The sequence below is a fragment of the Mercenaria mercenaria genome, chromosome 15, assembly GCF_021730395.1.
Source record: "Mercenaria mercenaria strain notata chromosome 15, MADL_Memer_1, whole genome shotgun sequence".
NCBI lineage: Eukaryota > Metazoa > Mollusca > Bivalvia > Venerida > Veneridae > Mercenaria > Mercenaria mercenaria.
Window position 1 is genome coordinate 57,660,897 of NC_069375.1, and position 72,089 is coordinate 57,732,985.

At 35.8% G+C, this 72,089-nt stretch overlaps 2 protein-coding genes across 5 annotated transcripts; one reads left to right on the forward strand and one right to left on the reverse strand.

Annotated features, from left to right (window-relative positions):
• Positions 1-5,204: 5,204 nt before the first annotated feature.
• Positions 5,205-40,876, reverse strand: LOC123555699 (retinoic acid receptor RXR-like). Of its 2 annotated transcripts, XM_045346291.2 has the most exons (8): positions 40,765-40,876; positions 30,407-30,812; positions 29,372-29,529; positions 26,513-26,551; positions 18,295-18,443; positions 14,246-14,372; positions 12,896-13,120; positions 5,205-12,327 (listed from the first exon to the last, which is right to left on the reverse strand). In XM_045346291.2, the coding sequence occupies exons 1-8, from the start codon at positions 40,781-40,783 to the stop codon at positions 12,074-12,076; spliced, it is 1,377 nt and encodes a 458-aa protein (XP_045202226.1). In that variant the 5' UTR covers positions 40,784-40,876; the 3' UTR covers positions 5,205-12,073. The 2 variants fall into 2 exon arrangements, with proteins under 2 accessions (XP_045202226.1, XP_053381305.1); XM_053525330.1 differs by lacking the exon at positions 26,513-26,551.
• An 11,080-nt stretch (positions 40,877-51,956) lies between these two features.
• LOC123522944 (17-beta-hydroxysteroid dehydrogenase 14-like) lies at positions 51,957-68,309 on the forward strand. Of its 3 annotated transcripts, XM_053525332.1 has the most exons (10): positions 51,957-52,109; positions 52,413-52,516; positions 54,490-54,528; positions 55,157-55,242; positions 56,607-56,673; positions 60,624-60,715; positions 61,352-61,456; positions 66,276-66,343; positions 66,893-66,989; positions 67,716-68,294. In XM_053525332.1, exons 2-10 carry the CDS (start codon positions 52,414-52,416, stop codon positions 67,845-67,847), a joined length of 789 nt encoding a protein of 262 aa, XP_053381307.1. In that variant the 5' UTR covers positions 51,957-52,109; position 52,413; the 3' UTR covers positions 67,848-68,294. The 3 variants fall into 3 exon arrangements, with proteins under 3 accessions (XP_053381307.1, XP_053381308.1, XP_053381309.1); XM_053525333.1 differs by lacking the exon at positions 61,352-61,456 and having other exon boundaries at positions 67,716-68,304; XM_053525334.1 differs by lacking the exons at positions 55,157-55,242; positions 56,607-56,673 and having other exon boundaries at positions 67,716-68,309.
• The last annotated feature ends 3,780 nt before the right edge of the window (positions 68,310-72,089 follow it).

The window sequence follows — 72,089 nt, forward strand, 5'->3', positions numbered from 1 at the left end:
TATATATACCTTCCTTGTTTTTTAACAATTAGAAAGGGTATATTTTTTAATATTTTATATGCCATCCCTTAACCTACTCTGTTCTAAAATAGTCATGAAATTAACCACTCTACATTGTTCTTCATATCGCTGCAAAAGTATAAAAAATATTTAATTCGACTTACGATCTGCGTATGAATTGATTATTACATAAATACGAGATTTAGTTCGTATCCACAAGAAAGAAATATACAACATTTAGAATGGGCAAGATATGAAGCATCTCTCCGGTATCTGTGGACAAGTTTAAAATGACACCAAAAGGCATTTATAGTCAGAAGAGTTCTAAAGCGATATAATCTTTTTATAAACACATGCTTCCTCTTTTCTATAACACTATTTGATTAAAAGTTTGTCTTTGTTTGAAAACAGGATGTAAAGCTTACGATTTGTGATACGTCGTTTTAGGTAATTTATCCATGTTCATTCAAATTATTCCAAAAGTAACCTTTCTTTAATATTTCTTAGAATAATGTAACTTTGAGAAGCTCTACATAGCCCAATCGTGTTGTCACCAGATTATTAGAAATTTAGACAAGGCAGTCTGAACGACAGCTAAATCCCCCGCCACTGCTATGGATAGTGAAAGGGTAAACCTTTGATTTTAGCTGTGACCTTGACCTTGAACTGACATGACTGACTCATGAATTCTGCATGTCTTGATGAGGTGATCATTTGACCAAAGTTTCATGAAAATCCTTCAAGGGGTTTAAGAGAGATACAGAGCTGAAACCTTTGACCTTCAGTTGTGACCTTGACCTGACATGGCTGACTCATGAGTTCTTGATGAGGTGATCATTTGACCCAAGTTTGATGAAAATCCTTCAAGGGGTTAAGGAGATACAGAGTGGACACCAAATGGAAGGCTCAAACCTTCGACCCTTAGTTGTGACCTTGACCTTGAGCCGGCATGGCTGACTCATGGGTTCTGCACATCGTCTTGATGAGGTGATCATTTGACCCAAGTTTTATAAAATTCCTTCAAGGGGTTTAGGAGATACAGAGCGGACACAAAATGGCAGACTCAAACCTTTGACTTTAGTTGTGACCTTGACCTTGGACTGACAAGGCTGACTCATAAGTTCTGCAATCGCCTTGATGAGGTGATCATTTGACCAAAGTTTCATGAAAATCCTTCAAGGGGTTTAGGAGATATGGACCGGACACGATTTTGTTACGGACGGAAGGACGGAAGACCATTCCTATAATCCCTCCGCCACGGCGGGGGATTAAAAAGGGCCATTTTCGAATTCCATTGTCCTAATGATGATGTCATAAAACAATTTGCCCAGGCTTTCGTGGTTGACTGATTCGAGTGTTCCATATCCAGAAATTATCTTCTGGTATAATAATAAGGCTTAGTGCATGACTATCGTAACTGCATATAAATAAATAATAAGATACAATAGTCTTGCGCTAAGCCCTCGTATTGTTCTTTAAGAAATGTATTATCTTAAGTCTTTACTAAAATGCGCAAGGTTCGGCCATATTTTATTTTTTTATTTTTGTTTTTTTTGTTTTTGGGTTTAACGCCGTTTTTCAACAGCATTTCAGTCATGTAACGGCGGGCAGTTAACCTAACCAGTATTCCTGGATTCTGTACCAGTACAAACCTGTTCTCCGCAAGTAACTGCCAACTTCCCCACATGAATCAGAGGTGGAGGACTAATGATTTCAGACACAATGTCGTTTATCAAATAGTCACGGAGAACATACGCCCCGCCCGAGGATCGAACTCGCGACCCCGAGATCCGTAGACCAACGCTCTTACCTACTGAGCTAAGCGGGCGGGCTTCGGCCATATTTTAGTATTTATAAGCCGGGCTATAGTGAATATGTACTGTAAACACAGACATCAACTTTAATTATACTTAAATAACTGATCATACTTAAAAACACTAAAATCTTTGACGTCAGATTAGCCAGTAGCTAAAAGAGTAATTAATGGTCCTCAAAATAGGTTATTTCACTTGTTGTTTTATAAAAAAAAAATAATATTTTATTGATTCAATTGTCAGTCTGCGACAGTAGGAATACTTAGTAGCATTTCTATTGATGGCAGAAGGTACAGTTCATCAAACTTGTAGAGATATTAGTAAAGTGGAATGTGCCTCTGTATGTTAACCAATTCGTTTGCCCAGTAATTATTTCAGACGAGCTGTTTATGTAGACGATGGACCATCCACTTATACTAATAGCTCACTCTGAAACAACGGTTCAGGTGAGCTTAACAAGAGCTGTCTGATGACAGCACGCTCGACTATTCGAAGAACTGATTGAAGAATGGGGTCAAAATATTTCCACGGATATTCAGAAAAAAGCAATAAATAGATTAGACAAACAATGTTCCTGTATTACTTTGATTTCGATAAGTCTTGCACTAAATGGCAATATATGAGCCAATTTCAAAGTCCAAAAAGGGCCATAATTCAGTCAAAATAGTTATGTACTCTTGCCTACAGATGTAAATCATAATGATAAGCAAGTGTTCAAAGTTTAAAAGCCATATGTCAAATAGTTTTGACAAAACATGGACTTGCATGAAAACAGAACCAATTTCAAAGTCCAAAAAGGGCCATAATTCAGCCAAAATAGATGACAGAGTTAATATGTTCTCTTTCCTACAGATAGAGACTATTATACTAAACAAGTGATAAAAGTTTCAAAGCCATATATCAAACACTTTACAAAAAATATGAATTGGTACGAAAAACTTAACCAAGATTTCTAAGCCAAAAGGGGCCACAATTCAGCCAAAATCCTTGATGGAGTTATGTACTCTTGCCTATAACTGGACATGGTGATGGTAAACAGGTGCTGAAAGTTTCAAAGCTTTATCTCAAAAGACTTTGTCAAAATATGAACTGGTACGAAATATTAACCCAGATTTCTAAGTCAAAAAGGGCCATAATTCAGCCAAAATCCTTATGGAGTTATGTGCTCTTGCCTATAACTGGACATGGTGATGGTAAACAAGTGTTGAAAGTTTCAAAGCTTTATCTTAAAAAACTTTTGTCAAAATATAAACTGGTATGAAAAACTTAACCATGATTTCTAAGTCAAAAGGGGCCATAATTCAGCCAAAATCCTTGATGGAGTTATGTGCTCTTGCCTATAACTGGCCATGATGATGGTAAACAAGTGTTGAAAGTTTCAAAGCTTTATCTCAAAAGACTTTGTCAAAATGTGGACTGGTACGAAAAACTTAAGGTATTAGATCACTAATAGTAATGTTTTCAAAATGGCCTTTGCTTGGTATATTCTGAAAGGTAACCGTGTTTCGCACTATTTTGCAATTTTTAAACAACTTTTACCGTGGCGTTTTTTATAAATTTTGTATAACTTATGGTACCTCCTCAAGCTCCAGTAGAGACAAATTTCAAAGTGATGGCCACTATCCAAAACGTTTGCAGAGAACTCATTTTACCATTAATTTTAATAAAAGAAACATCAGACTATTGGTAAACAATAATAAAACACAAAATAAAAATGTCAGTATCATTTTTTCTATGGTGCCTCAAGTAAACGGATTTAATGAGACAGAATTCATATTTCAACATTGAAAAATGAAGGTCGAATACTGTGTTTCTGTTTTGAATTTTGCTTACTTCATTTCAAAATAACCCTGGGGCTGACGTAAAACCTACATAAATTTCTTCCACAATATATAATCTAAGAGTAAAAGCAAAATAGAGGACTTTCGCCGCATGTAACTCAATATTTTTAAAGATGTGTAACTCTACCACTTCTATTTAAGTAGTAAATTCACTTTGAACACCAAGAAATCCCTTATCAAATATATCTTTTTCCATTTTTGTACAAGAAATCAATAATAAGTCTTGAAAGAAGTAAAAACTTACTAGAAAAAAGGAAAATAAAGAAAAAAAAATATTTGGTCACAGTAGGGCTTGAACCTACGCCCCCCTAAGAACTGCAGTAAAAGTAGGTTTATGGTAGGAATTGAATACTCTTCAAAAAGGAGGTTCTCTATTAGTGATCTAATACCTTAACCAAGGTGTGACACTGACGCCGACACCGTGGCGAGTAGGATAGCTCTACTTATTCTTCGAATAGTCGAGCTAATAAAACGTAATAAAAGTTTAAATTCATTTAGCTGTAAACCATGTCAATCAGTTTACACGAAATATGTACTGGTACGAAAAATGTAACCAAGATTTATAAGTTAAAAGGGACCATAGTTCAGACAAAATCCTTGACGGAGTAATGTACTCATGCCTAAACCTAGACATGGTGATGGTACAAAAGTGTTGAAAGTATCAAAGTTATATGTCAAAAGGTTTTGTTAGTATGTAGAATTGTACGAAAAACTTAACCGAAGTGTTACACCGATACCAATGCAAACGCCAATGTGAGGATAGCTCTCATTTTTCAAACAGTCTAACTAAAAATGACTGCAGTAGACATCAAACACATGGAGTGGAGCGGTGGTCTAATGGATGTCCACTGCTCAATCCAGGGGCGTGGGTTCAAGCCCCACTGGGGTCACGACCAGGACTTCTCCTACCACACCAGTTTTTTTTTAGGGAAGCAGACTAGAGAGTGGAAGCTTTCATCACAATCAAGTTAAAACAAATTAATACAAACTTAACACATGAAAATATATTCAACAGCAGAATAGTATCCCATGTCTTAAAGGAACATCTTCTACCACTTGAAGAGTGCGAGGTAAGCAACATAATCATTCAATTGCATGGGTAGCAATACTTGCTATGCAGATGACAGCACTGACTATGTGACTTTGGATTAGACCCGGCAAAATACATTTATGTTTCAGGACAGCAAGTGTTCAAAATGACTAAAGCCTTGAAGAAGAAATACTTTAATCTCGTGCAACCTTGTGTCCAAGCCGACAAAAGAAAGTTCTAAAGATAGATTCAATCAACTTCTAAAATACAGATATATCAACAGTTCTTTATTTTGACATCAAAACCTTACTTTGATATTTACTGTAGTTTACTGCCGAGGTGCATATCTTACTGTACGTCCCACATTTTTCACCAGTTAAAAATTTAGTGTTGCAAAAAATCTTGGAATTCACGTAAGTGGTAAGCAGTCGTGTGTTAATGCCCGGACAGTTGTTACATTTTAAACTTCCGCTGATATATAGCAATATAGATATATAGGTATATAGCAAAACATAAAAGTTTCATTTTGAAGTTTTATTTGATGAGGGTGATAGAATACAACTAATAAAAGCATGATATCCTAAAATACAAGATACAAGCTTTTCTTTTTAATATACATACAGTAATAACAATGCTTGGGAATTATTAAAATGACAGTTAAAATAATGTTTCACTTCATGTATTCTGCAAGGGGCCATGTACTGTATTCACTCATATAAACGTTCTTTGTAAAAGACTTTACTTTTTATCGTTATAAGAGAATTCTAGTAATATTTTCACAAGACTATAATCACTTCCGAAATTGTTTTTTTTTGTCTTTATTTTTGCGACTGGGAACTTAAGTGAACGCACCCCTGTGCAAATATGCTATTCACCTCGATTACTATTAATCAAAATTGAAAAATGTCAATAACAAGCTTAACCCACTCAATCAAAAAGTCACTGACTAAAACACATTCAAAGTTTAACAAGATCTTACTAGACAAAACTCATAAAATACATTCCATCAATGACACATAAGTGTATAAGGTCTAGTAATCAGAAATTATATATAATACATGAGCTATTACATCATAAATTCTTTAGACCAGCATACAAAAACAATTACACTGCAGTCAGTCAATTTAAATCAAACAACAATGCATAAGCATGCAATTTCTTGCAACTCTTTTACGGGGAAAGCTTAACTTCGTAAAAAATTTCACATATGTAAACTGTAGGATACAGGCATGCAACAATAATATGAAGTGTGAAAAGAACATATTTAATTGAGATCTGCAAAATGTAATTTTATTTGAAACTTCATTTCGTAAAATATTAGGGTTGATCCCGAAGCAATGCCTCTGGAGCTATGAAATTGTGTAAGAAAACAATAGAAAATCACATCTGAAAGGACTCAGTGACATTTTTTCTTGATCAACCCTTGTATTTAAGGCATTTATGATTATTTAATATCAACAAAAAGTGAGATCACTGGCATTGGGTTAATCTGGCTGGTTGTTGAATGAAAAGATATTTATTATCAACTGGGTCTAAACTGAATTTTCTTAGAAAATGCCAAGAATTTCACCATTAATTACAGACAATTGTTTTTGCAGTTTGCCTTTTTGACATAGTTCTGGTGAAAATGAACTTTCGACAAATAATATCTCGAATACTAAATTAATGTCAAGTTCCCTATCTTTTAAGAAACTGATTAAAGTATATAATCCTGACATTTTACCACATTTTCTAGCTGTCAAACTTTAGTAACTCAGCTGATACAAATTCGTTTATATTTTCTTGTCAAAAGTAAACACTGACCCACCAGTTTTCAAAAATCAAAATGCCGTATTTCTATTTTTTCATGACAGAAAATGACAGATGATATATTATAATGATATTGAGCAGAAAACTTAAATGGGATAAGTTATGAGATATTTAATATGCTTTAGGGGTTACTTTATTAACAAAATGAAACGGCAAGTAGTACAGACTTTGTAGATATCAAATTTTCTGTGTAAATACGTATTACAGCAAGTAAACTTTTCCTTTTGAATACTTAAATTTTTCAGGTCCTAGTTACAGAATAGAACAGGTCTCTTTAAACCTTCACTTCTCCAGTTACAAATATTCTCCAGTTACAAATATGTATGAATGCATTAACATTACCATCTTCAATTAAGCGGAGCACTTTCAAAGTAAACATTAGTATGTCCTACACCAACACCTTTAAAACAATCTTTCTTTACTTTATTTACTTATTCTTAACAGAAAAATGTACTTGTAAAAAAAATCATGCTTTACATGTATGAGCCGCGCCATGAGAAAACCAACATAGTGGCTTTGCGACCAGCATGGATCCAGACCAGCCTGCGCATCCGCGCAGTCTGGTCAGGATCCATGCTGTTCGCTTGAAAGCCTAATGCCATTCGAGAAACTGTTAGCGAACAGCATGGATCCTGACCAGACTGCGTGGATGCGCAGGCTGGTCTGGATCCATGCTGGTTGCAAAGCCACTATGTTGGTTTTCCCACGGCGCGGCTCATATGCCAAATTTACCCCTGTTACAATGAAATGAAAGAAACATATTCCGTCAAGTAAACTCTAAAAGCCACCCACTAAAAATCAACAATAATTACATTTTACAACAATTATATACAATCAACTGATAAATCAAGAATATATATATATATACATATCTAAGATGATCTGTATTCACAACTTTAATCTTCATTTAGCACTTCAATCTTTTCCTGATTATGCAAATTTTAAATCTAGAGTTTTAGTATCAATTAGCCCACAATCTTCATGAATCATAATTGTCTCCCTTTAAGGTGGTCAAGTTTTTATTTACCTCCCTTTACACTGGCAAAATCCATGCCAATCTGGGATTCTAGGGATGTCATAAAACTGATGAAAATTAATGGTACAGGTCAGTAAATTTATTTCTGGATTTCACAGGATGCTGGAGCAAAAAAGAGATCTGATCACATCAAAATATAAATCGGGGTGGAGTCTCAAATCTCAGGCGTCTGACTGGTTGATGCTCAGTTTGAAAGTGACCAATGGCTATGGTAGGTGCTTAGCTTTAAATCGACCAATGGCATGGTTACTTTACTGTGACTGGTCACCATACTTCCCTCAGTCTTTAAGGACCATACATTCACTGCAGAAATGTGTTTTTTCTTCTTAAAATCTTTAAAATTTAGAAAATAAATGCAATCTCTAGAAAAGAAAATCACAGTATATCTTCTGATTTCATACGCCTATATTTAAACTGTAGAATGCAAAATTAAAAAATACAATTTTGAAGTATGGACTTGTTCTGTTCTAAGCTTACTGTCAACAAGGCAAGTTGTTTCTAAGCAAAAATCACAATATGCTTCTAGCATTAAGCAGCAGCTGGGTTTAAGGTCTACATGTGGCTGAACATAGCTTTTTGCATGCCTCTGATGTCAACTGTGAGCTTAGACTTAAACTTCCATTTAACAAGAGTATGTAATCACATGGGAACCGTCCAGAGTCAATACCAGTTCACTATCATATGGGAACCGTCCAGAGTCAATACCAGTTCACTATCTTATGGTTCTAAGAAATTCATTTTCTACCAAACTAAAACAACAAGATGAGGTCGATGTGAAATTTAACAACTGCTGAATCTCGATTGCCCAAATTAATTACAGAATGGCTATCACAACAGGTACAATAAATGAGCCGTGCCATGAGAAAACCAACATAGTGGGTATGCGACCAGCATGGATCCAGACCAGCCTGCGCATCCGCGCAGTCTGGTCAGGCTCCATGCTGTTCGCTTTTAAAGCCTATTGGAATTGGAGAAACTATTAGCGAACAGCATGGATCCTGACCAGACTGCGCGGATGCGCAGGCTGGTCTGGATCCATGCTGGTCGCATACCCACTATGTTGGTTTTCCCATGGCACGGCTCAAATGTATATATAACACATTTCTCCATATAATATAGTGGTGAACAAACCTATACAAAGACATGTACATCGTAACTATATATATATATATATATAAAGAACAATATATGATCATAAAATATGCAAACTTCAAAACAATCGGTAGCACTTACTGAGTAACAAATAAGCTCCTTTCTAAAAACAAGCAGTATGGACAATGTCATACCATTAAGAATGAAACGTAGTATTCTATAAAAGGTACTAAAGCTGTGGAAATAGTCAAGAGGGTTTTATTTCTTGCTATTTTTTTCATCAAAGAGATATGAATTGAAAACCTTTTTTAATACTAAAAATCATTACCTTTAATAGTATATACAATTACAAATTGCGAATATTTAATAAATTGATTAAGACTGCTGTCTATCAAATCACAAAACGAAATGTGATGCAAAGGTTACTCAATCTATGTTCACTGATTTGGTATATGAAATTGATACACGTCTTAAGTTTTTGTTTCTTTATCAAATTTATATTACTACGACAACTGTCTGTTTCATGCAACAATACAAAGGTGATTCATCTCTTTATACCATTTGTCTCATGATTCATAACAACAAAGACATCTGATACAGTTTGCATCTTATCACACCAATCAAGGTAGGGAATATCAATTTTTCAAAGGAGGTAACAGTGAATAAAATTTAATGTAAAGTGCGTAATTTTTCTATTGAATCCAGTACAAGCCGTATAAATGAGATCTTAAATCATTATATGAGCCGCACCATGAGTAAACCAACAAAGTGGCATTGCGATCAGCATGGATCCAGACCAGCCTGCACATCCGCGCAGTCTGGTCAGGATCAATGCTGTTCGGTAACGGTCTCTCTAATTGCTATAGGCTTTGAAAGCGAGCAGCATGGATCCTGACCAGACTGCGCGGATGCGCAGGCTGGTCTGGATCCATGCTGCTCGCAAAGCCACTATGTTAGTTTTCTCATGGCGCGGCTCATATTAAAAAGCCACAATAATTTCATTTCATTTAAAATCTTCAGAAAATCACAGTTATAGTTCATGATTCAAAGCGAAAAAAACTCAGAATATTTTGTAATAATAATAAATACTTTGTCAATATCAACATCTAAGGCACCTAAAACACTTCACAAGACTTCTAAACGTCTAGTGAATATCAAACTGCAATCACAAACCCTGTAGAAAACCGAAGAAAACTCAAAATCAAACAAGAAATCATAAGAATACTAACAACTCCATCAATATCTGCTTTATAAATGGGACTATAATGTGTACTTTACTGATTTTCCCCAAATATAAAATTGTATCTATACAGAAAGACCATAGTAAATGGAATTCTTCATTTGACAAGTTTAGCTCTTATACTTATCTTATACTAGATAGGTATGGGAAGGTACAGAATTTCATTATCTGAGGTTTCTAAATTAACAACTATGCAATGTTAACATAAATCACTAATACATGTTCAAAATGTACATGCAAAACCTAAACTATAAGTTTAAAATGAGCAGCTGAAAGAAAGCAATTATCAGTCAATGCTTCTAACTGCCATGTACTATGAAATCATTCATATTTGTATGGGGACCAATTTTCAGGGATTTTGTGGTTGATGAACCCACAAAATACCTTCCCAATCAATAAATAATCTTCCAAATCATGTCGCCATCAACCATTAAAATCCATAAATTCATATCCCATAACCATCATTTTGGAAAAAGCCATAAAATTTCATGCCCACGAGATTAAACAATTTCACAGTATATAGTTTTCTACATTTAGGCATACATGTATGCATCTTACTATAAAAACAAAGCAAAATCTCAAGGTTTCAAAAGCAAGTCTTTTATATTTGTAGATGCATTTAAGACTTTTCAGGCTAAGAATATTTTTCCCTTACTCCTTCAAAATATTTTTAATTTCTCTAACATAATCATTAACAAGATCATATGACATAATTTTAACAAAGGACCACACTTATGTCTAAAATAGGCAGATTTTATAACACCAGCAACAATTTCTTTTACTATATTGTTAATATACAGTCAAACTTCATTCCCTTGAATTCAGATACTTCAAACACCGCCCTTTTCTCAGACACATCGTCGGGTCCCAGCAAATCCCAAGATAATTTGCTGGTCTTGTCAAGTCTAAGCGAACAAAGTGCAAGTGTACTTTCCCAGGAAATATTTTTTCAATTGGACTATAATTTCAGTTGGTTATTCTGTGTGTTAAAGGACGTTGATATTTATCAATAAACATTCTGATGAAAAATGAGTATGTACAACTTACATGCAGGCATTTTTATTGCATCGCAAGTTGATGCATAAATAAAATAACAAACAAAAAAATAATCCCGACATCTTTGTGCTAAGAATACAGAATAATACAACGTTCAGGGAATCACCTCTAAAAATAATTTGTGCCAAGTGGTCACTGAAATCTAGACTCTTATCCCAATACTATTTTTCTTTAGTTGGAGGAGAAATTAAGTTATTTCAAAAAGCAGCACATTGCCAATACTGCCTTCAGTGAATCACCTATATATGACTAAATAACCTTGCCTCGGTGGTTCGTGATCTTCCTGATCAGAAGCAAGTGCATCCGCAGTGATTACTTATTCAAATGAAATGAGAGATTGTCTTCTAAAGTGTAAACATTAACTGTAAACTTAAACAACAAACACCTACAGGGTGTACTTAATCTACATGCTACTAATCAATCAGAATTTCTAAATTCATCAATAAACTGTAAGTTAATATGGGTTCGAGATGACTTCAATGCGCAGTTATTAATACAAATTTCAAACTTTCATCTGTGGTAAACATACATAACAAAGATTTTCTTCAACAAGTTTCAGCAAACTTTTTTTTAACTTTCAGTGAGTAATATTCCTTTAAGCATAAAGAAATTGTTTCACTGTCGAGAATTCAAAGCTGACTATACCTTTAGTCATTGTAGAATAGCTTTCCCAGAAAAATTTCGAATTTTCAAACCACTACATCTTAAGCCCTATCCATTTTATTTTTACTGTACTGTCATTAACTACAAAGTTTATTTCCTTCTAAAAATAGTCAATACAAGAAAAAGGCCTAAAAAAAGTACATTACAAAAATCTTTTGAAAGACACATCAGCCACTATTGTCAGAAACAGACAGGGCCTTTGAAAATATCCTGCCACAAAAAGCGATGCCCTTAAAAGTCGCCTACAGATCCCGCTATTAGAAGCTGTGACAGAAGCCCCGCCCTCCAGCTCCCCATTTCAAAATTTTTCCGACACTGAACAGCAGTCTTAAAAGTAATATCAAGAGTTGTAAAAACACACTGAAGCACATTTCGTTTTCACAAACCTTTCTCTATTATACAAATATACAGTTTTCTGGTCTGACTGTACTTATAAAACGCTACGACAAAAATGCGACAAGCAATTTAATATGCGTCTCTGCTACAGTACAGTCATGACGCGGGACTCGGTGTTTCCAACATCTCCATTAAAAACGTGTCGATCGGTGTGTCGCCAATGAGTTTAAAGAAAAACAAATGTTCTAAACATTTAAGACCGATGCTCCGCAGAGCTGGTAATCGCAGTAACAACTTGGCAAAACGTCCTGGTTCATCAACATAACGTGATTTACAATACTCCTCCAAAGACGCATAAACTTTTTCTCTTAACTGCTCCACCTCTTGTACACTTGTTAATCCTTTAGCATCTGTAAGACAAAATAACTTCATGTAACTTCCCAGTCCCAAATGAGCAGCGAAACAAATGAAACTAAAGAAATCTCATCATCATTTTAAAATGAGACACTAGGATTTTCAGTAGATTCTGAAATTCCATTATTCAAAACAATCATTGTCATGAAACAAATGGACTAACCTCCAACAGAAATGAAATTCCAACAAAATTCATAGCAGAAACCGCCTAACTTTTAGTATTTTAATTTTTGATCAACACTTTGTTCCCTCAGACTACACTAAGGATCTATTCAGCGAATAGAGTAAAACTGAGCACTCTGTACATCCGGTATGAAAGTACTCATTTTTCATAAAACATATTTGATTTAGATACTATACCATTTGAATCTTCCCGTTAAAGAAATGTGAGAGGTTTTGAGGATTTTCTTATCTACTGTCTGGTAACCCTTCTGTTTTTTTTTTAAATACAAAATGCCACTGATAAAAAACCGTCTTAATTAGTTTTGAACTTACAGCAAACATAGAAATTTGTTGGAGGTATTCTCCCGTTGAAAATTTTACTAATGGTACAGACTTCATTACCTGGATTAAAGAGTACAATGGCACGTAGACAGCCAAGTTCTGACTTGTCCATTTTCATCTCCCTCATTTTGGACACTAGTTCTGTCAATACACGGTCGAATATGGTACCGACGCCAGCCTGATGAGCACTACTCCTATGTACATGAAGACCTGTGGCAAGCAGTATGCCGTCTTTCACAGAGATCGATCGATGAGAGAACGCAGCTATCAATAATTCATTCCAACCTGAAAGAAAATCACCATGTGGTTCTCTTATGACATATCAATAATTTACAGAATATATTAAGACAGTTTCGACTGCACTGAAGGATTTTAATTCTCAATATGAATTTCTATTATGAAATAAAATCAGATCATAAATAATTTCATTCAGATTTACCGATTTTGGCACGACACTTATTTATATATATATATTTCAGTTAAATATGTAACGACAGCAATGTGGTGAATCACATGATCAAAATAATCTCTAAACCAAAGTTATGATCTGAAGAACATGAATCAATTTCCTACCATGATACGAAATGAAATTTAAACATAGCCTAATGTATGACTAATGATATTGTTAAATTATAATGTAGTTGACAATGATGATAGATATCCTGTAATTACAAACACTAAGGAAAATAAAAAGTCTCAGTTTCTTGAAGTGTTCCAGATAATCAGAAGGTGACTGTGATTGAAATCTATTTAGTTTTAGGATACATCAATGTTGCAATATGATAGGCTATATTTTAGATTCACAGCAAAAGTTTCTTCAATATTATCCCATATTATTCATAAATTTATTTTGGTTTAGAGATTATTTTGATCAGGTGATTCCCTGCAGTGGACAGGCAGTTAACCTAATCAGTGTTCCTGGATTCTGTACCAGTACAAACCTGTTTTCCGAAAGTAACTGCAAACTTCCCCACATGAATCAGAGGTGGAGGACGAATGATATCAGACACAATGTGTTTTATCAAATCATCATGGAGAACATACGTCCCTTACGGGGATCAAACTCACGACCCTAAGATCCGTAGATATGTGCTCTCCCTGTTGATAAAACATGTTTCATATATTAAGGTGTCTGATCATTCTAACGAAAAGTCAGCATTATTTGAGCCGCGCCATGAGAAAACCAACACAGTGCGTTTGAGACCAGCATGGATCCAGACCAGCCTGCACATCCGCGCAGTCTGGTCAGGATCCATGCTGTTCGCTAACGGTTTTTCTAATTGCAATAGGCTTTGAAAGCGAACAGCATGGATCCTGACCAGACTGCACATGCGGATGCGCAGGCTGGTCTGGATCCATGCTGGTCGCAAACGCACTATGTTGGTTTTCTCATGGCGTGGCTCATTTTACCTGCTCTAAGGAGTATGACCTGATCGTCTAACGGCAGTTCAGTAAAGTGAGGTATACGCTTAGCCCATTCTACTAACGTAAACAACTGTTTATCTGCAGCCTGACATATGTTGGTTACAGCATCTTTCTGTATAAAAGACAAAACAATAATGAAACACTTTAGTTCACTCCATTTTGTTTTTGATTATACAGCTTTATTGTGATGAAAGTTTGAAGCTTGCATGTATTTTGCATAACTGTCAAGCAGTTGCGATGTAATATGGACTAGGCTCACAGGGAAGACTGGGTATGCCCAACTGTGTTGCCTCGTTAAATAAAGACTTTATTCTATGGTGCGCCAACATGATCTCAGATGGTGTTGAACCGTCAACCTCTATATTGAATGACCACCGTCTTAATCAATACATGTACTACCTTCTGTTGCTAAAATTTTCTTGATACCATAATTGGTAAGAAAAGTTGAATACTCGATGTTCTGATGTAGTTGTAATATTTCAAAGTCTCACAAAGAGCCATAACCCCCACCCTTCCCTCCCCCCCAAGATAATATGCGGACATCAAAGTCCAGAGTATATGCGCATGTCCATTTTATGTTGATGATGTATACCAAGTTTTATTTTAGTTTCATGGAAACTGTAAGAGAAGTTGAGAACACCAGCAAGTAAAACAGACGAACTGATGGAACTTTCAAACACTATATGCCTTCTGGGTCTTTGACACCGGGGGCAAAATAGTATTTCAAATTCTTGATACAGAGTCTGCCACCAGATACAATATTATACCATGTATATATTACAACCACACATGCTATGATTCCAAGCTGTAAGACTTTTTTAAATCTTCAATCAGTGACTCAAACACAACCCAGTTAAATTACCAACTGAACAAGAGATCACAGAGTGATCTTGGTGCCCACCAATGTGCCATTTTTGAGTGTTCCAAATTTCAGGACTTATTGACTAGCTCAAGGTCAAATTTCATTTCCGTACACAACACAAATCTATGCATGTGGTCCAAATGTGAATCCTGTACCTTCAAAAATGTGAAAGTAGGTCACTAGGTCAATGTCAAGGTCAAAGTTTGTTTCCGTATACAAAACTATGCATGTGGTCCTAAATTTGAAGCCTGTAGCTACAGAAATGTGAAAGTAGATCACTATGTCAATCTTAAGGTCAAAGTTCATTTCAGTACACAAAACTATGCAAGTGGTCCAAATTTGAAGGCTGTAGCTTGAGAAATGTAAAAGTAGGTCACTAGGTCAAAATCAAGGTCAAAGTTTACTTCGGAATACAAAACTATGCATGTGGTCCAAATTTGAAGCCTGTACCTTCAAAAATGTGAAAGTAGGTCACTAGGTCAATGTAAAAGTCAAAGTTTGTTTCGGAACACAAAACTATGCATGTGGTCCAAATTTGAAGGCTGTAGCTTGAGAAATGTAAAAGTAGGTCACTAGGTCAAAATCAAGGTCAAATTTTATTTCGGAATACAAAACTATGCATGTGGTCCAAATTTGAAGCCTGTACCTTAGAAATGTGAAAGTAGGTCACTAGGTCAATGTAAAGGTCAAAGGTCATTTCAGTACACAAAACTATGCAAGTGGTCCAAATTTAAAGGCTGTAGCTTGAGAAATGTAAAAGTAGGTCACTAGGTCAAAATCAAGGTCAAATTTTATTTCGGAATACAAAACTATGCATGTGGTCCAAATTTGAAGCCTGTACCTTCAAAAATGTGAAAGTAGGCCACTAGGTCAATGTCAAGGTCAAAGTTTTTTTCGGTACACAAAACTATGCATGTAGTCCAAATTTGAAGGCTGTAGCTTGAGATGTTAAAGTAGGTCACTAGGTCAAAATCAATGTCAAATTTCATTTTGAAACACGAAACTATGCATATGGTCCAAATTCGATGCCTGTACCTTCAAAAATGTGAAAGTAGGTCACTAGGTCAAAATAAAGGTCAAAGTTTTTTCCAGTGCACAAAATTATGCATGTGGTCCAAATTTGAAGGCTGTAGCTACAGAAATGTGAAAGTAGGTCACTAGGTCAAAATCAAGGTCAACTCATGTCAAGGTTCATCTTGCCTCTCAAAAATATACATGTGGTCCAAGTTTGAATGTTGTAGTTACTGACAAGAACATTTTAAAAGCTTTTCCCTATATAAGTCTATATGAACCATGCGACCCCCGGGGCGGGGCCATATTTAACCCTAGGAGGATAATTTGAACAAACTTGGTAGAGAACCACTAGATGATGCTACATTACAAGTATCAAAGCCCTAGGCTCTGTGGTTTGGACAAGAAGATTTTCAAAGTTTTTCCCTATATAAGTCTATGTAAACCATATGACCCCCAGGGCGGGGCCATATTTGACCCTAGGGCTATAATTTGAACAATCTTAGTTGAAGACCACTAGATGATGTCACATACAAAATATCAAAGCCCTAGGCCCTGTGGTTTTGGACAAGAGGTTATTCAAAGTTTTTCCCTATATAAGTCTATATAAACCATGTGACCCCCAGGGCGGGGCCATATTTGACCTCAGAGAAATAATTTGAATCATCTTGGTAGAGGACCACTAGATGATGCTTCATACCAAATATCAAAGCCCTAGGCTCTGTGGTTTTGGACAAGATGGTTTTCAAAGTTTTTCCCTATATAAATCTATATAAATTATAGAAATAAACAAAGGGCCATAACTCACTCATAAATTGTTGAACCAGTCTGATTTTCAGGGGGACACAACTAGGGTATCAATACATCATTCTGACAAAGTTTGGTCAAAATCCCCCCAGTAGTTTCTGAGGAGATGCGATAACGAGAAATTGTTAACGGACGGCCGGACGGACGGAATGACGGACGGACGGACCACGGACGCAGAGTGATTTTAATAGCCCACCATCTGATGATGGTGGGCTAATAAAATATTTTAATATGTACTGAATGAATTAATTTTGAAATGGAATAATCTATTTCAGACATGAAGAGGACTGATTACATAATTATCAACATTTGTAGGTTAAACATCTATCAACTGCATCATTAAAACAGCAGACATAAATGTTGCCCAAGTCTCAATTAAACCTAAATGTCAACTATATATATCAATCAGGTACATTCAAACTCATCAATGTCAGACTAAGCTTTTAATGTACTTAAAGAATATATTTGTTAGTTAATTAGTTGTTCATAATGACCCAGTAATGTTAATACTTCCCTTAAATAATTAGAATGATATTTTGAATCATTATTTTCTATAATTTGCTAAACATGTACAAGTTACTTGTTTTGTTGATATTTTTCTGTTTTAAACTGAACAGTTGTCAGAAATTGGTTCATTAGGTAATGTAAAAATAAAAATTTCGCTAATTATAACAAAAGTGCCAGACTCAGTGTCACAAAATACGCTCATCAGAAGAAAACTGTTCTACTTAGAGAGCGGACAAGGCTAAATTCACAGTTTTTTGGGTAATTCAAGGGCTATAATCCAAGAGTGCCTGGGGTGATTTGGCTTGTTATCGAACTTGGTCGAGATATTATGCCTAAAAACATTGTCAGCAAGTTTGGTGAAGATAGGATGAAAACTGTTTGATTTAGAGAGCGGACATGCTTTAGACACAGACCGCCCGCCGTCACGGGTGTTCACATAATACGCCCTGCTCTTTCAGAGACGGGCATATAACAAATGCATTAAATTTAACCAATTACTGGGCCAGTGTATACAATATCTGATTTGAATCAATTATATTTAAAAGCAATTCTATTCTTCACATCTAGAGTTGGGTATAAGATAAAATTTACGAAAGCTGAACTGTTCCATAAAGTTATAAAACTTAACATGGGTTACCTCAGTGACAACAAGATGTCTGTCCCTTAGCAACACCAATCATGTGAGGTTTGATGATAATAAAGACTATAAACATATAATAAGTAAGGTAGTGAAAAAACCTTAACCCAAAAGCAATGCTGACAGTGTCAGGGAAAACAGCTCAAGTTCAATAGCTCTTCTTATTCTCGGTACAGTCCTGTCTTATCTGAGCACCACTACAAGCCCTACCTGAGCATCAATGTAGGTGTCTGTCTTGGGTTCGACAGCAAGTTCTGCCTCCAGGATTTTCTCCACTGGCATGTCAGAGTTAGCATTAACTGTACTCTCAGCCTCTCCCTCCCCCTTCTCCTTGTTTCTCTGTCTTTCTTCCTGTACAGCTTTAAAATACACCAAATCATACATCAAACATCAAATAATATATCTTACATCAAATCATATATAATATCATATGTTAAATAATATAGGTAACTTTAAACATACATTGTACATCAAATCATACAGCATTTCTGCACAGCAGAGAAATACATCAAATAATACATAACATACATCAAATCAAACATATTATATACTCAATACATCAAATCATACATATTATATACTCATACATCAAATCATACATATTATATACTCATACATCAAATCATACATATTATATACTCATACATCAAATCATACAGTCATATTATATACATCAAATCATATATCACATAATATATCAAATCAGAAAGAGAACCTGTAACACACATCAAGTCATACAGCATTTCTGACTATCTGCAAAATACATAAAAATCCTACAAGGCAATTATTTTTGAACAGCTGTAATCTCCATTGAAACTTTTTAAACACTGAACAAGCATTTGTTTAAGGTTTAGCAAGCTTTTTAAACAGTATTTAAAGTACGTAATGGTTGGCGGTTAACGTAACCTGTGTCCCTGATTCTATAGAATGCCTTAATAAGCTACCTACATATCAACATTCATTGTAATATCTCACCTGTATCTCATGTACCGGTATCTAGAATTGTTGACCAGAAATCATTTTTCTATTTTTTTTTTTAATACTGACCTTGATTCCAAGTTAAGTTTTTGTGTTAAGCTTGCTATAAATCCAGGAATGGTGACACACTGGTAATTGGAGAAAAACTGTACTGCATTTATTTTTCTAAACAGTAAAATAATAATGTGACCTTGTTGCAACCTACATGTCTTTATAGTTCGAAGTAAACCTCTTGCATAGTTCTCAAGTTACGTTCCTGACAAGGAATGAAAAAGGGACATAACTCAGAGGTACTGACGGCAGAGTAATGCATTCTAAGCTCGGCTTAGGACAAGGTGAGTTGGGATGGTCAGACAGTTCTATAGAATGCTAGGAAGCAGCCTTTTTTGTTACTTGAGATACCCAAACAGTTATATGACCTAGTTATGGAACAGAAATGACCTTGTCAATGACCAAATCTTAATATTAAATGCCCAATTTATTAAGACTCCTATAAAGCTGGACACGATTGATTCTGCCTTTGCGACCAGTGCAGATCATAATCAGCCTGCACATCAGTGCAGTCTGATCATGATCAGCACTGTTCGCCATTCAGTCAGTATCTTTTTTTATATGCACCCCTTTTGACAAATAATGGTACTGTCCAAATTGAAAGATGGACAAGTTCATTATAGAAATATAGCAAAGTAATGGTTAAAACTCCTAGACTCGTATTCATTATTGATTTAGTAAGTCCGACCATTTCACTTTGACAATTTGTAAAGATTCATTCTAAGTTTTGTCAAAAGACTAGATTTTCACAATATTTTGCCTGAGGATAGTCCTTATAAATAAGGCCTGCAGATTTTATCAAGTTCAGATGCATGAAGAAAGAGGTTCATTGACTTTAAGCCCATGTCTTAAGTTCAGACTTAAAACATTGTGGAATCTGGGCTACAGAATGACTGAGGCTTATAGACATTGTTTTCTTGGTCTTTGACAAAGGCATGATAATTTACATTCTGCGACTCCTATTAATTATGTAAATTTCATGCAAGCATTACCATTCAAAATAAGAAATTACCGTCCTTGAAAAGTTAAAATGCCTATCTCAGCAACAAACCCAACAACATGTAAAGATTAACTTTAAATCTTTTTATCAAAAAGAAATAAAACATGTATGATTTATTTGTGAAGATGACAAGCAGTCAGGGGTGTAACTGTTTCAAGTTATCACAGTTTATAACCAATTTGAGTTATTGGTTAAACTTTGATAACTTGTTTCAGTTATCATAAAATATTACAAAGCCCTCCAGTGCCAATTCCTCATTTTGAATGAGACTAATGCAATTATTTCCTGAATCCTTGACCTTTTATCTTTCCAGCTATGCAGTAAAAATTTTAACGCAAGGCTGATAAAGTTTTACGCAAAAGCTTTAAAGTTATATAACTCTTAATATCTCATTAGTATCCAATTATGCTTATCAGGTCATGCTCAGACTAAAAGAGAATTTGATTAACCATAGTTTGCTACTAATTTGATTTTAAAGGTCACTTTGTGAGAACAGTAAAAAGACTTTTTTCGAATAACTTACCTGAGTTAACTATATTTTATAACTAATAAAGGTTATAAAATGCTTGAAAAAGTAACTGAAATAGGTTACATAACTTAAAACAGTTACACCCCTGACTGACAAGTTAACGGAAATAAACTTTAAGTGACAGAAAACTGTCAATTTTCCAACCTTACATGTAAAGAGAAGTATTCATTATCATTAATACGTATGCATAATCAAGATGTCTTAAGTGACAAATATTTCAACGCCAACTTTTGAACACTCCTTAATAGCAAAATAATCAATTAAATTTTCTGCTGAAACACTAATTTCTTCATGCTTCTATTGAGGTTATTATTAGAAATGACAGCTTTCCTCATCAAAGGTCGTTTGAACTTTACTTCCCTTACAGCTTCATAATAAATATACCTAGAGAACTTCTTGTTTCATTTCAAGTAAAATTATGATAAACAAGCCTTTTATTGATGTGTATGTCTATGCAATCTTGATACAACGGGGGCTTCTTGAAACCTACAAATTCACATTTCTAGCATCAGACATGAGGCCTACTATAAAACTTGATTCTGCTATAAAATGCTGTTAGAAATATATATATTTACATTCAAATATAAACAACTGTCGCCTTCAGCACCCCCCTGGTTTTGCAGTTTTGCTATTTTTACTGGTAAATTTTTTTGTGTTTCCTGCCCTAGACACGTATATTTGTTTGTTCAATTAAAATCTGAAAACACACAACTTGTCTTTTATTGCCTACATGTAAATTCTGCAAAATATATGATTTTTTACTTCTAGTTCACATGACACTAAAAACTAGATCAGAACAAGAACTGAGCTCCCCTAGTTTATTATTCAACTGATGACACTGCCATGGCTTCCTGAAATTGTCTATTTTGACTGTCTCAAAATACATTTTATTAAAGCGAAACTCTGGCCTGGTCTGTATGACCAGGCCTTATGACTTAACAGTCACGATTTTCAACCACAAAAAGGCTAAAATATGTTACAGATTTGACTTAAATTGTTCTAAAATACTGTGAAATCATTATTTGTGGGGGGATTAATTTTCGTGGATTTAGTCGTCAAGTCAATTCACAAAATCTAATCCCAATGAACAAGTAAAATTCCAATTTAATTTTATGTTCACAAAGTCGTATCCTCACAAAAATGCCATTTTGACAGAAACCACGAAATTTTATGCCCAAGAAATTAAATGATTTTACAGTAAGTTAGTAACTACTTTCTGGAACTCCCTTGGGTGGCTGCTAAATACATGTTTGACTATAACAATTTTTTTAATGACGAACTATTAAATGCTATACCTTACTATAACAAAGAACTAATACAGGGACATCTAGCTAAAAGCAGTAATCAAGCAAAAGTTTCCTAGTTACATTATCCACCAGTCCTGCAATCAATCTAAAAACACCTACCATACTATCAATTAAATCTTGATGTAGATATGGCAACATTGTAAAACATCTATAAAATCAGATTATGTCATAAAAGTTTGGCATCTTAAATCGAGAACATACTAAGGCCTACACTGATCTTTCCAGTAGTTTTATTCGTTTCCATCATAATATCGTAGTTTTCATTAAAGCTAAATCTGTTGCTAGGCAACATAACCATCATATATTATCATTACCATCACGCTAATTAAATCTGTACTTAAGCAATATCTCTGAAGAATTTACATCAATTAAAATATATTTCTCAAGTTGGCAGTCATTTTGCATGTTCATTTGAGCCGTGCCATGAGAAAACCAGCATAGTGCGTTTGCGACCAGCATGGATCCAGACCAGACTGTGCAGTTCCATGCTGTTCGCTGAGGCCATACCAAATTGATTAATAGTTCTTCGGAAAATTTTCAAAAAAAATAGGAGCGAGCGAGCGAAATTTTTATTTTATTTTTTTTTTCTCAATTTTGATTTTTTCAGAGGCGGGTAGATTTTACATGGAGCGAGCGGGCTTTTTTTATTTTTTTTTTCCGAGCTTGGACCCTTGAGGAGGCGGTTATGATTATACATAAAGTTAACATTTCTTTAGAAATAACACAGAAATCAAACATTTACAGTGTGGGTAACACAGTATATAGCTTTTCTATATGTTTTAACGACGACATGAATGATTTTGCAAATAAATTCTTGCCAAAACTCACTGAATCACTTTGTTGTTTTTTTTTTATTTTGTAAATATAATTTCTAAGGGATGTGTCTTATTTTTAATTTTGATTTTTCTACATTAATCTGAAGGCGTGCCTATTTAACGGCACAGGATGAGGAATATTTAAGACAAAACAGGCACATGTGTGGAATAACATTTCTTCTGAAACACAGTTAGATGGCTTTGACACATGAACAAATTTGTGCCCCTAGTGGAACTCCAAACCACAGAGGTGAGGGGAAGTAATAAACCACTTGACCAGTGAGACCAAACGGAGTTGGGCAGACAGATGCTTCGACATTGCTCAAATCCCTTTGGAATAATTTCTTAACAGATCAGGCTAGCTTAAGTTTTTGTGGTAGAGATTCATTTCAGGCAAAAATGATAACAGACGCACAAAGAATATCCCAATATGGCCACCCTTAAAAGTGATGTTTGTTGTGCTTTGACTGAACTAGAAATTTAGAGTTGGGGAGGTCTGGGATTTTTTCAGTTTCTTTTGTTCAATCAATTTACAGCCAATTAATATATCCTGGCATCATGTGTACAAACAGGCAAAACTGGGGTTACAAAAGGACAGATTTTGTTAGAAATTATTTTCATATCAACACTACTTATTTGAAAAGCTAAACAATTTTTAAATTGACTAAATGCGTTTTGATAGAATATCTGACTGCTGCACTAAAGAAGTTACGTTCTAAAAGATTTGGGCCGAGACAATGTGATAGGTCGGTCAGGATCTGTGAACAAATATTTTTTTAAGATAGTAGTTGGCCTCAGCTTTGGGCTCTAGATCTAACAGGCTGAACTAAACAAGTGATAACAAATGGTTTGAAAACTTTATATCTGAACAATATTTCCAAATACTTTTAACTGCATCCCCGTGCACGTCTTACAAGTCGGGCTTCGTTCTTTTCACTGTATTGAACAAAAGTAGAATGTGCCTACTTCATTACCTACCGGCACATCGAAGGCCATGTGTGGCACTAGCACAGACACCCCAGACTTAAAACAAATGACGAACAACACCATAATTCCTGACTTTTTGAGTTTGGGACATCAGCTACATGTATTACGGACGCATGAAATCCGATCAATCTCACTTTGACGCATTAAAACAGCGATAAAACCTGTTTTGCCGTTATTATTCCGGACCGCGTAATCGGAAAAAAAAATTTTTTTTCGGAGATTTTTATGTACGTGCGGGCGGGCGATTTTTATTTTTTTTTCTCGGGAATGAAATTATTGATGCGGTAGTTCCGACGAACGACATATCAATTTGGTATGGCCTGACAGTTTCTCTAATTCCAATAGGCTTTGAAAAAGAACAGCATGGATTCTGACCAGACTGCGCGAATGCATGCTGGTCACAAACACACATGCTGGTTTTTCTCATGGCACAGCTCATTTCAATCTCATATAAACTGTGTCTGCAGCAACCAATTTAGGTCTTTTCTGGCAGAACGACGCTGTTTCGCTTGGTAAAATCGATGCACACTTTGAAACTCATCCAAATGCTTTCCCTATTAAATCTAATGCAGTTTTTCGACAGTAATAAAGTTACATGATAAAATTACGGTGATCAATACTGGTACACAAAATCAGTGCCGCAAGACTCTTGCCTAAACCAGTATTAATATGTTCTCCGCTTCTAAACACTGCAGACTGGGTCTATATACGCCTACATCTGTGAAACTAAGGCATATGAGCCGCGCCATGAGAAAACCAACATAGTGGGTTTGCGACCAGCATGAATCCAGACCAGCCTGTGCATCCGCGCAGTCTGGTCAGGATCCATGCTGTTCACTTTCAAAGTCTATTGCAATTAGAGAAACTGTTAGCGAACAGCATGGATTCTGACCAGACTGCGCGGATGCGCAGGCTGGTCTGGATCCATGCTGGTCGTAAAGCCACTATGTTTTTTCTCATCGCACGGCTCATATATATTTAGGTCACTGAAGATAAATACAAACATTTTGTATCTGCGAGAGGCAATATTTGGGAGCGAAGATAGAACTGGAAATATTCCCCAATCTTCAGAAAGTGACTGAAAAAATAAATGACTTCACATAATTATTGCCTACAGTCAATCGCAACAATGGACATACCGGTAACACACCATAATCCAGATTCAAACTTACATCTTTGCTCTATCTACCAAGCAAAACAGACCAGCTTCAGCTAATGAGTAAATTCAGACTGACATTAAAATATTTCTTAATTTACGATAACTTTAAACCAGAACGATTTTTACATCAAGTATTTTTTTCTTTTTTAAAATACCCGATTATAGACCTGTGCTGTAAGATTTGAACAACCACTATGAAACATGACTAGGGTTACAGGGTTTTTTTTCGGCCATTTTTATAGCCGTTATTCGGCTATATTCCCAATGCCAAAAAGTATGTATTTTTCCCAAAATGAGTGCAAAAATTCCCAATCTACAGTCAGAAAAAAATTTCATCAAAATTGCACAAACATGGACCAAATTATAGACAATTTTGTAATGGCAGTATGTTAAAGAGGTTGTACAATGTGAAACAAGTGTAGGAGAAAGTGCTTAACTTTACTGCTGATTCTAAAATGATGGTCCATCATTCATTGGGCACCCATTTATTATCGAAGGATTATGAAATTACTGACTGAACGCGAACAGTGAGAATATCGATCACCAGATGTGCGGTGAACTGTCGCATGGTCGCATAGGCAATATCGCCACCACAGTAAGTGACCCCTACTATATCCTATGGACTAATATCCAATTGGAACATTTACGGTCAAATTCCATCTGGGGTATAGCTATGTTCCCAAAACAGCAAGAAAAAACCCTGGGTTAACTGGTAATGGTAACAAGAACTTTCAGTTAAAAATTCTACACCCAAGTCTACTTAAGCCTTTTTAAACCCTCTTGAAGTTGAAATAAAATTATGCATTTAATTACCATAATTATATCCAGACAGACAGTGGGCACTTAAAAATCCAAACTTTACAGGAGAACTGAAATCAATGAATTTTCTTATCTAGAACATGTTCTTAACATTTTTATAGTCCTCTATATATAAGTAAGCATAAATCTCTTTACTATCTTGATGCGATTTTTCCATGAAATAAGACATTTTTTCCCTCTAGTTAAATAACCTTCTTATAACACATTATTACTTTAAAAAGAAATAATCATCAAAATGTTATTCTTTTATGCCTGTCCAGTGGTTTGACCAAAACCGGATTCCAGAAGGTGAAGTTAGGTCCCTTCAACATGTTATATTATCAGTGCATTACAACAGAAAAATGGAATATATTTTAAACTGTCAATTGCATAACTTCAGTACCCATAATTTTAAAACTGTTAGTATGAACAGTGTGTAATTAGTACTAAGTATCAGTGTCTTATCACTTTACAATACATTTTTCCTAAATTTGATTTTCAAAAAAACATTTTCCCAGAATTTGCTTTCCCAATTTTTTCCTTTTTACTCTATGCCAGATTTTCATTCCCAGCCTATCTTTACTGAATCCTCAATATGTTTTTATTTACATCTAATTAATGTTTTCCAATGTTCTCATATACTTTTGTTTTGAAATGATCTCTCCTTGTCCTTTTTTTTGCCTTAAAAGTTTAGTATTTTTCCCATATCTTCCCCCAGTTTTCCCATATATTTAATACATTTGCCTTGGAGAAGTGTATCAATGAACCTGGAAATTGCCTGCTGCTGTAAGTTAATTAACATACCAGAATTCACTGCAGGACTAGTGGATTTGTCAATCAATGCTGAAATACAGAACACATATACACAAAACAAAAAAACACAGTCTACTGATTACCTGGACAGCTTCACTGCCAAGATTATCATTATTAACTACAATGTCCAATTGAAAAACCACCTGTAACAATAGCTCCAAGATTATGAAACTAAGTTTGGAGACCAGTATTAGAATGGAAGCTTGTGACTGGTCTATTTCAGTATCATGCTAATAAGCAACCAATCAGATGCTAAAATTTTCAGACTGGTACTCAAACTAAAGTTTTATTCTCAGACAGAATATGAATGGTATCCTGTTGCCTTTACAGATTTTTTTTTCTAGTAGTAACCTTGCTATTGGTCAGTCAAAAACTGTGCTAATAAACAACCAATCAGGTGCTCAAATTTTCAGACTGGTACTCAAGTTTTATTCTCAGACAGAATATGAATGGTATCCTGTTGCCTTTACAGATTTTTTTTCTAGTAGTAACCTTGCTATTGGTAAGTCAAAATACCGTGTTAAGAAACAACCTATCAGGTACTCAATTTTTCAGACAGGTACTCCAACTTAGATTTTATACTCTTGGATCCAATAAGAAGACTGAAACTAATGGGTGCACTTCTGCCTTTTAAAATATTTTTCTAGTAGCAAGTTTATTAAAGAACCATGTTAGTGTAGTGCTAACTTAATCACTATCACTGTTTAGTCTCCCCCACAACACACTGACTGACCGTTGGTGCATTTGTACAGGGAAGTGCACGCCATTTTATAAACTCTTTTTGCAGAGAAGGTGTTAAAGACAGAAATAAACAGAAAGCATTGCATTAAAAGAAATAAGCTGATGTAAATAAAAGATAACTCAGCCACGCCATGGGAAAACCAACATAGTGGCTTTGCATCCGCGCAGTCTGGTCAGGATCCATGCTTTTCGCTAACGGTTTCTTTAATTGCAATAGGCTTTGAAAGCGAACAGCATGGATCCATGTTGGTCGCAAAGCCACTACATTGGTTTTCTCTTGGTGCGGCTCAATTAATGGCAATTGCCCTTCTACTGTAGTGCTTAGAGAACAATGTAATGTCCCCCCAACCAAAAAAACCCCTAGACATAAAATATGTTCATATTATGTCACTGGTATCCCAGAAACTTGTTGACACTACAAGACCAAGTAAACTTTTGGGGATTTCATTAAGCCTGGACTACTTTTCCTGAAGCAAGTAAAGTTCTAAATGGATGGACTCCAAGACTCTGCTTGTACTTTGCAATTCCACTTCTACTTCCAATAATTAACGGAACCCCTGAACTTTTACATTACCATTTTGGCTAGGAAAGTTGATACGGATGCTACAAAACATCATCAAGAAATAAAACACAAGATAAAAGAACTAAGAGCAAGTTCTTTATGACTTTTGTAGCTGCAGGTGGTGTGTGGGGATTGGAGGGGCAGTTAAATCCTGAATAAAATCCCAAGTGCACGTCTTCACATACATAACAACATTCATATAAAGTTCCATGATTCAATGCCAGATACTTCTTCAGATATGTGCAACAAAATTTTTTAGGCCCTTGTACTTTTCCTTTTTTTTTTTTTTTTTTTTGGGGGGGGGGGGGGGGGGGGGGGGGGGGGGAGGGGCTGAGTCAAGTGCCATAATTCTGGCCAGGCAGTGAAATCCACTCCAAAAAACCTATGGTGCACAAAAAACACACATTTCAATTTTTCTACACTGCCTTACCAAACAAAAGTTCAGGCAAAAGTTCAGTCAATGAAACAAATCAAATCATGAAAATCAAACAAAGAATAAATCAAGCAAGACTACATCTGTGTTTGTTGTCTCATCAGTAATGTATGAGTGGTCAGTGCTCCCAAAATAAATTTTGCAAACAGTCAGAAGTTCAACAAACTGCCTATCATCTATTCATATATTAAGCCATACATTGATAGGTCACTGACATTTCAAATCTACAAAGATGAAAAAAAAAATTCTAGCATTTATACCAGAATGATAATAAGCAATAAAGCTGCTAATATTGTTAGCGGAAGTAGGCAAACTTTGGCTTCCGATAGCATCCCCTGGTGAGTCGGAGATAACAAAAATTTGCACAATTTCCAGATTTTTTCTCAAATGACAATACAATGTATCCACTGAACATGCTAAAGTGACATTTACATCCATGTCATTATAATCAGCCTCATGAATATTTCTCAATAGATAAATAACACTTTTATTACATTCCCTGGTTTTCAGTCACACCTACACAGACCGGGACATGTATGGTGAACGTTCAACCTTAATGGTAGTGGAAACTGTGGACAATGTTTTTTCAGGCTGGATAAGCCCTTTGATAGAAATACATATATAAGTTTCTTTCAGTAAGAGGGAAAGGGACCTATGTATGTTATGTGGGAGTAAAATAGGATTGTATGGTGAAGTCAAACCTAGATGTAATGTCAAATTCAGGGGGAAAGGACACATCTTAAGAAAGCAAGAAAATCATGTTACACATCGGAGACCAGTGTATGCCTTCAAAATATGCTCAATTCTGCTGCCTACCACACCCGCAGCCATGCCCACTCAGATCCCTGTGGTCTTTTGTGGTGCTTCAAAAAAATAAACTGCAGTGGAACTACAATATACTTTTGCATTTTATTTCCCTTTTTCTTGGACCTACACCCACTTAGGACTCTTAACTGGTATTAAACAGACAGAAATCAAGCCAGTATATCAAACATCTGTTAATTTTTTTCCAGCATCTACAACGACTTCACAGAATTTGCACACAATCTGGACTAAGCCTGATTAACATAACAAAAGCTACACAACCCGCTACAACAATGTTGCCTTCACTTACCTTCTCGTTTCATGCCCATAGATAGACACTTCATATATCTACAGTACTGGCATCGGTTCCTCTGACGTTTATCTATCATACAATTTCTATCATCCCGACACGCATAGGTCAGATCCTTTCGTACAGTACGCTTGAAAAAGCCCTTGCAGCCTTCACAACTGAAGAAAGAAACATTAACGATCTGCCTGATTGCAATTTCATTCTAAACAGATTACGACTTCACCGAGAACTTTCTTTTTTTTTTAAATAAACAGAGAAATGCACTGCCAGTGACTAGAATATTCCATAAAATAATAATAGCCTGTTATTTTTTCTTCTACTTTCAATGAGTGGCCTCCGTGGCCGAGTGGTTAAGGTCGCTGACTTCAAAACTTTTTGTTAACATGCAAACAAGGTATTGAACATGTGATGAAAAAAAATGTGACACTGTGGAGAAACTGAATTATACCTCAGAAACATTCTCATTTTATATCATATCTGTGAAATAGCCGTTTTGACTAAAACCCCAGATTTCCAATCATGCCAAATAATTAAATGACTTTACAGAATTAAGTATGAACAAAATTATTTTAGTCTTATCTATCGTCTATTTAACATGTTTAAAGTATTTTTTCAAACTCTGGTCTTCCCAATTCCATAGAATGTTATCTCGAGCATCTGAAACTGTAAAAGACTTAAAAATGGCGACTAGCAGTGCCTAAATACAGCCTGAATAAATAAAATACTTAGCTTCATAATGAATGTTACAGGAAAAAGCAAGAAGTCATATCAAACGGTTTATTTTAGTTTATTTTTTTGGGTTGGGTTTAACGTCGCACCAACACTATTATAGGTCATATGGCAACTTTCCAGCTTTGATGGTGGAGGAGGACCCCAGGTGCCCCTCCGTGCATTTTTTCATCACAAGCGGGCACCAGAGTAGAACCATCGACCTTCCGTAAGCCAGCTGGATGGCTTCCTCACATGAAGAATTCAAAGCCCTGAGTGAGGCTCTAACCCACATCGATGAGGGATCAAACGGTATATAAGCCTTACCTGTAAACACCATAATGTTTTCCCGAAGCTCTGTCACCACATATGGCACATATGTGTTTGTTACTCAGAGTTGTATGTGGCATGTGTGGATTTGGTGGGGAACCAACTGAGCCTGGTGATCCGATGGACATCATCGATGGCGACTGCACTGATGATGATGGCGAGTGTAAAGGCGGCGAGTGAATGGAACCGGACTGTGATGTCATGCCTTGATGCATTCCGTAACTGAAGTATGAACCAGGCGGCGATGTTACTGACAGGGATGAGATATCAGGTTTTATGTCTGGTGAGGACATTCCTGGCGACATGGAACCAACAGATGAAATAGGGCTTGTCATACCCATACCTCCCATATCCATTGCCATTGACATTCCAGGACCACTGCTTACACTATTTTCTAGAGACTCTGAAAAAAGACAAATCGGTAATATGATGTCTTGTTGCTAAATAGTAGTATAAACTTTTCCCTCTGTAAAACTGTATGTTTTTGCTTGAGCCCATGAGTCATGACCCTCAAGATATCACCCAAGCAGGATTTTCCCTTGGAAATTCTGATAGAGGGTCATAATGACCCTGTCACAGCAAATCTTTGTTTTTTGGAATGAGCGCCGGGTCTGGTCTGGATATCTTGGGAAAAACACAGTGGTTTACAAAATTAATAACTTACATGTTTCTTTGCATTTATAAGGAAGTGTCATAGTTTTTTGCAGCAAAATACTTCCTGTTTTGTAGAAATTAAATACTTTTTCTCATTGCTTGGATTTAAGTTAGAACAGAAACACTAATTATCAGATTCACTCATTTCTGGGGTCCGTATAACTACCATATGCGAGGGATATCCATTACCATACCTAAATACAGACCACGTGTTAGCATCTTATGTCTGTTTCCCCAGCAAGACTGTTTGCTGAAACTTTGATATTGCATGTACATATATTTATAAATGTTGTAGTTTATCACACTGATCCCACATTTATAAACTTATTAAAAATGAACACATAATAAAATCTATAAACAAGAGCTGTCTGTTGACAGCTAGTCTAAACATTACAGGATGTTTTGGGACAGCGTGATAACTTTTAACTGTTGCTGTCAGGACCTCCTCTGGGTTTTTCATACATGTCACCAACCTTTTCGCCAACTTAAAACAGTTGGAGCCGCTTTAAAGTCGTTGGGGACGTTTTCCAGTACAATTACAATGTATTTGTAATGATAGATCTCTGTTTAGCATATATATTGTAGCAGTAACCTTCCTTGAGGCATTATAAGAATTAACATCTAGTTGTGTCAAACAACCTAGTATCAGGGGAATTTTCTTCTGAGAAAGGGGAAAAATACTAGTGTTTCCTGCAGGCCTTTTTAATATGGCGCAGCGCCATGCCTCGTTTGAAGTGCCGCCAAGGTGCCCTTCAAGCTGCCCGTTTGCGCCCTGTGCCCTTTTATTTTATCAGGCTTTTGTATTTATCTTGAAAAGTGCCCTTTCAAAACCAGCCTGGATAGCCAATGTCCGCGGGGCATGTTCCGTGTATTGTACCATCAATTATCGGCTTTGATCAACAGTTCGACACGTGGGTGCATCAACTGTGAATGACCCTGATTAAGAACTGACAGGATTATGCAATCAATTACTGTTTTATGATTCTTTAATTGGAAACAGTAGATGAAAATTTGTTGTTTTTAGCACGTCAGCGGAGAATCTACATTTAGCCTTTTTACGGAAGAGATGATTGAAAACGGTCAGTTAACACATGATTAAAGGATAATTATTTTAAAAGGTTGTAATCAGTAAAAATGTAGATTGATTGTCACACATTTCTGATGTGCTCATTAGGCCGTTAAAAATAAAATGTTGAATGTTTGCCCTTTGTCGATCGCCGACCAACCCATGAAAAATGACCAGACTCAAAATGTCAAATCGACAAATGTCTTGTTTAATAATTACGAAGTCGTAATTTCCAAAGCACATTCATGACGCGCTGATGCAGACGTCGCCACCATCTTGAAAATTTGAAAACGTACATCGGTATGAAAATAACCGATAACCTAGCGATTAAGTTATAAAACCTGATCGAGATTTAAATGAATAAACTAAAAATGCAAGGCCATAGTTTTGTTATAGTAAATAATTTGTCAAAATGATTTTATAAGGCCGAAATTTAAGCTGAAAGTTCACGGCCGCATTCAAGCAAGCCGAAATTTTGAGTTATTATTTGCAATAAACCATAGGTATTCACATGTATGTTTATTTTACTTAATACTGTATGATTAGATAGAAAAAAAAACCAAATTCCAGCGTTCGACACTAACTTTTTTGCCAGGTATCCCAAAGGAATACCTGCTGGGAAATTTAGGAATCCCTGCTGAAAATTAGGAGTCCCTGATAACAAAATGTGGTAAGAACATGAAAAAACTAAAATCTAACAAACACAACTGTTTACAGTACTACATGTATTTTATTTCCACTTTATTTCCATTTTACATCAATGACAACAATAGCTTGTATGACTTTTGCTGTAAAAGAATAATGTCATTTCTGTCCAAATCCTCTTCCCCCTCATCTTCATTACCATCGCACTCCTCTGCCATTTGTTGTAGTTCGTCTAAATGTATGCCGCCTAGTTCATTCCCCCTTATAACCCCCTTATTTGTAATCATTTTTTTGACATAAAAAAAAATTCCGAAAAGTCTCCCTTAAATAAAAAAAAATTTAAAAAAAAAAAAAATGTTCCGCCCTACCTACCCTAATTTTTTGAGCATGTTACCAGATACAAAGATTTTTAGGCCTTATTAATGCAACTCCCACAGACTTTATCTAAAACTAGTACATTGGTCATAACAGATTTTCTTAAACATTTCATATTTTAGTTGTTTTATTTTGCACATTGCCTAAAAGTGGGTGGGGTTTAGTGTTTGCATGCTTTTATTATCAGCAAATTTTTCTAAATAAGAGCTGCTTTGGCAACAGTGATCATATTTTTTCGTAAATGCAGACGTTTTATTGGCTTTTTATTTTAGTTTGTACTAGAAAAATCTTGTAAGAAATGATAAAAATGTTCGAAAATGTCGGTCTAGAAAACGAGTGACAAATACGAAAAACAAAAGTAACAGTTAAAGTTCTCGAAAAGATAACTGTTTTAACTTTATTTTCTCATCATACCACGTATAATTTCTGCTTATTTAATTTGTTTTGCCCAAACAAAGCCTCGGCAATGGTAATAAATTTGTTATAGACCGTAACGGCCGACCGGCTCATGTAATCGTATCGAGCACACAAAATAATGGTACAAACACGATAATCTAAGGCTGCATTGTTTATCAATTAACTTGTAAACATTAATCAATAAACACCTTTGATAATGGCAAGGCATATTGTACTAAATACAAACCGCGAGATAAGCACGTGTCATTTGGCGCGTGGCGTGACTGACATCTGTCGGGAGCTAATTAACATACGACGCTCCGCCTACTGCCATATTTCCACTTGTGCCGGCGAACAATATTGAAATTCACTTGGATTTTGATTGACAGGGGCAGAACTATCGAACTTGGAACGCATCTAAGTAAATTTCCGCGAGTCAAGCCGACGCACGTGCCGTAATTTATGCGGGTAAAATACGAGTTTTTCTCGATTTTCGCGGGTCAAAACCCGGGACCTCGGGTCAACTGAACGCCCTGGTTAGCAAAAGACCGATGTTTGAGCGAACAAGACTGGGGAATTTCATTTTTTTAGAATCATATTTTATCTGAAAATCAAGAGTCCCGACGGATGACCGAAATTGTGAACTTTAGGATCCCTTGCGGATTTTTGGTGTCCTCGGGATCCCGGGACACCGTTAGTGTCGAACGCTGAATTCATAGTCAATCATTGATTCAAACTAGTGTATGTACATTTGTATTAGTGATGAAACGATGATCGAGTTAAATCGAATAATTGTCGCTGGCAGCCGCAGGTCGCCGACTATCGATGTTGGAGTTCTGAAATCGATGTTGCTAGCACTTTTCGCGCAATTGATCCCTTTCCGTTCATTCCATATATCCGTTATTTTCATACACATCGTTAATTAAACCGCAAGGGACGTCACTCTCACACTTTAAAATGGCACAAAAAAGTGTCCAGGAAAAGTTCGGTTGACTGTGTAGGCTTATTTTGGCTTCAAAAAAACAAAACAAGGACCACCTATTAAAGAAAACCTCAACATGCAATCTGTTATTTGCAAACTCTGCCGAAAATCATATGTGAACAAAGGTATGTTTTCGTACCCAAACTATTCGAACCCTTCGTAATTCGTATGGACTTTGTGAATTATTAAACAATGATCCCGATGTACCTCTCTGTGTCTGTCAATTTGTCAACCTTATTTTGAAATAGTCTTGAACTATCTTGTTTAATATTTATCTTATCAAGCCAACAAGATTGAGATTAAATTAATCAATTTTATACTTATAGAAATTTATAGTTAAAAGTAAAAATGCATTCACTAAATACATTAAATGTATTCACCATGATCACTTGACACTTGTTATTGATTTAATTTACTTATCAAGGAAAGTATTTACGAGTACAATTTTAATAAACATCCCTAGTCCCAAGTAATGATAAAAGCATAGTATATTTTTGTTTTATGAAATTATCTGAAAATCCAAATGTATTGCCTAAGTGGAATCTATAATAAGAGTATAATTATAGGTAAGTCTGAATGCTTTTACTTTCGATTATATAATCGACTGTGAATCGAAATAGCTGTTCTGAACTTCACATTCGATTCAATTATCGATTTTGTTTTGAAACCGATTTTACAACACTAGTATGTATCGCAGAAACTTGATAAAAATAGTGGCAGACGATCTAATCTAGCAAATTTCACAGCATGTACTTTTTACGTAGCATTCTACTTTCGTTTTCATATGCCCAAAACAATAGAAAAATGTAACTTTCCATGTAGATTTGTCTTCTAAATCTTACTGACAACGAAGTACAATGGGTTTAATCAGCGATATAGGTACACAGTCATTGATTACATGTAGATTTGACGAACTGCCTATGTTCTTGCTCTTAACGTAATTCAATGGTGAAATGATATGTGATGACTGACAAAATAAAGTTGCGCATTGATAGTTGTTCAATAAAACTTGTTGCTTATTAAATTATCACCTGATATCTGTCTGAAAATGCAAGCCAGCACTTCATGTTGATAACAAAATAAGAATATTTGAAAGTATGGTAAACATTATCTAAGGAATAATACAAAATATCTACCCCATATCTGAGATATGAAAGATTCTCAAATGCAATGTGAAAATAGTATGTAAAATGGTGTCTGTAAAATGATGCCAGCAAGCGTATTTGGACGAATGCCCTTTCAGCGCCAAACCGCACATTAAAAGTGCCCTTTTTCAAGGGAAGCACCATGCCCCTTTTACAGTCTGCAGGAAACACCAAATACACATTATTTTAAGAGGGGAATGGGGCCCATAATTGGCCCCAAACACGGCCAAACAAGTGCCCTGTACCCTTGACAGATCAATCACAATAGGGAACAAACCCGAAGCCCTGACAAAAAACATGCAGTACACAGTCAGGGGTGTAACTGTTTCAAGTTATCACATTTTATAACCCATTTGAGTTACTGCGTTTACTTTCATAACTTGTTTCAGTTATCATAAAATATTACAAAGCCCTCCTGTGTCAATTCCTCATTTTGAATGTGACTAATGCAATCATTTCCTGAATCCTTGGCCTTTTATCTTTCCAGCTGTGCAGTAAATTTTTTTACGCAAGGCTGATAAAGTCTTACGCAAATGGTTTTTAAGCTATAAAACTCTTAACATCCCATTATGCTCATCAGGTCATTATCAGACTAAAAGAGAATTTGATTAACCACAGTTTGCTACATATTGCATTTTAAAGCTCACTTTGTGAGAGCAGTAAAAAGGCTTTTTTTGAATAACTTACCTGGGTTATCCTTATTTTATAACTAATACAGGTTATAAAATTCTTGAAAAAGTAACTGAAATAGGTTACATAACCTAAAACAGTTACACCCCTGACTGGTACATGCATTAGATCTCTCGGCAGTTCGGAGTTGAGTATTTTTATTATTAACCATTTATGATATCGTCTGTGTCCCGGCTCTATTGGTAAAATTGACTGCGCAACACCAATCAAGCTTGGATCTATTCTCATATTCCTTGGACTCAATTTGGAGTAAGTTTACTTTTTATTGCAATGATAGTAGGATGGATTTTTATTGCAATGATAGTAGGATGGAGTTCCCTTGTATTGCGGTACTAATGGTCGGAATATAAATAACATATCAATACAATAAAGTCTGACTTTAATAACTTGCAAATCATGTTTCTTTCTCGGCCAGTGGAGAATTTGTAAAAAACACAAAAAATGTCAGCCGTATTTGACCTACTTAAACAATCCCCTAGTTCTCAAATATCGTGGCATCTGATTTTGACTGCTGCGGGACACGCCTACTTGCTTCATCATGTGACGGCAAAAATTTCACTCATAAAAACAATGCATCAAACGAACTTTCTGAAGCTGTCCGGGCTGTGGATTTAGCTGAATTTAAATAAAAGCGTTTTAGGGTGGGAAGGGGTGATGAGCAGATGCACAATTTTGAGATATTGAATGGTTGGGATAAGACTTTAGAAGCGATACTAACCATTTACAATAGAATTTTGCAGAAAATGTTCGTAAACAAAATCCTGTGGTTCCGGTTTACAAATGTTTGTAACTGCGTTGCTACTCCGGCAAATTGAGATTACTGAGATACGAGGGAACCCGCAATATTACTAGACATTACTATATAAACAGTAATATTTAACAGATGCTGAATATGTAACAAAACATATAAAATGTTTGAGATTTGTAAGTTCGGTGTGTTTTAAATGACTAAAAATTTTGGCTGATATTTAACAGGGGCAGAGAGGGGAGGGGAGGGGGGGGGGGCTTAAACTCCAAGTGTCTGTGGCCCAATTTAATGAATTTAGAAGGGTTGTCAGACTATTCCCCCCCAAGATGATTCCCCCTCAAGACAATTCCCCCCCAAGACAATTCACTCCCGGACAATTCCCCCCACAATGTTATGTAAGGGTGACAGTTCCCCCTCTCCATATTATAATATGTTTAAAGGGTTGTAAAGTTTATCTAATATGGAAAAATCTTATACTCCAATACTGTATATTTAAAAATAGATAGAAAAACTCATATTTGATGCATTAATTTGGTACCCAAAATAAGGAATTTTTTTATGTGAAGAAGTAGCATTTTGGATAAGTAGCCATGGCTGAGAACTTAATTATTTTTAAAGCAATTTATTTATTTGTTAACGGTATCTATAATGGAACCTCTATGCAAAGATGTATGTAAAAAAAAAAGAAAATATTTACATTTAATAAGGTAATCTGATCGTCAAAATAGCATATTTTTCTATGTGAAAATGTGGCATTTTCGGGAACGTGGAAATCATAAAAGTGCTTAGAACTTAAATACACTTAAAGCAATTAAGTTAATTTTTGTATTTATCTATAGAAAAATTAACCTTTATGCTACGACATATATAAAAAGAAGTAAGAAATATTTACATTTGATAAGGTTGTCTGATCGTCAAAATAATGCTCATTTCTATTTGAAGTTGTACTACTTTGGATAATAGCTAGCTAGTGCTATAAAGCATTAAAGTATCATTTTTAGCATTTTCATTAGTGTTTAATATACATAATTATTTTACATTCTTTCTATTTTTATGTAAGTAGTTTATATATTATTATACTAGAATAAAAATCGAATCAAATATCTAATTACATGAGAGATAATCTAACCATAATGTTCTTTCATGTTTTCCGAGTTTCCCGATGTTGGACAATAAAACTATCTTAATCATATTAATTGGGGAAAACTAAAAAGATTACAGTTATGTTCATAAAAGCCAATAATACCACTTTAAACATTAATATGAAAAACTTGATCAAAAACGAAGCTGCAAACATGAATTAAAAAAACGATGAAATATCAATACAATTTTACAAGTTGAAACGTCCTTGGAATTCACCATGAAATTAAGGATGTTACATGTGTTGGTTTGCTTTCATTCCAGAAAGCATGGAGTAATAGTATTTTCTCTGGATAAAAAGTACTATATCCTTACAATACAGGTTTTGATAAATTTCTTACAAGAAGAAGTTGATTGGCATTATCTAATTTTGGTTTAAATATCACAATTTCCAACAAGTGCTTCATCAAAAGTATCACACAAAGTTAGTAATACTGAATACTGATAATTGTCATTATACATGGACAAATTGTTATATTGTTTATAAATATCATAATCCTAACACATAGAACACAATTAAAATGTAACAACAACAATATCATAATTGATTGATCAATGTCAGCTTTGATTACTGTTTTACAGCTGGTAATTCAATCAAGAGGTGTGAAAGATTGACTGGTTACCATTTTGATTAAATTTGTTTATTGCAATAATGTCATTACGCGATTCTGGTAATCAGCACCTTTCAATCGAATTGAGAAGTCAAAGGAACAATGATTTGTTTGTATGTATCCCTTAATTATTATACATTTTAGGGTTTTTTTCTGGAATAAAATATCCCAAAAAGGTTTGAGATTTATTTTATACAAGTACTATTTCTGTTTCATGTGTAAATAATCCTTCTGTAAGATGGAAGTATTTATCATATTTTATGCGATATTTGTGTCCTGAAAATATCTACATTAGTTAAAATAATGGATACAGTTAACCATGGCAGGATTTTGTTCTACACTCAATATACAGATATTAGAAAGAAGAACCTTGGTAATACACAATGGCCCACTATTCAGAAAAATAATAATAATTCAATGTCTTCGAAAAATGCTAAGCTGCTTCTTAAGATAGCTAAGTTTATTAAAGAAGCCTCACAATATAGAGTTAATACACTTAAAAATTATACCACATAATATACCCTGCCGCTAAGATCTAAGGAATTAATGTAGAAAATTAAGAAAAATAATTGTCATGTTTTTTTTTTATGGAAGAGGTAATTAAGTATTAAGATTTATCGCACCGCTAATATGTAAGGAATTAATTGCATAAATTGTTTTTACTCAAAAATTGTTATTTCAAACAAAATAAGAAGTGAAGTTTAACTTACGTCATATCTATTATAATACTTATAATGGATACTCCTAACCAACCACTAAATTTCAAATTTCAAATTTCCAAAACGCACTTTTGGAATAAAAAATCCTGAACAGCGCTCATTCAATGTTCAGTGCTTGGCTTCACTATGATGAGGTACGTATTCTCTGATTTCACATGTTTTCATCATGAAAAACTTTTTAAATCATTTCTTAAATTTGTAACATTATGTAAATAGTAAGAAAATACTGGAGTCAATACCCCTAAAATGTACCAGAACAAAAATTTTCCGGGGAGCCTCCCCGTACCCCCATTATGGGAGGAGGTATCTCCCTCCAGTACCTACCGCATCTTTCGCGGCCCCAATATCAAACACCTTCCGACGCCCGTCCTAAGAATATTTTCACAATGTCTAACTAAAAAATATAGATAATAGAATAAAGGATATAAATATAATTATCCAATGAACTGTTAGTTACCAGGTCAAAGAATAATAATTTCTTCATGTAGAATAATAAAAAGCTCACCTTAGAACAAAATTAGTAAAAAAAAGATATTTTTACATCAGTAAAAAGAAAAAATAATATAGATAAAATAAGGTGACAATTCCCCCCCAGTTTGGGGGGGAATCGTCAGGGGGGGAATTGTCAGAGGGGGAATAGTCTTGAGGGGGAACTGTCTGGAATTCATTTAGAAGTCCAGTGTTAAGATAATTAGCCACTTTTTTTTCAAATATATAGTCTGCTTTAATAAATATAATACAAGTTATAATGCTTTTACCCTAAAAAGTAAGAAACCCTGTATATTGTACAAAATAGTTGTACTATAAAGATACATTACGTAATCGCTTCACAACATTTTGGGTTCACAAGTTCAACGGTTCATACCGAGGGCAACTCGAACCAAAACATGACCTCTATTGACCCGATCTATATTTTTATTTTCATAACTAAATTACAAAGATTGCATATTGTACACACGTTTGTTGTGTAAGTAATAACACAACATGTTGTAATATTATTTCACTTTGAATGTTGCACACATGCAAACAAAAATCGAACGAAAGGAATTTCGCACTTGGCGGTCCAAAATGGCGACAGCCCATACCGAGTTAAATTTGCGAAAAATCGATGTTCTCTCTCAAAAACAAACGTATCAATCATATTAATATTACACAAATACCAGATATATTCAAAATACACCTACCCATGGCATTGTCATCCATGTTTATAAAAACAAAAACACATGAGAAACAAAATATTTTATAAATGTGACGTTGCCAATTCCTCTCCAATACACACTGTCCTACTTTACCTCGTTCCGAACACCGTAATACCCATCATGCAATGCGTTGTTAGCATACATTAGTCCACAGGGATCTGAATATTTATATAGCGATATATAGTGTTAGATTCCACAAGGCGTTGTTATAATTGCGAGAAGGTCAATAACTTAGGTAGCTTGTTACTAAAAAAATATCACTACTAAAGGTACTAGCGACCTATCGAGTTATTATGAATCATATAACATAGGGCCTACCTTGTAACTGCAGAGATCTATGGATGCATTTAAAACAAACAACAACAAAAAAAACGCATTTTTTTTGGCCTACTCAGCCCCTAGACTTCTGTAAATGTGTTTAAAAAAACAATGTAAATGTGTTTAAAAAACAACAAACTCCTAGGTAGAATCTTGTTTTTTTTTTCTTTAAAACTGCTTTCATTATATGCGTGCGAGCTTTTAGTAGACCTAGCATGGCCGTAGCGAGAGACTAGATTTTACCGAGGCAACTGGGTACGCGCGTTTATTCATGGTTACTGGGTAAATTTGAGCGGTAAGGCAAAGCGACGACAGTCAGAGGGGTTAGTTAGGGAGGTTGTGTCCCACCCTCCCTCATAGGAGGGTTTGTGGGGGATCCCAGGGGCGTAGCTAGCCATCTATTCATGTGGATTCATAATTGTGCTAGGGGGGTGCGGGGGCATGCGCCCCCGGAAAATTTTGAAAACAATGGTGCAATCTGGTGCATTCTGGGCGTTCTGAGGTGCTTTATTTAGTACTGAAAATCCACCGTTTAAGGAGCATATATCAACAAATAAACCATTTACTCGGCAGATTTTCCTCTGAAATAGAGCTAAAATATCAAACAAATACAAGCCCGATTATATTCATAATAATCAGATTGTCTACAAGAAGTCTTATTTTCTGTCCTTTTTGCCAGCGAACTGTATGATTACATTTTCAATGTCAATGTCCATATGTCTGTAACTATGCAAACTTGCTAGTCCAGACATAGGTTGACAGCGGTAGATCTCATATAGTTTTTTCACCCTTCTCATGATACTGAACCAAGGGCGGAACCAGGGGGAGGCGCACCCGGCGCCCCCCCCCCCATAAAAACGCCGGAGCATAGGTTATTTTGTCTTTTGTTCTGGGTGAAAAAAAAGTGCAAAATATGCATTTTTTCTCGCTCGCTACGCTCGCATAGGTATTTATCTTTTGTTCTGGGTGAAAAAGCTGCAAAATAATTATGCATTTTTTTCTGTTTGCTCGCTCGTTAGCATAGGTATTTGTCTTTTGTTCTTGGTAAAAAAAGATGTAAAATATGCATTTTTCCTTGCTCGCTACGCTCGCACAATAAAAATCCAACAAAGTTTGCATGAGCCCCTATAATGCTCTTTACCATTCAAGTGTACAATATGCTAATAACCCTTGGTAACCCCTCCCAATAAAAAATCCTCAGAAATCCATTCGGGCTAAGAAATTCCATTCTGGGATACTTACGCAAGAATAATTCTGATAAATCATAAAACTTGGAATATAATTAGCATGTTATTTGGGTTGATTTTGTCACAAAACCTGCCCTTTTAAAATACTTAATAAAGTTCCTCAGAACGTCCAGAATGCACCAAAAGGATCTACTATTTCCAAAATTTTCCGGGGGACCATGCCCCCCGGACCCCCCTAGTTGCGCCCCTAACACAAAATCCTGGATCCGCCCTTGTGAACTGCCACTCAGCTGAGTTTGTTGAGACCGGCATGCTGATAAGCACCACCAAAACATATGAAAATGTCTGGATGCAAAGTGTTGTTTGTGTCTTTTAAAGTTGCACTCAGGTCAGAAGGCTTTTGTTTCTTCCAAAGACCACCTTACTCTCCAGCGGGCAACTTCACGCCTGAAATTTTCACGCTCTCCACTGAAGTCGTCATGGAATCTTCTTGAGCAGGTGTCAGTTAATGCTTCATGGACAAGACTTGGTATCAGGTACTGTGCTTTGAATCTGTCATTGCCGATTACAAGGTGATCTTCAGTTCTACAACCAGATGGTCAACGAACGGATAGTATACTACCCTTTTCCAGTATTCCTAGACGGAATCGGCGAGAACGTTGCTACGGTGGTACCACTTCCTGCACCTCGGTCATGCTTTGCCGTATAGCTCACACAGCGTCGTCCGCCCTCTTGGCACGGAATGTTGCTATAAGAACCTGGCTCTCACTGGCTGCCTCGACTAAGTCGATGTTTTGCTTCGGTATAAGTTTATTCAGTGGCATTACACCCTGAAGCACGAGCTCAACAACAACCAGAGAGACGATAAAGTCGAACCCAAGGAAGCTACACCTATAGCTGCGCGCCTTGGAGTCTCCTTCTCGCTCTAGCACCTCGAGGGCATTTTCTATAGTGGTGAATGCGGCTTTAGAGATGTAAAGCGAGTCCGCAAGACTTGCCCATCTTGTCTGCAGTATGTGTAAACTTTGTTTGATTTTTTTTTGTCAGAATCATGTGGATTCAGCCGCGTACTCGCGTATAGGCAGCTACGCGCCTGGATCCCCCAAGAAAAGTAGGATATTTGATAAAAACACACTTTGTTGCGCTGTACATTGTTATAATTAAAAGAAAAAAAAAACATTAGTTTACCCTTTAACTCCGCGATCTACCCCGGGCAATTATACAGATTTGTGGGTCGTTTGTAATGTGTTTCTCTTGCGATGGGGGTATCAAGACCTACTTTTTGGGAGGTGTAGGCCTATGTATAATATTCTTCTTGATGAAGCTCATTCGAGTAAAATTAAATGTAAAAATGTTCAAATTTGTGGCGTTAACGTAGAATTAAACCTCATTAGGTTGAAAAGGACATTCAAATATATTAATTGATGATTACAGCATAAATGAAGTTTCATCATGAAACCACATAACCCCATGGCATTACCTATCGTCTGCATATAATACGCTTCAACAGCAATTTAGCGCTTAATATTCTTCAAAATTAGTGAAAATAAACCGTACCGTTGTCCATCAATGATATTTTGATTATTTTGCTCCGTAAGTGCCCAAGTACGAAATGACGATGCGAAGAGCGCGAATTTCAATTCGGGATCCGAATGTTACACAAATGAAAAATGCAATCCTTGTGAATGTTTGGTAATAGCTATTTGGTACGTTTTAACACGCCTATTGTATTACATAGGCCTATATAGGGGGTCAAGGCGTAGCGCAACCGACTCGAAGCTATTCAGCGGGAGGATGTGAAAAAGGGAATCCACTTTCCTTTGTGCAGGTCAGTTGAATCTCCCCAAGGGTGAAGATTCTGGGAAAAGAAATAGAACTTGTAGCCTCTTCTGAAAGCGACTGGCCAGTATGACCGGAGTAGATCCATAAATTAATGCACATGGCAGGCACGTAACTCAACATACTAGCATAGTTACGCACAGACATATCGTCATTTTTCGACAATAAAAATATAAAAAAAAAAAAAGAAATTCAATAAATAAAATTTTAAGGCTGAAGAAATGAGGTGCAAGATGAAATAAAGATTCAAAGAGACTTTTTGTCACACATTTAATGTTAAACTGCGATAGAGGTAAACATTACATCCTGCAGCTATTCTACTGTACTACGGTATAATAACTTTTTATTTAGTATAAAATACTCGTACAATTTTGAAGGAATGGTAAGTATAAACGTGCAACAAGAAGTTTCCGTCTCTTAATATCATTAGAAAGCAGCTGTTAACAGCATTTTTTCTCTCATTTTGTTTTACAAATGCAATGACGCTGCAGCTTATGTGCATATAACCTGGAGGGAAGATCATTGCTCCAGATATAACATAGTAATGTGATCCAAGCAACTGAAACGCAAAATACTTACTTTGCGGCATTCATTTCGCTATTTTCATTTAGATTCTAAAAGCAATTTTTCCATTGTATTGTTATTATACTTTTTTTTTGGCATTTTGCCGCAATGTTTCGATTATGATACAAATGTATCTGATATGATATCCTGTCATTTTTACACAATAAACATATTTTCACCGTCATTGTATCTGAAAAATCTTTTGAAGATTACTAAAATTTCTTCATTCACGTGTCTGAATGATGAAAGGATAATGAAAGGATATCAAATTATGTTGATCTGTCATCCACTTTTTGCACTAGTGGTAAAACTTTTTTTTGACATAAACCAATATGGTATCATCTACATTTGTGCACGGTGAACATTTACAGTGAAATTAAGGTGCGCGACTACAACAGAAAGTATTGTATGAATGACAATTATGTAATATTTACTAAGCTGCAGGATTAGGAGTACCAAAATTTGCATAACATTAAAAAGTGGAGCATTTTAATTGAACGACTGAAAAATCGAGATCTCATGCCTTCGTAAGTAGGAGTCCGAAATAGATGTAACAAGTGAATGAAGTATTGCCATGCAATACAAAGTCCTCTACTGGAAGGCACCTAATTTTCTCTTCTGCAGTATAACATAATGAACTGATATCTGTCAATGATGTATGAACAATATTGTACTATATATACAATAAAATATAACAAAGCACTTGGATTAAAATTTGCATATATAAAAACGTACAGTTGTTTTCATTTGGAATTTTTTCTTTTGGCCGATTGTACAAAAAGTTATCATAAAAGATATTTATAGTAACAACAAATTGAAATAAACCCTAAAAAAAAATCTATAAAATATAAGTCCACAAGAAACTCTTTACCAGTAGAGATAGATCAAAATACACCTAAAATTTGGATGTACCATGCATGTTGTACCACAGAAAAGTGGTCTCAATTTTTCCCTATGGCCAGTAATAAAAAAGTTACAATATAATCTATTTATAGTAACTACAAAGGGACATTATTCTAAGAAAAGTGTGCCTCATAGTGGTGAACATTTCTGCCAAGTTACATCAAAATCCCTCCATTCATGAAGAAGAAATGCTCCGGACGAAGTCATTCTTGAATTTGACCTTTAACCTCTAAGTATGACCTTGACCTTAGACCTAGAGCCGGGGCTTTGCGCACAACATCTTGTCTCATCCAGGGATATGTTTGTGCCAACTGATATTCAAATCCTGTTTTGCATGACAAAGTTATACACCGGACAGGAAAAAAATCCTATTGACCTTTGATCTCAAAGTGTGACCTTGACCTTTAAGCTAGGGTTCTAGGTGTTGCGCATGACACGTCGTCTCATCATGAGGAACATTTGTGCCAAGTAATATTGTAATCCCTTGATGAATGACAAAGTTCTGGACCGGACAGGAAAAAAAACCTATTGACATTTGGCCTCCAATTGTGACATTGACCTTTGAGCTAGGGGACGGGATTTTGCGCATGACATGTTGCCTAATCATTAGGCACATTTGTGCTAAGTAATATCAAAATTCCTTCATGGATGGCAGAGTTATGGACCGGACAGGAAAAAAGCCATATTGACATTTGACCCCCAATGGTGACATTGACCTTTGAGCAAGGGCTCCGGCATTTGCGCAGGACATGTTGTCTCATCATGGGGAACATCTGTGCTAAGTAATATTGAAATCCGTTAATGAATGACAGAGTTATGGACCGGACAGGAAACAGACCCTGTTCAATTTAATGTTAACATTTGACTGCTAAGTGTGACATTGACCTGATCAGATTCTTGAAGAATTGCTGGTAATTCATACAGCTAAGGAAAAACAATTAAAAGCTGGATACCCCTTGACTTTGTTGTTGTTTTTGTTTTTGTTTTTTTATATATAAAAATAGAGTATATTAGTATATCAGAAATTATCAATATCCTGGACGTAAATATCTAAATTTCGACTTTAGTGAAACAGAATCATACAAGTGAACAATGGAAGGCTAGGAAGGCTAAATAGGCTGGATCTATTTTTTTTTATTAATTAGGGCCTATACGTGGGAAGCTCGAACTGCAGTTCGCAATATTTAGTGCATCTTCTCCTAATGAAACTCTCGGTAGCCTAGTGGTAGAGCGCCCGCTTCGAGTGCTGGAGGTTGTTGGTTCGATCCCTGACCGCGTCATACCAAAGAAGTAAAAAATGGTACTAGTAGCATCCTCGCTTGGCGTTCAGCATTAAGAAGATAATGCTAAGACGGTCAGTCCGGTGACAGTATACTGTGACTGGGTGGGATAAATTATTATGTTACGTGTCTACGGTGTGATATTCCAGTGAGGCAGCACCATAAAGTTGGGCATTGTGCTCTCTGCTACAAGTAGACAACTGAAAAATTGTTGAAAAAGACGTTACAACCGAACACAAACACACACACGCGCACCGAATGAAACTCCATGAATAAAGTGAGTCTCTTTAGGGCTGACATTTAATTCATGCAGTGCTTTAGGGTATAGCGAATTTAAGGGAATAGAGGATAGGTCGCTGTATTTTTGTGTGTTTTGACTTAGATTATTTTCCCCATATAATTCTTTTACGGACTTTTACGGACAAGTATCTGACACAATGTTGGCTTGATGTGTTATTTTTCATATGTAATCATATGAACATCGAAGCTATACTGTTACAGTGTACTGACTAAATCACTATGTATGCTACTTACAACCTATTTACTATATATAAGAATTGTTGTACTCAAAATAATATAGGCCTAATACTATTATGCTATTTCAATAGGTTATACGTGGCAAATACAACCTTTTCCTAAATTGGCTGTAAAATGGGTCGTAAGCAACAGATATGACCATTTAATATTAACAAAATGTCATTTTTGATTTTTATGTTCAGATTATGGCTATTTCAATGCAGTTTCCGAAAATGTATAGGTCACAAAAACATGTTAGTAACTTCTTCTTTTCCTTCGTACGCGACTACACAGTAGCCTCGATGAAACTTGTGGTTTGCCGCAGATCCTCAATTCTTCCATACAATTTCTGGTTGATTGTGGTATCTATCGGCCAAGTCGCAGCTCGCTCCTGGTCATGCCTTTTACATTTCTGGAGTATGCTCCGTAGTCTGAACTTCCTCACAACATGGGCAGGTTGATGATGGTTCCAGTCTGTATTTCATTGAGCTTGTTATGCCCTGAGCGAAGTCCGATCAGTATCACTTGTTCAGACTGATCAAGGAGATGAAAAGTATCTTCCTCTATCCTTGTTCTCCTTAGTGCCTTGATGGTGGTGACTTTCTCCTTGTAGCTCATAGGTGTTGTTGGTTGTTCTGATTGAACTCCTAGCTTATGCAGTTGGTTTGCCTCTTTATTGCATGCAAGTCTACAATGGGATGGAATCCACTGAAGCGTTACTTTGCATGTTATACTCAGGCTCTGCATTCTCCTGGCTAGCTGCGGAGCTTTGTTGTTGATCAGAGCTTCCCTGACAGACAGTGAGTGTGTGAGAAAGATGACTGAGGAGCTTTCTTCTGTCGAGTCTTAAAAAAAATCGTTGAGACGGCTTTATGATCATGAAGTGCTTCAGTCTCCGCCTTGTAATCGCTACTGTGTTATCCTGTGTTTACATGTAGTGTTTCACTCTTGCGAGATGGGTACATAATGAAAACTCCTGCTTCTCCATTTTTGATGGCGCATGTGGCTGATCCATCTGTATAGACATGAGGCTATGTTTCCGGAGGATAGTTTTCATTGATAATAGCCAGTGTGAGTCTATTCCAAATACCTTCATCATGATGAGGAACAGCAAGTCTCACAGTCACTCAAGACAGATCATTCGAGAATTTATAATGTCTTCTCTACCTAGCGGAGGCGTTGGTATGTTCAGCTCAGTTTTGAGCTCTCGATTGAGATTTTTGTGTCTTGTCAACGAAGCTGCTACATTTGAGCTGCTTTTTGGTGTAGCCATCCAATTTGGATTTCATGGGATGGTCTTGAAAATACATAACCTTCTCTGCTTGTAGCAGGACCTTTGCATGTCTCTTGTCTTGCAACGGCTCAGTACCTGTTAGCTTCTCCATGCAGATTGGTGTAGACTTTGTAGAACCTGTCATGATCCGCAATGCTTGTAGGATCTTCCTACTATTGAAATGTTCTAAGCTACCTCTTGCTTTCCTGTTGTAGAGGTATGACTTAATCCACCTCACCATGTGACCTTCTACTCCACTCCTCATCAGTTTAACGAGGAGTCCATCAGTCCAGTCTTTGTCGAACGCTCGTTGCAGATCAATCCATGTTGTAAGCACGATTTTCTGTTCTTGGAAGGCGTACTCTGTCTCTTGCGATATGTAAGTACTCTGGTCCTCAGTGGAGCGGAATTGTCTGAAGACAGTGTGCTGTATTGATAACAGGTTGTTAGTCTCCATGTACCACTTCAGACGTGCATTTACAATCCTCTCCATGGTCTTTTCAACACTTCTAGATAGACTGACTGAACGATAGCTTACAGCTTTCTTTGGATCCTTCCCTTTCTTATGGATGGGGATAATGCCTTTTTCTATATCTGTGAAAGTAGGTCTTGTGTCCAGCTGTAGTTTGCTGCAGTACCTAAATGGGTCAGCATTACATTTGTGACTCCATCTGTTCCATGCGATATCTTTGTCTTCAACTGCCTTAGAGCTGTTTGTAGCTCATGTAGTTTAAGATGCTGTTTCATGCATTCAGATGTCACTTGACTTGTCTGTCTTTCCTTTTTTTCTCTTCGGGCTTCCCTTTGCTTTTCCCTGTTGATGGGGATGTTGGAAACATCTAATATTACCTGTTATCTTTTGTAGTTGGAGGCAAAAGTGTTTGCCGCTTGTTTATCCGTCAACAGATCACCATTCTCTTCTAATTTAAAAGTTGTTGTGCCCCTCCGTGTGTCTTTATCCTTCAGCTGTCTCGTCAATCTCTATAGCTTTTGGCCATTTCGCTCTAGTTCGAGCGAAGCTGGTTTGTTTCTCCAGCTCTTCCTCTTTGCTTCCAGTTTGTGCCTGAGGAATTTGGCCTTGGCTCGCTGGCTGTAGAGAAAGGTTACTTTCTTGTGAGGGATTATTTTCAGCTTCCTCCCTGACTTCTGATAGCTTTGCATGTAGACTCTCCAATTTATCACCCCAGTAGGGCTTATAGTCCTTTCTTGCTCCCCCTGGAATTGCGCTGAAAGCAACCTTTAGTATGCTGACGTTGAGGTCTTTGACAACCCGTTTGATATCTCTACCACTCACTCTGATGTCTTTACAGAACTCATCACTCAGACTTTGGTAAAAGGTCCATATGGCCTTCTTGTATTTCCATCTCGGGATGTTGGGTGAAGTAGAGGGTATACGGTTCATAGTAAGATGAACTGGGCGGTGGTCGCTACCTCCTAAATACTCATCGGCATCCCATTTGACATGTCCGTGTATGTCATCAGTACATAAGGCAAGGTCAGGGGTTGACGTTGTTCGCTAGCTTCTGAAGTAAACAATTGGGGGACCGTCCGGCTTGTTGATGAGGTTAAGCTTGTTTTCATCTTGCCAGGTCTCCACTTCCTCTCCACGTTTATCCAGGAGGTCATATCCCCAGCTATGCGAGTGACTGTTAAAGTCTCCTACAATGATGAACCTGGTTTCATCAGTTGCAACTTTGTCCAGGAACAGAGCGTTGTCACTTGGAGAGCATATATTCTCAAGTTTCAAGTTGAACTCGCTCTTTCTGAGGCTCAGAACTTGGAACTCGGAGTTATCCATATGCATGTTGGTCTGGACAGCACTGATGTTATTCCTGACCAATGTTATGATGCCTCCTTTTCGTCTGCCAATCCTGTCACAGCGAAAACACTGATATCCTCTGACTTTGAAGGATTTCTCTGGTTGCAGGTGAGTTTCCTGAATGCAACATACATTGATGTCTTTCTCATGGAGGATATGCTCAACTTCAGCCTTCTTGTTGAAGACACCCTCCGCATTCCAATGCATCAACTTGAAAGGCTGATGCTGATTGGTTTTTCTCTTTGGTATGTTTCTTCTTCTTCACTTTGAATGTTGAGAATTGAAAGAGGGACCCCAGTAGCTGTGAGTGGACTCGAGGGTCAGAGCCCGGCACTGAATCTCCCTGGAGGGACCTCAGAGATTCAGCACCACATTGTTTTATACCAGATGGCTGTGCAAGCATAGCGATACTGCATAGTACTGTCGTTCGTTAAGAGAGTGTCAATGGCCTAGCACCTCTGTCTTCAACTCTCTAGGATTCTGTCGGGGTTACCTCACCCTTAGTTCCGAAATCCTACCCAACCCTGGGAACACAGGGGCTGTTTGTCCCATAGCTGTGGGTCTGTTCATAGGCATCAGGGCGTGTCACAAGACCGGTGGGCCTGGCATACCACATGTCTAGAGGCAGATCTATTCCGAGTCCCCTGCAGTTCTGCCAGAGGCCGCAAGGTGTTCAATTACCGTGTGGCGCCATCTTGGAGTCACTGCAAAAGGGCTTGTCTGCAGAGAGGCTATATACTAGCAGGGAAGACTTACACACTCGGCTTCTTTTTCACCAGAAGGCTAGCCAGCGGCGGAGGCTGAAAGAAAGCGGAAGGTGAAAACCATACAGCGCACAGCACACCACACCACACATGTTGCATGAACAGACCAATGTCACACCACGTAAGTAACAATTACGACAATGAATTTCTGGGACGTCGATTTTTGGTACAGCACACTTATATGCCGTGCTTAGCTTTGAGCGTTATCTAGATAATGTGACACTTGATGCCCCGTAGCAGCATAAATGCAATCTGGTTTCTACCCAAATAATCAAGGGCGCGCGCCAATTTGTTTCCAGGCCTAGTCTTGTCCAAAGCGCAGGCGTCACCTGGTTTTATTATAATTATAATTATTTTGACTATTAGTTTAAGACAAGGGCAAAATAATTTGCCTGCAATTGTTTGCTTTATCTTTTGAAAATCTTGAACTGTTTATTTTCATGAAAAATACCGAAAAGTTTAGAAGACGAGTAATGCAAACTACATGTATCTGGTTTATTATTATTTTTGACGTCAGTAAAAATCATTTGTAAACGCAAATATTTCTGAATTTGCCTCCGTAAAATATTCATGTTGGACCTTAGGTAAAGACCAGTGGTAAACAGTGACCAACTGGATTTTAAGACCGTAAGTTTAGCCTTCGATGGTCTAACGCTTTGTAGTGTCATTAAACCTGATTACACATTTCATTTTCAGCATACTTGCATTATCTGATAAAAGTGTATGTGTTGACCTTGCATATAATAACAAATAGATAACATGTTTATCACAATAATCAACACTCTTATGGCATACCATATTTTTTCACAAATAAAACGAATTCTTGCAAAGGAATTAAGAAGTGATATAAAGAAGTTGCTGACTCAGGTGAGAATAAATTATTAGCTTTTCAAAGAAAAAGAAATGCACTCGATTATTTGAGTAATATTACACTGATAAAGTCGCGGATGATTTGTGCTGAAGAATTTGTACACCCAGATATGTACATAAATCTTGACGCAGGTCATCAAAGGATTGTTAATGTTCACTTTTTTTGGTTTTTAAACTATGTATTTAACATTTCTCGTCAAATACTCACAAAAACATACATTTAACCTGACTTTCGACTTACGAAGAAAACACAGTTTTCAAATTAAAGATATATAAACTTGTACGGTTTTCTTTCATTAGAATGGCGGACAACCAAGACAGAAGCGGATGCAGATTTTCAGATAAGGTAGCCATAGTAACAGGAGGATGTTGTGGAATTGGTCGAGGATGTGCTGATATACTGGGTATAGCCATAAATATTTTAACTTGAAGTAGACATTTATATTTGAATTCAGTCATTCAATATTGTACTGGGTTTAGCTATCTATATTTGCACTTGGTATAGATATCACAATTCGAACCTGGTTAAGCCGTCAGTATTAAACTGTGTTGTTGTAGCTGATATAGATAATAATGTTTGACACATGATGTATTCTTGGTTATTTGAACATGGTTTAGCCATTAATATTTGCACTGGTTATAGCCATCAATATCCAAACTTGGTTTAGCCATCAGTATTTATACTGGATAAAGCCAACAATATTTGTACTTGGTACAGATATTAAAATTTGTACTTGCTACGTGAACCGTCAATATTTGTACTAGGTATGGCCAACAGTAGTTGGAGTAAAAATATATACAATATTTGTACTTATCATAATCCGTTCTTGTTATAGGCATCAATGTATGTACTTGATGAAGTCACCATTACTTGAACTTAGTTTAACATTCAATATTTATACTGGGTTTAGCCAACGATATAAGTACGTGGTGTAGATGTAAAAATTGTACTTGTTATAGGCAGCAATATGTACCTGACATAGTCATCAATATGTCATCCATATTTGAATTTGGTTTAACACTTAATATTTGCACTGGGTGTAGCCATCCGTATTAGTACTAGCGATCATTATTAGAACCGAATATTATCATTAATATCTGAACTGAATAATAAAGCCCTCGATATTTGTACTGAACAGTTGATCCTTGGTATAAACATCAGTTGTTAGTATAACCAAGAACATCTATCCCAGTTATACAAATCAGTACACGGTGAAGCCAACAAAATTCATCCTTAGTGTAGCCATCAATCTGCTATAACAATCAGTATATGTCCGCGGTACAGTAGCTATTACTTGGTGCGACCATCAGTATTGTACTTGGAGTAGCCATCATTATAAACTCTTAATACAGGTACAAATGCTCTAACTGGATAGTCATTAATATTTGTACTGATATAGTCAACAGCATTTATGCTAGGTAATTATGCTTAGGTATGCTACTAATATTTGTACTTGGTATAGCCATCAGTACATGTACTTGGTAAAGCAAACAATATTTGTCTTGAGTAAAGCCATCACAACTTGGTGTAGCAATCAATATTTATCCTGGGTATAGTCATTAGTACTGTACTTAGTATAGCCATCATATTTGTCCTTGGTATATTCGTCAGTACTTGGTGTATCCATCAATATTTGTCGTTGGTATATTCGTCAGTACTTTGTGTATCCATCAATATTTGTACTTGATATACCATCAGTTCTTGTACTGGGTGTAGTCATGAATATTTTTCATCAATACTTGTCCCCTGTGTATAGCCATCCACATTTGTGTTTAATATCGACATCAATATTTGTACTTAATATACCCATTTATGTTTGTACTGTGTATACTCGTTAATGTTTGCAATGGATAAAGTCATGTATATTTGTCCATGGTATAGCCATCAATATTTTTGCTTGGTTTATACATTAATTTGTGCCATTGGTATAGCAATCAATATCTGTACTTGATATGTACTTTAATATTTGTAATTGGTACATACACTTATATTTGTCCTTGGTATATACATCAATATCTGTACTTGATATATACATCAACATTTGTACTTGATAATTATATACATCAATATTTGTACATGGTGTGTACATCAATATCTGTACTTGGTACATACATTAATATTTGTCCTTGGTATAGCTATCAATGTTTGTACTGGGTATAGTCATCAATATTTGTATTTAGTATATACATCAATATTTGTACTGGGTAGAGTCATCAATAAATGTATTTAGTATATACATCAATATTTGTACTGGGTATAGACGATAAAGCCATCAATAACTGTATTGGACATCGATATTTATATATATGAATACGGTATCGCATCTTCTTACACATGAATAAAGTAATCCTATATTTCTTTCTATTTTATTTCCAGCTGAAAATGGCGGAACCGTCGTTATCCTGGATATAAATGGTAAGCATTTAACGTTTATCAAAATAGAAACAGATACTCCTAAAACGTTTATCAAAATAGAAACAGATACTCCTAGAACGTTTATCAAAATAGAAACAGATACTCCTAGAAAAATAGTCACTGTATTTGAGAAACTGTTACAAAGCACAGTGTCATTAACACATGTTGAATTATCTGTTTAGCAGATATCCTCATGAGTTGAAGGTGAAAAATAAAACGACTCCGTTCGCTCTTGTAGTAAAGCGTAGAAATGAATTTATATATGTATATATGTAATGTATATGTAATAAAAATATGTAGTTCAAAAATCAAATACGCCTAGTAGAGCAAACATAGACATAGTTTATGAATTTTTCCTTTTTCAGACGATTTCGATTTTTTCTCATTTCGTTAAGTTATCTCACTCGTTCAAATACTCATAGGCATCTTTTTATTTTCTATTGTTATTAGAAAAATATGTAAATAAAATAAAAAAGTAACTTCACTCAGAATTGACAAAATAACACGGAGGGCTCAACGCGAAACTAGTCTATATGCTTCTATTTCTATATTTCTATATACACTTAGACTAGTTTCGCGTTGAGTCCCCGATACAGTTAATACATTTTATTTCATCATTAATGCTCAGATGAAGTTGGAAATAGTTTACCCAAATCTGGAACTGGAAAACTCTTTTACATACATTGTGATATGCAGAAAGAAGACGATATTAAGGTATTATTATTATACCAAGTTTCAAGTTTATTGGTAAAGTCAAGGCCCGTTAAGGGCACCTGACAACAACATGAAATGTTAAACAGTAACAAAATAATGAAAATGGCAAAAAACAACTACGATGGCATGATAAATGAGTGTGACAGTTAATTATTATGACCAGATTTATATAGCGCCCTTTTCATGATCAATTTCGCGTTCAAAGGCGCTTTACATAGTTCAAATGCAGTCAAACAGGGCGCATAATTCATCCTCTACTAGTACAGACACAGAGCGATCTGACCAGAGTGACAGAGTGAGACAAAGCCCCCACGACAGAGAGATCAGAAATCAGATACAGGCTTGTCCGGCTAACTTAGCCTAGCTCGTTTCGAATAGACAGTCTGGTTCTTTAACGTGCCCAGTGTATAGCACTGATACACGCAAGGATTGTCTGGGTTCCCGACCAGTACACCTCTAGTTGGGTGGGAAACACTGAAAAGCGTTTCTGAAAATTCCCGAGTAGCTGCCAGGGATCGAACCCCCGACCTCAGGATTGGAAGGTCAGTGTTCAAACCACTGAGCTATCCGTCCACCATATGTGGTATGGTACCGATAGAATCCTTTAAGTGCCATCGTGAAACACTACGAAAAATGGGATGTTTGTTTGTTTTTGGTTTAACGCCGTTTTTCAACAGTATATCAGTCATGTAACGGCGGGCAGTTAACCTAACCAGTATTCCTGGATTCTGTACCAGTACAAACCTGTTCTCCGCAAGTAACTGCCAACTTCCCCACATGAATCAGAGGTGGAGGACTAATGATTTCAGACGCATTGTCGTTTATCAAATAGTCACGGAGAACATACGCCCCGCCCGAGGATCGAACTCGCGACCCCAAGATCCGTAGACCAACGCTCTTACCTACTGAGCTAAGCGGGCGGGCTCAAAATAAAAAATGGGATGTCATCCCGAGCTGCTTTCACGTTAAAATTTTTGTGTTTCGTGTTTTACGTGCCTCGAAGACATTACTATTACATCGTGGATACTGGTTTACTGATATTTTGGTTAGCTGTTTTAATGTACATCTTGGTTAAGTTCGAAAAACACGTGCTAAGGTTATGCATCGTGCAGGTGCGCCTATTAACTTTTCATACCTTAGCAATAAATTCGACGTCGATTAAATAAAACTATTTCTGAAATAAGGCGAAATCCTCTTTTATTAAAATAATTAAAAACAGTTAGTCTGATGAAAAATATTAGAGAAAAGAATTAAAGACTTTTAATAACGTAAGTGGACATGTCAGATGCCAATTAAGATATGCAAAATAAGTTTCAGTGACTTGTTTTTTTGCTTGAAAGGTTCGCATGTTTGATATGTTACAGAATGCTATCAAAGAGTGTATTGACAAATTTGGTAAAATCGACTGTTTGGTTAACAACGTAGCACACCGTGAGTAAATTTTCTAAATTATACATGTTTTTCTTACAATACGTTAATGCCGTTATGATAGCAATGTCTGATATGACTAAATTGACCGCCCAATTTAGCTCTGTAGGTGGAATTTATCGTCAACCATCCCTGATTTCTATTGTGGCTTATCTTTGCCATCTCGTTCTGTCGTGTCAGAATGACAAATAAAGCATACCAATACGACAAATGAAACATTTGTCGTCAATACGCACACCAAGTCTTATACTCTATAACGTGATAACGCGACACCACAAGACAACACGACACCAGAGCGGAAAACTTGAAACTTTAACAAGATTGTTGTCGTTTTGAAGTAAGTATTTTCAATTTTGTCTATACACAATGTGAATCAATGAAAACCAGATTCCTACCAGGTTTCGGGGATAGAAAGAGGCATCTAAAGGAATGTTTTCTGAATTAAAAGGACCACCAAAGAATCACACAGATGGTTAATCCACGGTCCGATTTTCATTGTTTTGGATATTGAAATGTTGGGCTTTTTTATTGAGGGTAATGCCAAGCTTGTTGCTTCAGAAATGAGAAAAAAATCCTCGGTTCAATATTCAAACAATGAAAATCGGTCCGTGGATTAACCATCTGTGTGATTATCTGGTGGTCTTTTCAATTCAGAAAACATTCCTTTAGATGCCTCAGTCTTCCTATCCCCGCGAAACCTGCTAGGAATCTGGTTTTCATTGATTCACATTGTGTATAGACAAAATTGAAAATACTTACTTCGAAACGACAACAACCTCGTTAAAGTGTCACGTTGTCCGGTTTGGTATCGTGTTGTTTTGTGGTGTCGAGTTATCACGTTATAGAGTCAAGTATTTGTCGTTCTTGCTCCTAGTTTTCGAGACTGGCCAGAATAGTTATAATGGTTAGCCAGACTCATAACTGATTGAAAATTCGATAAATGCACATAAATTAGACTATTCTAATGGCTTCACATTTCAGTCACTCAGTATAATCAAAGCCTTGAAATGTCTGATGGTTGCGGGTTTTTGGTAGATTTATTTTCTGTTTATGAATTCATATACATGAATGAGAAACAAATACAAATTTAATGTGCCTCATATCTAAGATGAACTCTCCCTGACCTAGCTTGTGATGTAACCACAGGCTGGAATAACGTATCATTGATAGATCTTATATAATCTAAGGTTATAATGCAGTAATTCGGTAAAAATGTGCTTCCGTGGTGTAGTCGAAAGAAGTCCCTGTATGTCGTCTGTCGTCTGTCGTCTGTCTGTCAACATTTAGCTTGTGTATGCAATAGAGACTGTTTTCTTTTTCAACTGATCTTTATAAAATTTGGTCAGAATGATTACCTTGATGAAATCTAGGCCGAGTTTGAAAGTGGGTCATCTGGGGTCAAAAACTAGGTCACTAGGGCAAATCAAAGAAAAACCTTGTGTATGCGATAGAGGCTGTATTTTTCAATTAATCTTCATGAATTTTGGTCAGAATGATTATCTTGATGAAATCTAGAAGGAGTGTGAAAATGGGTCATCTGGGGTCAAAAACTAGGTCACTAGGTCAAATCAAAGAAAAACATTGTGTATGCGATAGAGGCTGTATTTTTCAATTAATCTTCATGAATTTTGGTCAGAATGATTACCTTGATAAAATTTAGGCTGAGTTCGAAAACGGGTCATCTGGGGTCAAAAACTAGGTCACTAGGTCAAATCAAAGAAAAACCTTGTGTATGCGATAGAGGCTGTATTTTTCCATTAACCTTCATGAATTTTGGTCAAAATGATAACCCTGATTAAATCTAGGCCGAGTACGAAAACGGGTCATCTGGGGTCAAAAACTAGGTCACTAGGTCAAATCAAAGGAAAAACTTGTGTATGCGATAGAGGCTGTATTTTTCAATTAATCTTGATGAATTTTGGTCAGAATGATTGCCTTGATGAAATCTAGGTCAAGTCTGAATATGGGTCTGCTGGGGTCAAAAAGTAGGTCACTAGGTCAAATCAAAGGAAAAGCTTGTATATGCGATAGAGGCTGTATTTTTCAATTGATCTTCCTGAAATTAAATCCAAAATGATAACCTTAATGAAATCTAGGCCGAGTTTGAAAATGGATCATCTTAGATCAAAAAGTATATCACTAGGTCAAATCAAAGAAAAACCTTGTGTATGCGATAGAGGCTGTATTTTTCAATTGATCTTCATGAAATTTGGTCAGAATGATAGTCTTGATGAAATCTAGGTCAAGTTCGAATATGGGTCTCGTGCTCTGGGGTCAAAAATTAGGTCACAGGTAGAATCAAAGAAAATACTTATTTATACTCAAGATTTTTGCTCCAATTTTAATGATAATTGGTCAGAATATTTATTTCCATGAAATCACTAGGTCAAACATGTTTACAACACTGTTATGGTGTGTTATGGTGTGTTTCTCAGGTGAGCGACCTAGGGCCATCTTGGCCCTCTTGTTCCATTTTTCGCGCATTTGCGCGTAAATCTGGGACCAAATGGGCATTATTTCACTCGTGGAATGAATTTTACATAAAATAGGCCACTTTTCATGCTAATATTCGCATGTTTTGGAGTTGTTTACTTGAAAACGAAAGTAGGGTGTTTATTCTGCGGACTGCTTTCTGAAATGCGTCAATATGAGGGTACCTGACTTCAGCTGACTTGCATTTCACTGCATACTATTAAACACTCCCTTTTCTTTTCGTTTTCCTGAAGCAAATGTATGGATATCTTGTGGAAAATAAGTCTACGACGGAGTGAAAATCTAGAAACTGTAACAAAATTGTTCTGAAGTAGCTGAATATCATATGAATCAAAGAACAATTTCTTTTATTGGTATATAGCCTGTAAATGGTCAGTGTGAGTGGATACAGGTTGAATAAGAATTGCTTGTTCATTGATAATTCATCCGCATTGTTCATGAATGGGACTATTTTGTGTAGCACATGAACATTCTTTGGATGTGATTCGGAATAAAATAAAGATACTATAATTATCAGAAATACACTTTAATTTTGGTTGCGGATTAACCCCGCTACCAAAAACGAATTAAACGATCACAAAATATAAATTATGTCAAAACTATATGATTTTTTTTATATTTATCTGCGGTCACATTTTCAAGGCAAGATTACAATAAGAATCTTTCATTTGTTGTGGATGGGGACTGGAATATGCGACTGGCAACAGATGCAGTGTTACGTTACGGCCAAAATAGTTACCAGACAGCACATTTACTAAAGAAACCAGCTAAGGGATAATCTGGTCTATCGCGTAATAGTAGTTAGGTTATTGAACACTAATATTTCACTTGGGTAGACTAAAGAGGCCTAATTTAAGGCTAGGTTTTGTTTAAATTTCATTGTGTATGTAATTTTGATAATATTCTGGTAGAAAAATAAGAAAGAAGGTTATACCTGGTTATTTAAAACTCAGTGTGAGTAGTAATACCAGATCATAGCAGTGTGATTTTGACGAGATTTTGCAGTGAACAAAAGTGGCAGGAAATGTGTGTTAGAAGATAAACGACCCTTACTCTTCTCTTTATTTCATGTTACATTGTAACTTTTATAAAGACTATAATAAAGAGAATAATATTTAGGCGTGTTGAACCTATATCAACTGCACCTACAACTTCATTCCACTAGTCAAAGAAATGAAAGATGAAAATGGGATAAAATAGTTTGTAAGGCGATGCTTATATCTCCAAGACAATGTACGGCATGCAAGAAATTAAATTCTTGCAGAAAGAAGCAGAAATTTTACCTTTTATTCTCATACCGTCTTGTCTCTAATTCACAGTTCTACTCCCTGTGCGTCAATTTATTTAAGGCATAAAACCGCAAAGTGATGAGTAAACGCTTTTAATATTTGACGTACTTTGATATTATACTTACAATTGAACATTACAACTTTTTACTCATTATCAATTTATAATTATAGATCCCGGTGTTGGTTGCATTGATGACATATCTGTGGAGAACTTCAAAGAACTTCTAAATATAAACCTTATTGCTAATTTCACCGCCAGTAAGGTAAGGTTTTGTAAATAGCAATAAAAAATCATTATGCCGAAGTAATGTATCGTATTTGACAAATAGGCTAATAATATGTGCATTTTCTGTTTGATTAGTACAGTCATATAAATTTGAATTAATGTAAGTCAATGTGACCTTGCTTCTGTAAGTGCAAATATGTTATACTCGTACAACGATTTGAATGTAAAATGTATCGCAACAGCTGTAGTACTGTTTCTTTTTAAAAAAAAATTAAAGGTATGGTAGTATCTAGCTGTATTGATAAACAGTGGTAGCCGAAAATGTTCATTTTCAAAAAAGTTTCAATTGCGATTCTCCTCCATTTTCTGAATTATTTTGAATTAAACCGTTCCATATACCATCCATGGAAACTGTTCGAAACGATATATTTTTCGAAGTAAAAGAAGAGATGATGAAAGACAGCTTAATTACAAGGAGAAATGTAAGCGGCAGACAAAAAGGCAGGCAAACAGACAGATTGACTGGATAATAGATAGACAGGCGGGACGGGACGGGGCGGCACGGTACGACACGATACGGGACGGGAATCACGGGACGCGATGGGATGGGACATCACAAACAGCTATAGATAGGCATACACCCACTAAAGTTAGAGCAATCATTGTTTTACAGTATGCCCTTCCGTACATACGGAAGACTGGAGGAAGTATTGTGAACATAGCAAGTATAAGCGGTGTCATTGCCAATGCTGCCAGTCCTACGTATTGCGCTTCGAAGGTAAACTGCATTAATCTTTACCCTGCTAATTTTCAAAATGGAATGGTCTATCATTTAATTTGGACAGAACCGTGTATTATTCGAAGGGGTGTTCATTGAAATTTTATCGACTGAATAGCAAACAGCGAAATTTGCAGACTGATCCTGGTCTGCACTGGTCGCAAAGGCAGAATCACTTGCCGCTAGCCGGCTAATCGTTCAGTATAGTCTAAACTGTAATGCCTCCCGAAATTAGGTTTGTTACATATGATAACAGGATCAAAAGATACTCCGCTACTTTTATATCACGTCACCAACATGGCGGTTAAATTCAAGACTGGTTACATATCTTTATTTTTTAAGTCAGTGAAAGATCAAAGGGTCTTTTTAAAGTGTTTAGTAATAAACACTATTGTGAAAGGCATTTTACTATTTCTCTTTTAAACTTGGCAACCAAGACTAAAAGCCAACCTCAAGAGACTGAATTCAAACTACATTGAAAACCGACTGCAATGAAGATGAAAAGTTTAAGAGTATCAAAATAATGCACCTTGTTTACGATTAAGGTAACGCTATATTCAAAATGCTTGACTTTGAACATCAGTACAAAAGAGTGACGAAAAAGTGGAGCAATTACATTAATAAGGACGCATACACTTGTCAAGGCTGTTACGACCCAGTTATTATTCAAGATCAGAATTAGAGGTCAGGTGATATTTAAAAGTTTAAAGGAAACAGTCAGCCAAACTCATCAATAAAACGAAATTTTATTCCAGATTCCTTCGTGCTTAGATTACTTAACACAAAGCCAACAAAGCACGCAAAACTAAAGTCTGTTTCCGAAATGATATTCCCGAACAGTAATTTGTTGTTTAATACGATCATTGTGTGGATTAAAATTCGAAGAAATCATCCCACGACGGCACAGCCGAGAGATCTAACAATACGCATCTATTTTTATTCAAGAGCAAATCAGTGTTTGAAATACGTGATTTTGACAACACGATATCAAAGATTATAATCTATATTCTTGACGCCACCCACTAAGTATTTACCTGTATTGCGTGGAGCTTTGGCGATTGACGCTATGAACTAATTATTCTGGCGCACTTATAGTGAGTTTGTTGCTTAGTATCACGCAGTTTCAATCTCCTGTGCGTAAAAAAATATAAATCAAATCGTGATAGGATATCGTGTGTTAACCATCTTTATCATTAGAAATACACCATTTTGAAGCTGAAATATTTTTCTGATTTTTTAAGTAGACTAGGTAAAAAGTCATAGCTGAACAATACCCAGATTTCTGTCAATGTAAATTTTGCTGTATGACTGCCTAGTACTACCACTTGCATGTGGTCGTCAGAGATGCAAAGTTGCGATGTGATATTCTACATATGATTTGTCCAGTATTACTTAATATCCTTGTTGGAACTAAAGAATTATTAAAGAATTATTAGACAGTATGACCAGTCCTCACTTGGCAGAGCTAAATCTGTAACTAATATCGCTGAACTCAAAGTCCTAGTGTGCTGAAATTTATTCAGAAATAATTACTAGAGTAATTAAAGCGAGTTTCAGATTAATTGGTTCATCGTAATATAGGACATTGTACAGTCCCTACGGCTTTAACATTCTAGATAAACTTATATGTAAATGCAATTATTTACCAGTTTAGTATCATTACCAGGCACTGACCGGCCTGCTTAACCTTTCGGAAAGTACACTGTTAAACCAGTTAATGAATGAGTTTTTTTCCTCTGTCGTGATTAAAGGGAAATAACTGCGGCATATAGGTGTGATAAAATCACTGAAGTATAGAATGCAACCAAACAAAATAATAGCAGAAACGACAAGCGTCTGTTCAATGGAGGTGGTTAAATATATCCCTAACGCCCCCTAGCACCGGCGTAAGCAGAACTGCTATAAACATATATATCAAATTGACTCCATGATATTAATGGACCAGAAATAAAACAACACTGTCTGCTATTATTTTGCTCGGTTGCGTTCTTTGCTTCCAAAAGATCTTAATAGATAACAGTTCGTGTGGCGACCGTAAAATGTCGCGTGCTGGGGGAGGGGGGGGGGGGGGGTTCGTTTTGAGGAGGCTGCGCTTTTGGTGCGTGGCACTCCCTGTTTGATATTTTTCTTTGTTTTTACATGTATTATAGGTTTTTGGCCTTTGTGGTCATGGAGTTCAGTCACTCCGTATAAAAGAATTCCGCGCGTAAAACGATGCAATAGATATGACAAATGTTGCAAATTATAATAATTCGCATGAAGACAGGCTCAGACAAAGAGAGTTTTCTGTCATTTTGCTTGGTCACGTTCTATGCCTTTAAACGATCATTCTGAATTTTATCAGAAAAAAATCTTAAGATATACGCATGTGTACGCATACGTATTTAAAAACCATGCATATGAAAATATGCGTCTATAATTTAATAAGTTAAATCATGCACAACATTTTAAATTCCAAAATAAGATTTTTAAGATGTATATATAACTACGATTATTCTGAATTTTGACATATCGGACGTCTGTAGAAATATTTATACAAAGTCTACACGACCCGCACAGCTATTAAATCTCAAATATCTTTAATATATGGTACTTACGGCACTATAGCTTAGTTCCGACGACAATGCTAACCTATTCTATATACATTCAACAACTATATATCCGAAGTTCATGACAATGTTGAAACAACCAACTGTTTGGTCTATCTTTTCCGTAACAAAGATTTTTCTTTATTTTTCAGACAATGCAATTAATAGTAAAGTTTTCAAAATATTTTGATTAGTTTTGAATTTATCATAAATTCGGTATTGTTTGATTTCTAACACTTAAATGTTTAAAGTATTCTTAGTTAGCATAAAAACAACATTTCCATTTAAAAATTTCAAAAAAGAAGTTTTCCCACAAATTTTCTCAAACAAGAATTTAACGAAAGGAAAGACAGTTTGTGGCCATAAAATTGACATTCTCAAAATTACATTACAAGTCAGAAAAAATAAATTCTTCAACCGCTACTGAAGATCTTTACATTGCTCCATGATACAAATGGACCAGAAATAAAACAAGGCTGAGTCGGCTGTCATTTGCTTGGTTGCGTTCCCTGCTTCCAAAATATCCTAAAGATAGCAGTCTTTAAGGGGTGTGTAACGACCGTAAAAATATCGCGTGCTTGGACTTATTATAGTTTTCGGGCTTTTGGGTTCAGTCACTCCGTATGCGTAAAACGATGTAATAGATATGACAGATGTTGCAAATTATAACAATAAGCATGAAGGCAGGCTCAGACGAAAAGTGTTCTCTGTTATTTTGCTTGGCCACGTTCAATGCATTTAAACGATCATTCTGAATTTTATCAGAAAAAAATCTTAAGATATACGCGTGTGTACGCATACGTATTTGAAAACCATACATATGAAAATATGCGTCTATACTTTAATTAGTAAAACAATGCACAACATTTTAAATTCCAAAATTGGATTTTAAAGATGTATATATAACTACGATTATTTTGAATTTTGACATATCGGATGTCTGTAGAAATATTTTATACAAAGTCTACACGACCCGTACACGTGTAAAATCTCAAATATCTTTAATACATGGTACTTACGGTACTAGTTTAGTTCCGACGGCAATGTTATGCGTAAAGTACTAATTTATTCAATATACATTCAACAATTATATATCCGAAGTTCATGTAGCAATGTTGAAACAACTAACTGTTTGGTCTATCTTTTCCATAACAAAGAGTTTTCTTGATTTTTCTTTAGATATCAGACAATTCAATTAATAGTAAAGTTTTCAAAATATCTTGATTGGATTTGAATTTATGATAAATTCGGTATTGTTTGCTTTTTGACACTTAAATGTTTCAAGTATTTTAGTTAGCATATTAAATCAACATTTCCATTAAAAAATTTCTAAAAAGAAGTTTTCCCACAATTTTTCTCAAACCAGAATTTAACGAAAGGAAAGACAATTTGTGGCCATAAAATTGACATTCTCAAAATAACATTAAAAGTCAGAAAAAAAAATTTCTTCAACCGCTACTGAAGATCTTTACATTGCTGTATATCTTAGTTCGAAAATATAAGCCAAACGTCACGAAAACAACTCGTTACAGATGAGGCCGATCAAACAGTAGGTATTACCATTCAGGAACGTCGTATCAATTTACAGCCAGTAACGAGTGAGAATGTTGTGCCCTCTGATTCATTTATTTACGTCTACATTTATCGTAATAACATTTAATAACAGTTAATAAAATTATCAACTTTTCAAGAACGTTTTACGTCATTTCCAACCGATAACTGTAAAGACGTGGGATGTTCATTGTCACCTGTCAGTACTTTTAAAAGATGAAATAACAAATAGACTATTATATTTTGTTTGTTTCATTGTTTAAAGCTCGAAATGATTTTAACCAAGTTTAAACACAAGTTCCAATATTATGTAAAATCTGGTGTTTATGGATGGTTTAAGGTATTTTGATTTTACCAGTAAAACAAACACGTCACATATGTCATCACACTAATGTGTTTAAAATTTTTTAAATAGTTACACGAAATAAATTGTGAATGAATATCATATGGAAGCTAAAACGTAACCAAACAAAAGTAATGATTTGAAAGAGCCTGTTCAAGAGAGGTTATTAAATCCGCAACAAACATCAAGTCCTGGCCTGGCTCCCTGGCTGCATGGTTATTTTTATATAGATAATGCAAACATTTCATAATAAAATTTTAAGCCTCTAAAAATCTTTGCTATTATTTGTCATGCGAGCTATCGTCAAATTGTTAGTTATATATTTGCGTTTTTTTAGGGTGGAGTAATATCTCTGACTAAAGCCCTTGCTATCGACGAGGCAAAACATGGAGTTCGTGTAAACGCGTATGTATTTTTAAACAATCATATGAATTTTGTTGTAGCAATTACTGATTCCTGTTAAGACATCATTATGCAATGCCCGACATAATTTCATATTGCTTTTCATTCTCAATGATTTTTCGATTTTCGTATTTAAGAAGGTTAATATAATTCTGCACATTTAATGTAATTTCGCATCAATTTGTTGTTTTGACTCGAAATTTATTAATTCTTACCCTGCTAATTTTCTATAATAAACTTGTCCATCTTTCAATTTCGACAGAACCATTAATTGTTAAAAGGGGTATTTACTAAAAAGATACGAATGGAGACCATGGTCAGTCTGCAATGGCAGAATCACTTTCCGCCAGCAGACTAAAGATTTAAGAAAAGGAAATGCATCATGACTTCATTTCTAAATTACTGACTGTTTAATACATTGTAAATCACTAGGGGAAATCATATACATGTTTGAAAGTTTGTAAGACACATATCATAAGAGTTTCTGATATAAATTTGACTATGTAACGTTTATCTTAAAAATAAATAAAACAACATGTTTTTTCTTTAAAGAATAGCACCAGGACCAGTTAATACACCAATGCTGAATAATGTCATGAAAAAAGCTGGTGATGTAGAGGGGATTACAAAAGCTATGAAAGAGAGTAATGTAAGAACTGTAAATATAATTTTTTTACCTTGTAAGATATACACTCCTTTAATTCACCATCCGAATGCTTACCAAAGAAAAATATGCAGAATAATGTGACACATACTATTTTGTAGAATAATTTTTTAAGATGGTAAAAGACTCTTAATGGTGATGCTTCACGGATATATCAAAAAAGGAAGACAAAACACCAAGCATTTCATTAACCTTTCCTGGCACTGATATATATGTTTTGAAAGCTAAAGATGATTAATTGTATTGTATAACCATTAAACATTTTAAGAAGTTGTCTATGAAATAAAAAACGGTCTGAAATCTAGACCAAATAAAATACCAGCTTATCCCAAATTGCCTACCGTCTTTATTTTTCTGTAAATTTATAATTTCAGTATTATTTACCCCTATTCCTTGCTGATGTACATTAAATCTATCATTATATGTGTCGCCAAATCCTTATATCAAGAAAATCCACCGTTTACACTTGATGACGTCATTGTTCCATGTCCTGTAGCTTTTCTTTTATATGTTAAAAATAAATCTGTCTCTACAGATAAGTTGCGGTTTCTATGGAAACCCTTGGTCTGAGATATTTCAAGGAATCTCGTTTTTGGAGTAAATGTTAATATAAATGTTGAAATTGTTCTACCCTCAGTGCAAGGGCTTGGAGGACACACTGTATTCAAGATGGACTGAAATATGCTACAACTTTATTTCTGTATCTTTCAGCATTTGAAGCGTATTGCAGATCCAAGAGAGATTGGACAAGCATGTCTGTTCTTGGCTGTAGATGCAACATTCACTACTGGTGAAGTGCTCATGTGTACTGCTGGAAATGAAATTGGATATGGAGTTAAATAGCTTCTCCTCTTTAAATATAAACAGACCATCTAAATTTTCTTTCGTAATGTAAATATTACATTGTATGTTATACAGCGTATGGTGAGAACGAGTATGTCAATATTTTGTACTGTTGTTTCTCTTGCTGTGGCAGCAAATGTTCTTCATGTTCGCAGGACTGTATTCTATCACAGGCAGATGACATAGTGGGTGCTTTGTTTTTTTGTCGCATCTTGTGTAGAACTGAGGAAGTAAGGACACGCAAATCGTTTTCTTTTGTTCTACGGGTCTTGATTAGTTTGTGCAATGTGACAGGGAACTACATTCACAATATTTGTGCAGAACAATAATGATTTGTTTTTTAATACGGTCTTGTGTTATTGTTAGTGTTTGTACGCACTTTATGTTGAATAAAGCTGTTTATTTTCCAATGAATGACAAAAAAGACGTCTTACATTTTCTTGCATTAGCAAATATTTCTAGCGATAATCCAGTGAATTGAAATGGCATCACATATTTCAAACCTACTGATGCGGATGTCAGGTAGGTTAATTGTTGTTATGTAACACATCTTTAAATCTGGCATTCTTGAGTATTATCCCGTCATTATCGTGCACTACAACCAGATGCTTCATATCTGAAGTAGGTTTAACCAGGAAATTATGATATAATATGCATGATAAATGTTTACCCTTAAACTTAAATCAAGTTTGTGATTAGTTTGCAAATATAATATGTAAATTTGTTCGAATGTGAACTTAGGAAATTTGTTAAGAACTTGAAAAACACAGGTAAGCAAATATAATAATTTGTCATCGGTTCTAGATGCAGATGGGAACATTTGAGGGAACTGTTTATGTCGGTAAAGAGGCTATGCCGAGTTACCGCTAAAACATTTACCTGAGAACTGGATATTCCCATCTGCATCCGAAACCAGTGGTAGCCTTTTTTTGCATACCGTATTTTATTAATTATAGACTAAATAAAGCGGAACGAAATACTTTCTACATAGCATTCTTTCTCATTGAGCGTATTTAAACAAAAACGCGGGAAATTCACGTCCGTAAACTGAAGTGACGTCATGACGTTTGAGTGACATAAAACAATAGAGTTTCGGTTCAGTTTTGTCACTTTGTGCGTAACGTTATGATTTTTTTTCATAAAATATTTTATCTTGAATCGAGAAATATACTATTATGGAATGAAGAACAATAGTTGGTTGGTTGGATTTAACGTCGCACCGACACAATTATAGGTCATATGGCGACTTTTCAGTTTTGATGGTGGAGGAAGACCCCAGGTGCCCCTCCGTGCATTATTTCATCACGAGCGGGCACCTGGGTAGAACCACCGACCTTCCGTAAACCAGTTGGATGGCTTCCTCACATGAAGAATTTAACGCCCCGAGTGAGGCTCGAACCCACATCGGTGAGGGGCAGGTAATTTGAAGTCAGCGACTTTAACCACTCGGCCACAGAGGCCCCCGAATGAAGAACAAATATGAAGGTAATTTTCATCGCATTTTACATATAGGCATTCGGGGCGCATTTGTTTCGTCAATAACGATGATATATATTATAAAAAATACATTTATAGGCAGTCCAGGACCCCCTCACCCCGCCCCCACCCCCACTTACACCTCACAAGAAATCTAGCAGTTGTCAGTTACTTTTTAAATTCATAATACTCATTTCTCCAAAATAATCAAAGACATGAAAACTATCCACTCAGGATCTGAAAGATACTTTTGTATGGTATATATTGTTGGCATGTGGATATTTGGCCATATCTTTTCAGGCTGAAAAATGACAAAACGTAAAACAACGGTCGTCGCGAAACGCAGCGCTGCCGAGTTGTTTATCTTCATTTATTCAGTATATAGTAAATGGGTGCTGGATCCTGGATTGTCTTTAATGTTTACTTATAATATATATCATCATTATTGACAAAACAAATGCGCCGAATACTTATGATATTACATAAAAGTATATCATCAATGCCTGAGTTATTAGTTGTCATTGACAGAACAATAGCCGTCAGGTATGGGGGTGCCACACTGGTTTTGCCGGCATTGGTTAAATCACCGGAAATGCCAGTCCGGTGTGCAAGAATCATCATAACGTAATATTAGTAACGACTCCTCACTGATAGCAGTCGAGATGTGACCAAGTATATTTATGAAGATTTTAAACGAGCACTGGTAATGAACTAACGTTATGCCAGATATAGCGATATATATACATTTTAACAGATATATTATCGACGTCTGCAAACTGGTCCACGATGTAAAGTCTGCCATAAACATTTAAATGTTGATGCATGCAGATGAATATTTGACAAGTAATAGTTTTGATAAAATATGTTTGTCGTCTGAGAAAATTTCAACATAATTCATTGCTAATGATCTGATTTAATTTGCACCTCCCTTATTAATAAATCGGATCAACATTTTGACGGAATTGTAAATTAAAAAAATATTGTCTGCTCTACAAATAAGGAGAGGAAAGACAGATAACATTGTTTTATATCACATAATAAGTTGCATTACATACATTTCTTAAGTTTTCTTTTTGCCATTTTTTTGTTTATTCACTAAAATCTATCGTGCAATATAGAGGGTCCTTTACAAACTATTCACTGTGTTCAGTGTATCATTCCAAAACTATTCATTACCATCTTTACAGGGTCCAAAATAAAAGTGTATCCCATATACTCGACACCGCCTCCTGGCGGCGTCGAACTAGGATTTCACAAAAAACATGCAATTAACTGCCTTTAGATATTTTTATGCGTGTTTTAGTTTTGCTATAAATATTTTGTGATCTATGAAATAATATATCAAAAATAGTATTTCAGAAAATACTACCAGAATGAAAAACTATATTACTAGTATTATGTACATTTGAGCTATCATTGATAAAAGTTAACAAGAGATGAAACTAAGTGGAAAGTAACACTTTGCATGCATATTTTACAAATAGAAGCCAATGTATGTTACACTTATTTGTTTGTTATTATTTTAAGTTAAAAATGAAATAAATTGCAGAAGTAACATAAGAATCTGTCTCTCAGAGAAACATTGAATTTTCATTCTTTTCTTGATAACCTGAAGGCTTCTTTAATGTGGACATCATCTGTTTTAGTTTGTAAAAGATTTATTATTATTATTATATTAAACATTAAACCAGCATGTGAGCGCAGACATTAACAACTGGGAACGGATACAGTGCACCTTAAGACGGAATGCGCGCAAGTTTAAGTTATTGTGTTCCGTTTCGACATTTTATTTAATATAATGTTCAGCATTTTCCTCATTTATTGCGTATTTTATACCAATGATATTTCTATAAATGATTTCATGAATCGTGATTTCACATCCGTCAGACTGTTTTTATAAATTGTTGTTTTTTTTTCAGTCAACAAGTGTCGATATCATATTTTCACATAATAATCTTTTGGAAGTTGTATCAAACTTATGGAGATCATTTTAATTAAAGGCCAATATTTAATTAACGTTAAAGGGACTTAAATACAAATTTTAGGCGAAGAATATATATATAAAACATTTAGAGCGCTGAAGCGTTTAAAATTACTGGTATAAATTTGTTGACATAAAAGTTTTGCAGGAAATGCCCATAAATAACCCAACATATTGTGCAGAAGGTAGTAAACTGTTGCAACATTTTTGAAATGCAGAAAATATACATTCTTCTTGCATTTTTACCAGTATCTAACTTTTATCCCGCCATTTCATTTCCATGTGTCATATATTACAGTTTATGCCAAAAGTTGTGGAAATGTATATCTTGACAAATTTCACCAAAGCTGTCCTGGCGGGTAGCTTTAATGTGACGCTGGAGCGACAAATATGATATTGAGTTTTGAATACAAAGTTTCCTTCTTTGTCTTGTTTCATGAAAAACCTAGACGAAAATTATTGTGTCATCGAATTTATTTTCTTGTAAAATTACATTACGCTACCCCTACCCCCAAATTAAACGACAGAACAATTCAGTATTTTTTTCTGTATCTCCTCTTTTTTTTGTAATTAATATTATCCTCGCCATAAGGAAACCAACATAGTGGCTTTGCAACCAGCATGGATTCAGACAAGCCTGCGCATCCGCGCAGTCTGGTCAGGATCCATGCTGTTCGCTTTCAAAGCCTGTTGCAATTAGAGAAACCGTTAGCGAACAGCATGGATCCTGGTCAGACTGTGCAGATGCGCAGGCTGGTCTGGATCCATGCTGGTCACAAACGCAC

What these genes read in the sequence shown, in the direction of transcription:
- LOC123555699 (XM_045346291.2), bottom strand. An exon ending in TATGGGCATGAAACGAGAAG is followed by an intron (nt 26,552 to 29,371) that starts GTAAGTGAAGGC and finishes TCTGTATTTCAG; the next exon opens with CATTGATTGACAAATCCACT. An exon ending in ACACCTACATTGATGCTCAG is followed by an intron (nt 14,373 to 18,294) that starts GTAGGGCTTGTA and finishes TCTTTTATACAG; the next exon opens with AAAGATGCTGTAACCAACAT.
- LOC123522944 (XM_053525332.1), top strand. Translation starts at nt 52,414, where the DNA reads ATGGCGGACAACCAAGACAGAAGCGGATGCAGATTTTCAGATAAGGTA. An exon ending in CTACGTATTGCGCTTCGAAG is followed by an intron (nt 61,457 to 66,275) that starts GTAAACTGCATT and finishes GCGTTTTTTTAG; the next exon opens with GGTGGAGTAATATCTCTGAC. An exon ending in AAGCTATGAAAGAGAGTAAT is followed by an intron (nt 66,990 to 67,715) that starts GTAAGAACTGTA and finishes TGTATCTTTCAG; the next exon opens with CATTTGAAGCGTATTGCAGA.